This window comes from Rhincodon typus, chromosome 3, assembly GCF_021869965.1.
Source record: "Rhincodon typus isolate 14 chromosome 3, sRhiTyp1.1, whole genome shotgun sequence".
Lineage (NCBI taxonomy): Eukaryota > Metazoa > Chordata > Chondrichthyes > Orectolobiformes > Rhincodontidae > Rhincodon > Rhincodon typus.
Genome location: NC_063334.1, coordinates 66,946,159 through 67,017,298, shown reverse-complemented (window position 1 = coordinate 67,017,298; position 71,140 = coordinate 66,946,159). Strand labels below are relative to the sequence as shown.

The following is a 71,140-nucleotide window of genomic DNA, read 5'->3' as shown; positions in this document are numbered from 1 at the left end:
CCCATTTCTGAAGAAGGGTCTAGGCCCGAAACGTCAGCCTTCCTGCTCCTCTGATGCTGCTTGGCCTGCTGTGTTCATCCAGCTCTACACCTTGTTATCCATGCTACTTAATTTGTGTTAATTACCAATAACACAAGAAATGCAATGTAGTGATCAGCCTAGAGAATTATTCTTCAAAAAATGGTAAAAGAACAGGCAAATGCCTCAGACAAGACTTAAAACAGTGCAGAAGTTAACATTTATACTGGGACTCTTTAAGAAAAAAATAATCACTACAAGAATAGTAGATATGTGATTTGTGAACCTGTTCAGGCAGAGACTTGGTTCCAGCAGATTGAAGTTGCGCAGGGCAGAATTTTTAAACGTAGCAAAAGAAAGCCAACAAATGGATTGCTGAATCTCCACATAGACCAATCTTATGGTAGGAAGCCTACTATAAATCCCCGAGACATTGATAGCATTTGCAAAAGGTAGGGAACATCAGAGAGATGACTACCAAATTCCCTGACATGAATTGGAAAGCCACAGACCTTCTATCTGAATTTAGGCTGTTCAAATTAGGCATGAAACTATGCTTTTTAGATTTAGCAGTTTCAACTCCAGGTAAACAAGCAATGAAAATAAAGATAGCCATTGGAAATGAGGAATTGTTCAAAAACAACACTTCAGCTTTTCTGAAGAGATCCAGATAAACCCTGCTAAACTGTGGGAAATACTGGAATGCCAACTTAATGTAAAACTACAGAATTCACCATCTAGACCCAGTCATAGAGGCAGCACCCACAAGACTTAATTGATAAATTTTGTTAAGAGATGCCATTACAAAGGCAAGCACTGTGATTTTTCAGAGGCTGAGTTGTCTGAGCAGATAATGATGCTGGTTATAGCTTCAAAATCTGTCCTAATTTTTCAAAGAAACCGCTGGAAGGAAAAGAAAATTCACAATATTGACACACTTCTTAAAATGGCAGAAGATGTGAAACCATTGTAGTTGAACAACAATGTCTGCAGACATCAGGTGTACTTACCAGCAACATTCCCATTAGTTTTAATTTTGCCTGCACAGATTCCTGAGCGTCATGCATGCCAGTGACTAGTGAAACCAGAAGTCAATGCTGTGAACAGTATCAGCACTGCTGATCACAGGTGCTCATAGCAGCACAGCTTAGAAGGAACACAGGTTGCCTGTCATGGTGCAGTTGCCAGAAGGCAGAAATCAAGCAAGCTGTGTGGGTAGTGCAATCTGTCGCACTCAAAGCAGATCTGTCTTGCATTTCAGGAACTTTACAAGTGTCCAGTGCAAAAGGACACTGTGATTGCTTATGTAAGGAGTTTGGTTCCTAAGCTATGACCAGGGCCTACAATAAATTGCAGTCAAACACAAATCATGGACGGCGTGCTGGCAGCAACAGCAGGGGGCGTGCCAGAGCACACAGAAATGTAAACACATAATGATTAGCTGAAAGACTGGCCAGGGTGAAGATTCTGAGTGGACCAACCTTAAATCGCGAAAGGAACTGGCTTTCCACGTTGTGGTGATGACACATTGTGTGAATGAAGTTAAACAGAAGTATTGACATCATATGTCTGAAGAAAATTCACAAACACATGCTGGAGTCCAAGGTCAATGTGAGAGCTATCAGTCAGACTTCTGTTGGAGATATACCTGTCCTGTAGTAATTATGATAGAATCGACAACAGCAAAATTAACTGCTTTTAATGGGACATCTGTAGCTTGTGCTGTTATATTGACAATGAAATGCAGCTATGGCAGTTCTGCATGGAAACCTCAAGTATTCTGTATGTTGAGTATAAGTGGACCAGAAATAGCATATTAACTGGCGTTTATAGATTTTAACATTGTTGCCAATCATATTCACAGTCTCAGTATCAGCAATGTGTACAGTATAGTCTCTGCAGCAACTCATCAAGTCTCTTTCACATCACCTTCCAAAACCTTGACCTCTAGATTCTTGACATGCAAGAGGGTGATAGGTTATTGTGAGTAGCTAGCAATGTGGAGTAAACACATCAGTCATGAACTTGCTGAATAGGTTTGAGTGGCTCACTCTTGCTCCTAAGTTGTATGTTTGCATCAGATCACCAAGATAGCAATTGCAGCAGAAGAGGCTAAGAATACTTGCATTGAGTTAGTCCAGAACTTAACAACAATTGTACCCAGACAGATTCAACCCATAAGAAACTTCAAAGATGATGCTGTGTTGCATCTCAGAAAACATGCAATTCTGTCAGCTGACCATTCCAGAAAGTATAGTGCCCATCTACAGGGAAACAGACAAAAGAGCTGAAATATGTAGCATATGATGGTGCTATCCATTGGGTACATTGGCACACAGACTGGGCAGTTCAATTACGTGTGTCGTGAAGTAAGATGGCAAATTCAGCATTTGTCTGGATTCAAGGTGTCTAAATACTTTTCTAAAGAGATACACACACACAAAATCCTAATACTGGAGGATTTAAATTCCAAATTCACAGCAGATAAATTCTTCTCCAAGCTGGATGCGAAATGCAGAGATTGGTCAGTTCACTTGGCAAAGGAATGTCAAGAAACCACTACGCCACAACACCATTTGGAATATATCACTTTCAGAGACTCCATTTTTGTCTGGAAGAGAAATTGCAAGTGGTAGAGTCAGCAGAGGAGATATCCAAGTGGAGATCCTGGTCCTCAGGTCAAGACTTCAAAAGTTCAAAAGCATGTGTTTCAACTAGAAATCTAGGCAAAGAATGACAGTGCTAGGTTCAAACAACAAATGAACTGCTAACCTCCATACTAACTAATGGCCAATGTGATTGTTTTCCATTCATGCAATATGGATGTCATTGGATGGGCCAGCATTTATTGCCCATTCTGGTTGCCCTTAAAGTTAGTGATAAGTTGTTTTCTTGACTCTGTACAGCCCAGTTGATGTAGAAAAACCTCAGTGCTTTTAGGGAGACAGTTTACAGCAGTATACTGCTAGTCAAGCTTCAATAACTTGAACAGGAAAATAACTTTCATTGATTTAACATCATCACATGCTCAGTATGTCCCAATGTGTTTTATGCCCGATTATTTAGTTTTGAAATGTTATCACTATTATGCAAGTACTAACAAAAGAAACAAAAAAAAAAGCTGCCAGATGATTTTTCAAAAATTATTAGTGGCACTGCTTCAACAGCAAGGCCTGAATTAATTATTGCGCAGGATGTTAAATATTGCAACTTGATATATGTACATAATGTGGATAATTTCATTCAGCCATCATATGGCTTCTTACGTAGATTGCCCTTCAATTGTTTCTAGTCTATATCCAATAAGAGTTCTTTTCAGCACTGGGGACGGAAAAAAGATAAAATCTGACTACAGTTCAAGTTGATTATATGTCTTGCCTTAGGTTAATAAAGTACAAGCATTTATAAACTATATACTCATGCAGAAATCATATACCGTACAAAGTGAACTTTATTCATTATAATCATAAGATATTGTACAACTTCCTGTATTAAAAAGTAATACATTTCAATTAGGTAACCTGCTCCTATGATGCTGCTTGGCCTTCTGTGTTCATCCAGCCCTGCACCTTGTTGCCTCTTGAAGAAGTTAGGTGTGTGTGTCTCTGCTACAGACTGTCCTTTAGCATCACAAGGTCAATACTCTGCAAGCCCTCCACTCACATCATGGTGGAAAAAAATCATTACAGACAACTGGTGGTTCCAGATTTTGGACTTCTGGACTAGAGAGATTACAGAATGGTGCCACAACATTTTTATGTTCCCTTGGAAAAGTAATTGAGGCTTGTGTTTGACATTACATCTGAAAGACAATATCTCTGACATTGTGGCACTCGCTCAGTACTGCACTGGAATGTTGGCTGAATCTCTGAAGCAGAACTTACACCCCCTCACTTCTGCTCAGGCAAGATTTCTATCTATGAGCCAAGGCTGATGTTTTTTATCTATAAACTATTGTTCCAGGAGTATTATCATGCAGACATTTCACATTCTGCCTCGTGATTCTCAGAAAGGGATGGTCCTAGCAAATATAGTATGTAGAAACATCAGATTTAGGAGCAGATCATTCAGCCCTTCAAGCATGCTCACCATTCAGTAAGGTCATGGTTAATCTGTTTGTGGTCTCAACTCCATTTTCCTGTCTGTCCTGTCAATCTAGTTCAATGGTGAATAAACTTAATGACCCAGCCTCCACATATAGTTACTGAGATTCTTTCTTGCAACACTCTGTGATCAAAATGTACAATTTTCTAAGCTGGCCTATAAATTAAACCAGGTAGTCAAAAAGTGTTGCCACTAGAATTATTTGTTTCATAGTAATAATGTTGACACCAGTGTACTATTTTTTAAGGAAAAATTGCAACATTGTGTAATACTTTATTTCATTGCAAATTTCTGCCATCTCAAGTGAGGGCTTCAAGTATAGATGCTGTAACTTGGGGGTGTTATATAGTCCAAAACTACGCTCCCATGGAACAATACAACATTGAGTGTCTAAAATTTTATTTTTATGCTGATGTATGTTTTCATAAAGACAGTGGCATATCACAAAAAATTAACATATTCTTTTTACTAAAATCCTACTGACAAGACTGTGCTACAGCACTGCTTAAGGCATTGGGACTGCTAACAGGTTGCAGAAAGATCTCAAATGCACCATTACTATATATTCAGTCTTCTCTTGGAAACTGACCCATATTACAGACAATAACCTGCGCTAGCAAGGACTCTGTTTACGTGGTTTCTCCATTGTACAGAAGGTGGAAGGGGAAATGGTGGGCTGATTGTTATCAAGAGATCAGGGGGCTAAATATTTTGAGACCAATTATTTTGAAGGAGACGGTTAACTGTTTGCATTGGAGCAATTCATAACTTTCAATGGTTGTTCATTGACGTATTAATTTTTTTTTTTGTTTGTTTGGTTGAGCAGCCAAATTCCACAGTTACTGAGCGAGCAGTAGCACGAATTGCTTCACATCCACTCGTGAGCAGAAAAGTTGCAGCTATTAAAGGTAAGGTGCAGACTACCATGAAACAGAAAAGGAATTCGGTGTGTCTGATTTGCTTGTCTATGCTACAGCTGATTCATTCCTGTGATATTGTTATCTACGCTTAGAATCATAATAACTCAATTTTTTTATTTCAATGCTTATAATGTCTACACACAAAAATATTATTTGTTTCATCATTCTTGTTAATTTTTTATTGTCTTGGCCATTGAATTTTTATATTGTACATTCACAGCAACAATTATAAAGAGCAAGAAATTCCTGGTGTACCAGATAGGAGTTTCAGTGCCATGTAAGAGAAGGATGAAATGCAGTTTTATGTTTCTGATCTTAACCACATTATTCTGAAGAGATGGTGCACACTGCTGTCACAGTGCTTCAGTGGTGGAAGGAGTCAGTGTTGAAGGTGTTACATTGGGGTGCCAGTCGAGCAGGCTACTTTGTCCTGTTCATACCTTTTGAAAGTTGTTGGAGCTTTACTTATCTAAACAAGGAGAGAGTATTCCATCACACTCCTGATCTAACACTTGGTAGATGGTGGAAAGGATTTGAGGAGACAGGACGTGAGTTACTTGCCTCGGAGTTCCTCGTCTCTGACCTGCTTTTGCACCACAATGGTCCAGCCAAACAGACATTTCAGGTTCTTGTCAGGGATAATCCCCAGGATGTTGATAGTGGGGTTCCAGTGATGCGAATGTCATTGAATGGCAAGGGGATATGGCTAGATTCTATCTTGTTGGAAAGGGTCTGGCAGTTGTGTGAAGCAAATATTACTTGCCACTTAGCACCTTGAATGTTGTCCAGTTCTTGCTGCAAATGCACACCAACTTCTTCAGTATCTGAGGAATTACATACGGTGTTGAATGTTAAGTAATTTTCAATGAATGTCCCTAGTTTTGACCATATGATACAAGGAAAATCATTGATGGAGAAACTAAACATGGTTTGGCCGAGGACATGACCCTGAGGAACTCCTGCAGAGCCAGACTGAGATAACTGACCTCCAATCGCCATAGCTTTTTCCTTTCTGCTAAATGTGACTGTAAACAGGGGAGTTTCCCCCGATTCCTATTGACTCCAGTTTTGCTTGGACTCCTTGATACTCTCTTCAGTCCAATGCTGACTTGACATCAAGGGTAGTCTCCCTTCACTTCCTGTAGTTTATTTATTATGTATGTTTGAGCCAAGGCCATAATAAGATCAGGGGCTGAGTGAGCCTGATGGAACCCAAGCTGAGCATCAGCGAGCAGGTTATTCGTGGATAAGTGTTGCTTAATTACAATGGCACCATCCATCATTTTTTTGTTGATGACCAAGAGTAGAGTATTAGGATAGCAATGGTAAAACATACATGGGGAATTTTTCACTTTGCTGGGTAGATGCCAGTGTTGTAGCTGTACCAGAATAGCTTGATTAGGGGGCCAGCTCTTTCTGGAGCATTAGTCTTCAATACTTTTGCTGGAATGTTGTCAAGGGTCATAACGTTTGTGGTCTCCAGTCAAAGGAATTGCAGTACATCTAACAAACAGTACACACTGCTGCCAATGTGCATTAGTGGTGAGTGAAATGACTGTTGAAGTTCGTAGATGGAATGCCAATCAAGTAGGCTGCTTTGTCCTGGATGGGGTTGAGTTGGTTGGGGGTTGATGCAGATGCTGCCATCTAGGCAAGCGGAGAGTATTCCATCACACTCCTGACCCATCATGTAGATGGTGGGCAAGATTTGTAAAATCAGGAGGTGAGATACTTGCTACCTTACCTTATTAAAGCTGTCACAACTTAGTTGAGCTTGTCATGTAGCCAGAATGCCTGACACTCACTCACCATAATGTATCTTCTAAAGAGAGCTCGAGGCAGAGATGTGCTCCTATAGTGGTCAAATGAAACAGTACGAGTACATGCTGAGATTTTGGAGCTGGAATACCAACTTCAAGACCTGAGAGAAACTTCTTTACAACCAAGTAATGAACATTGCAGCCTCCTTCAAAAGCGGCCCTCCCAGAAAAAGGAATTACCTGCATTTGTAGTGCCTCATATCCCGAACACTTTATAGCCAACAACAAACTTTTCAAGTATAGTCAAAGTTCTAATGTGGGCAACACTGCAGCTCACCTGCACACAGCAAGCATTCGGAGCAGCAATGTAATACTGATCAGATAACCTGCTTTCTGTAATGTTGATGAACATTGGAGGTTTCACCCCTTCTCCTCTTCAAAATAGCATTATGGGATCTTTTACATTCAACTGAAAGAGCATATAGGGTCTTCATTTAACATTCATCTGAAAGATATGTATCCAGAAGATAGCATCACTAACAATTCAGCACTCCTTGGGTTATCAGCCTGTGTTTTTGCCTTCAAGTTAGGGAAATAGGATTGGAATCCACAACGTTCTGTCTCAAAGGCAAGATTGCTACTCACTAAGTCAAGTCCTCATCAGTGACAAGCAGTACCTCCTCTCAGAAGGTGGGAACATGTAGATGTGCCACCTTATCAAGCAGGAGAGCAACATTTGTCAATGTGTGCAGTCTTTTTTGGTATTGTGGCTGGTGTCGTTGAGCAATTGAGATGTGAGCAATTTAGCTAGCACAAAGCTAAGTATATGAATGTGAAGTGCAACCATAAATGTTCGGTAATTACCCTCATGAGAACTGGTAGGTGATATATATGATTATGGTGCATAGAGAAGTGTCAGAATTACTGATACAGTTGGGGAACACGATAGTTTCAGGATGTAGTCACCAGTTTGCATGAGGTCAATTTGGGGCACTACATCCAGGCACTCAGCACTTGACTTCTGATATTGATTGCCATGGCTATCCTGTTCGACAGGCCATTTAAATGGAGGGCAGCCTTACTTTTTGTGCACACAGTCTGTCATTTTGCTGTCCTGGCATTTATGGTCACGCCACTAATCATGTGTGGTCATCTCTAGAAGTCTTAGCAGTCACAGCTTGCTCAAGAAATAAAATGTTGAAATGTTCCTTCAATCATACTTTCAGAGCAAGTACATTTCACCCTGAACTCAACAAGAGTTTTCTTTTGAGAAAGACGAAGCTTCAACAGCGAAACCCTTTTTCATGGGCTCCTTTTTCTCTCACTAATTCTCGACACTAAAATCTTTTGCCTTGTAAGATCATGGTTTGCACCAAGTGCTCAACTCTGTTAAGCATTGCATGTTGTAGCTCTGGACCTCAGTGCTGGCAAGGTAGTCTGTGCTGTATTTGCTACAGAGGAAGACAGTGGGCTGAGAAGGTGCATGATTCACTTGCTTCTGTTTTCTCTCGGCCCTCACCTGAACAAGTTGAGACTTTTCATTCTGATCAAGTTTTCCAATGCCCTTTTAATCAGTCAGCCTGCAGAGGTCATGGCCAACAGCGACTGTCTCCCAATTGCCAATGTCAATGTCACCATCTTATCTCAATTGCAAGAGTCCCTCTAGCAGAAGTGAGGATTTTCAGTAGATTGGGACCCAGTGGCCAATTCACTATCCAAAACTTTCTTTGCGCTTACAGAGTCATCCATCCAGTGAATGTGGCCAAGTGCAGACATTGTTTGCTTAGCATTGAGTATATGCTAATGGAATTAAAACATCTTATGACATCTAGGTTGGTGACCCGGTCCTGCCAGGAGATGCCAAGGATATGTCTAAGACAGCAAAAGTGGAAACTGTCCATCCTTTTCTGCTGCCTAGCATATTTTGTGCAGGGGGTCACTGTAGAGGATATGCTGTGGACACAAACTTGGTAGTCTTGCAATTTGGTATTGTCAGTTCGCTGGGTTTTTTTTCACACATTCTCGTGCAGTTTGAACATAACAGAGGTAGTTTTTGTGATTTCGTGCATTGACTTCAACATTGTGATAGACTGCTGGTGATTGTGGAACCTATATATGTGAAGCAAGCAACAGCCATTGGTGTCACATTGCCAATGTTGATAGATGGCAGCGTGGCATGGGGAGGTAATGGCCTCATGATATTATTACTCAAATTATAGTCCAGAGACCCATGTAATGTTCTGGGCACCCAGATTCAAATCCCACATTGTGGTAGAGACTAAATTCAATAACAATCTGGAATTAAGAGTCTAATGACGACTGTGAAACCATTGTTAATTATTGGAAAATCCATCTGACTCAGTAATGCCATTCAGAAAATTTTTCGGGTCCTAAGGAAACTCCTATCATTACCTGATCTGGCCTAAATGTGACTCCAGACCCACAGCAATGCGGTTGACAGTTAACTACCCTCTGGGCAATTAGGGATGGGCAATAAATGTCGGCCTAGCCAGTAATGTTCACATCCTGTAAATGAATTCTTAAATCAAAGGGTGATCATTAGTTAATCATACTTAGATACATGTATGAAGATGAGCCAACCAGCACAAGGGGATGATAGTTTACATTGGAGATGTATATCTTTTTTAATCAAACTGGAGCTGGTGGGACTAGAATCCAGGCCTCCTGACCCAGAGATAGGGATGCTACCAATGTGCCACAAAAGCACCAATGTAAGCTGTATGGTAAACAATAAACAGTCTCTACCAAGCATTTGATCCTTGGTGTATTTGTCACTAATAGGCTTGGAGGTTTTTATTTATTTGTTCATGACATGAAGATGTAAAACAGCATTTATTGCTCATCCCTAATTGCCTGGGGACAGTTAAAAGTCAATATGTAGGTTAGACCACTTAAGGATGGTATATTTCCTTCACTAAAGGACAACAGTGAGCCAGATGTGTTTTTATGACAATCTAGTAGCACACTTTTTTTTTCTATTTCAGAATTTTATTTTACCATCTGCCTTGGTGGGATTTGAGCCTGTGTCCCCAGCCCATTAACCCATGGTTCTGGATTAGTAATCCAGTGACATCACCACTAACCACCACCACCTCAATAGGTATAACTTCAACCAGCAACGAGTTTTAATCCTGATTTTCATTGGCTTCAGTTTAGCTTGGACTCCCTGATACCACACTCTCAAATACTTCAATAAAACAAAGAATTACAAATGCTGGAAATCTGAAACAAAAACAGAAATTTCTGGTGAAATTCAGCAGTTCTGCAGCGTGGTCACTAGACACGAAAAGTTAACTCTGTTTGCTCTCCATGGATATTGCCAGATCTGCTGAGATTGATTGACCTTCTTCATTGATTTCAAAGGCACTTACCCTAACTTCCCCTCTCGTCCATGTTTGGACCAAGGCTGTAATGAGGTCAGGAACTGAATAGTTCTGGTGTAACCCAACTGAATGTCCATGAGCATATGATGTTTAATATGTACTACTTGATAGCTTGTATATTGATGAATTCTCAAAAGGTACATTAAGAAAGGTAAACTCTTGGGAATATCTTCAAAGTTTTGCAAATGAAGGTGTTCATCCTTCTCAATAAATAATCACATGAAAAAAATTATCTCTACTGTAAAATCATTCCAGGAAAGAACCTTTATTTTACCCGTTTTCATTTCAAATTAATGAATGCATGTATCATCATTTTAAACGTATGTAAGTCTGCTTTATTATCCAATACAGTGGTCAAATTAATAATGACAAAGGTCAGAACCAAGAATGACGCTACTTGTTCATCTAACTTTTAAGTGGCATATTCCAATGCACATAAACCAATGGATAACTTGTATAAAATAATATGATGTATAAAGCAATATTTTTTGCAATAATTTAAGGGCTGAATTTTTTTAAAAATGAATGTTATGAAATGCAAAATGTTTTAAGATGATAGTTTGAGACAATTCTATTTTAAATGCATTTCTCTTCTTCCTAACACCTAAATAGAAACTGCCATTTGGGAACAACATGTAGTGTTCAGTTTTAAAAAGGTAAAAGTTGCCATAGTCCCAGAGGACCAGGACTGCTCTCTCATTACAGAGTGATGGTTGGTGATGAGTTTAACTTGAGGGCCACCACAGCTCAGGCAAGAGGCATGGTTCATGGTACGGGTCATCCAGTACAGGAATTAAACTCCCACAGTTGATGTCACACTGATCTAGCCAACCCCTTATCCAACTGTAGACCACACGATCAAATATTCTTTTTAAGTGTACCTTCTTACTAATGGATTTCTGTCTATAACTAACACTTACAAAAATCAAAGTTGGAGATTAACAGTTCTGTTGTTAATTTTCTAGAGGAGGGAAATGTGATTATAAGATTAAACCTGGTTTTGTGAAGTAAATGTTTCAGCAAAGGTTTTCACTTGTTTTTTTCCCCAGCTGCCGTAACTTCATTCAAAGAAACAAGACAAAAAATGAAAAGACAGAAGTTGAGCAGTCTGCCTAATTTGCAAACAGAGCCTTTGAAACAGGCAAGTCCAGAAGAAGCTAAACTTGATGAAACGAATGAGATAAAAGAGGATAGTAATGCTGGTGAGAGAATCAAGAACGTAGTTTCCAAACCAGTGAGGGCAACTGTTAAAACAACAGACACTGAAGCTCTGCATAAAGACACAACCTCTGAAACTCAAGCTGCAGAAATAACATTGACTGATCAAGATATTGAAGACAGTAAGTTAACCCTATCAAAAACACAAGGCAAAATAAAAACCTCCATTAAGTCAGAGAATACAAAAGCTGTTGAAGTAGATGACAGTGATCTGGATGTACCCAGTGATGTGGATGCATCCAGTGAAGATGAGAAGTATTTTGACGACAGCACAGAGGAGAGGTTTTACAATCAGACATCTAGTGATGACAGTGGGGATGATGATTTCTTTATTGGAAAGATGAAAAGAATAAACAAAAAGAAGCAAGAACTTAATCCAACTTTGGAAGCCAATGCTGTGAAAGAAGATGAAGAAATCATGCCAAGTTTTGTGAAGAAAGGGATGATTGATCCCTTGGGTTGTGATGGAAAGCAGAACAACAGCCCAAAAACAACATTTGGTTCTTTGTTTTGTAATAACTTGTCTGATGCAAAGATTTCAAAACCGAAGAGGTAAGAACCAGTTTTAATTACAGTTTCAAATTTGTTTTTGAATTAAATTCTTATTTTTTAAAAAAGGCAAAATAAACTGTTTCAAACCTCTTTCTTTCCATATTTTTCAGCAACTTCCAAGGAAATGTCAAGAAAAAGCAAACAGGTCAGTATGGATACTTTTTTAAATTGGCTTTTCTGTGATGATTTTGACTTAATTGGTTATCTCCATGTCTGTTAATAGCATTAGACGCAAAATATATATTGATTTCAATTACAAATAACTGAGCATCCGCAACCATGTTTACAAAAGAATAAGCTAATTCAATTAGCCCAATGTTTCTGCCTCTTCTAACAGACAGATCAGATCATGTCAAGGACTGCTTTCCAATAAGTTCAATTTTCAGAACAGAGGTGATTAATCAAAGATTTCTAAAACGTGAAAACTGAAAACTTTCCATTCCCTTCAGGGTAAATGAGCAAAAGACTTAATGCTATCCACCAGCGATGACTGATGCCTGAGTAGTTTTGTTCCTTCAAAATATTCCGATGATCAGGGCAAGATGGTATGTAGGGCATATGAGACCAAACATTTCAATGTTAGCTATCACTAGAAAATCTAAAATTATGTTTTGTTTAAAAAAACATTTTTTTAGTGTCAATGTTAGTAATAGAAAAGTAAACATGTTTGCATTTTATTTATTAATTCTTTCAGGGCAAGTGCAGAATAAGGATTTTTTTCCACTTTGCTTCAAATATGTGTTTTCATGAGAAAGCCTTCCTATTGTACAAATGTACATTTTTTAAGTATCTCAATCTTTGTAGCCCTGCTGATCAATTATGGAATCATGATCATTAGGACCTAGGCTAAACTTTCCCAGCTCAATCCATGCAAAACCTTCAAAAGTTGTTTTGTTTGCCAGATCTAACTCAATCTGTTTGGTCTAGTTGCTAATCCAGAGTTTAAAAATAGGGCAAGTACAGCCAAGAAAGTCTTCAAGCATAACTTTTCACATTTAAGAATGTCCCATTCAAGTTGTTATCTCTGAAATATTCTCCATTTTTATTACTGCTGTCAAATTTAGGATTTCTTGCATTCTGAGTGCCATGAAATTATGTTATTTTTAATTTAAATGCTGTGTAGAGTATCATCTTTTCCTTAAAAATGAAATGGAATCTAATATATGTATTAGTATTAAAACATAAATGTTTATGCGTTTAAAGTATATAAACGTATGGGGCAGGGATGGCATGTTGACGCAGGATCTCTTTTGTGGTATACATTACGTTGTATCGTAAATGAGTTCTGGTTGCAAAGTTTCATACTTCTTGTGGCTTTTCACTTGCACAGATGTTACACAAAGGAAGTCCCAAAACAAAAGCTTGCCCTTTCGTGGGAGATCACGTGGGAGGTCTGATGTTGTCATTCCAAAGCCACAGCAACCACTCCATCCATCTTGGGAAGCAAGCAGAAGGCGGAAAGAACAGTCCCAGATCATTGCATTCCAGGGGAAAAAGATCAAATTTGATGATTAGTTTCTTTTGAAAAACATTGTATTGCATACTTTTGTATTCACAACAGTTCCACTTAATGACATTTTTCACAAAGATATGAAACATCTGTCCTGTGTTTTTATACCAAGAAGAATTGTACAGTTTGTTTTAATGCAGTTTATTTATCATAGTTTCCAGAACTTTTGAAGTGCACTTCCTGGAAGGCAACAATTTAAAATTCATTTTGAAAAATAGTGCAAAATTTGTTAAGTATTAAGTACATGATGTGGGAAATTCTGTGTATGTACAATTTTCAGGTGAGGATTTTTTTCCAGTATGGAAATATAGAAAATATTGAAGACTGCAGTAGAACTGCAGTATAACTAGTAATGATAATTCAGTAAACATTCTCATTAGATTTTGGTAATTTAATGTTATGGTGGTCACTGTATTGTCACAACTGTAGGAACAAAACCTCATCTTAATTACCTACTTCACCTTTTGCAGTTTGTTCCTACAACAGGAAGATCTTTTAATATTCAAAATTTAAAGGCACCTTTTTTAGTTAAGCTTTCAGTGATTAATGTCAGCAAGGGAACTCGACTATGCAAACTCAACCATGTTACATGGAGCTCTCTGAATAGATTCTGCCAATAAATGATCATTTTGTTATAAACATTTTACTGGATTGCTCAGCAAGATTAGTAGTTGATTATCAACCAAAAACAAAAGTCATGAATGCTGTCCTGAAAACTTTCTGTCGAGAATTACTCGTTTCCAAATGCTGATTAACCCTTATGCTGACAACAGTTCCAAAGAATTTTCGATTCCTTGTGTCTTGCGATGAACTAAAATGGGCAGAATAGTAATTTATAAATTCTTGCATAGTACCTATAATCTGGAAGTTAATTGCTGTTCACTGCATGACACCACAATAATGTAACTTAGAATACATATGCTTCCAAGATTCTGTTGTTAAATGTGCATTTCAACCATGGCCAGAGAATCTTGTGTTTTGGTTCACAATTCTGAGATGTTGCTGCCCTATAACATTTCTGATAACGTGGAATTCTGAATAAAAAATGCATCTCCTGCATGCAGTAGATTCTGTTACTTTCATTGGCATGGTTATAAAGCAGGATTCTCTTTGAGTGTTTTCACATAGGAAATGTATGGGGGTATCGCAAAGCGCAATGAACCAATTTCTGTTGCTTGTATCGCACACGGCACAGAAATGTCATGTAACACAGTCCAGTGTGAAACGTGTTGTTGAGTGGTGTTATGGCCCTGCAGGCTATGGTTAGCACCATTTAAAGTTAATCTGAACTGTTTAAAGGCAGACTGTGCTTTTTTTTGTACTGATTCACATTGGGTTAGCGTTCATCGACCATCCCTAGTTGTCCTTGAGAAGAGGGTGTTAAGCTGCCTTCTTTTGAAATATTACAGTCCATTTGGTGTACAACACTGTTAGGGAGGGTGGTACAGGATTTGGATCCAGCGACACTGAAGGAACAGTGATAAATTTCCAAGGCAGGGTGGTGAGTGGCTTGGAGGGGGGCTTGCAGTTGGTAGTGTTCCCACATATATGTTGCCCTTGTCTTTCTAGATTTTAGTGCCTGTGTGTTGGAAGCTGGTGTCTAAGGAGTGTTGCTGAGTAGCTCATTCCTCAAGTGATTGATGAAGATTGTCTGATAAAGAGTAAGTCATGATAAAAGAAGGGAGACAGTAAGCTCCAAGGTTCTCAAATACTGTACCTGGTGGCCTTGGTGCAAGAGGTGGAAGTGGAGATAAACCAAAAAACTGCTGATGCTGGAAATCTGAAATGAAAACAGAAATTGCTGGAGAATCTCAGCAGGTCTGGCAGCATTTATGGAGAGAAGGCAGAGTTAACGTTTTGAGGCCAGTGACCCTTCTTCAGAATGAAGGAGATGTTAGTTATCTACAGAAGGTCGGACAGAGGACATAGTAAGGCACAAGGACTAAATAGCCAGGTTGTCAAAGCCAGCAACCTCATCCTTATGACCTTAATGCAGTCCTACAGGATGCTCAGTAATCTCAGAAGTAGCCAACAAATGCAAACTTGTCCACAAGACACAAAGAGCTAGCATCCAAGTTCAGCAGGTAATAGAAAATGCAAATAGAATGATACAGTACAGAAGAGGGTCTTCATCCCAGTGAGTCTGCACTGACAGTAAACTGCTCCAAATCTGCATTTGTCTCACTTTCCAGCACTTGGCCCATTGTCTTGAATGTTGACATTTCAAGTGCTCAGCCAAGTACTTCTTAAAGATTGTGAGGTTCTCTGCCTCCAAGGCAGTGTATTCCAGATTCCCACCACTCTTGAGTGAAAAAGATTTTCCTTAAATCCCCTCTAAACCTTAAAATGATGTCCCCTTGTTAATGACCCTCCAACTGAATGAAACAGCTACTTCCTTTCCACCCTGTCCATGTCCCCTCGTAATTTTAGGCACCTCAGTGAGGTCCTGTCTCAGCCTTCTCTGCCCTAAAGAAATGATCCTGAGCCTATCCAGCTTCTCTTCGTAGTTAAACTGCTCCATCCCAGCAACATCCTGGTGAATCTCCTCCGCACCCCTTCCAAAGCAATTGTGTCCTTCCAAAAGTGCAGTGACTGGAACTGAACCAAAGATTTGTTCAGCTCCAACATAACTTCCTTCCTCTTATGATCTAGGCCACATCTGATAAAGGAAAGTATCCCGTATGATGTCTTAACCACCGTATTAGCCACTCCTCTTACCTTCAGGGATTTGTGCACAGGCATCCCAAGATCCCTCTGTGACTGTGAGCTTCCTATTGTTCTGCCATTCATTGACTACTCCCTTCTCTTGTTACTTCTTCCAAAGTACATCACCTCGCACTTATCGATGTTAAACTCCATCTGCCACTGACCTGCCCATCTGATCAATCTGTCTGTATCGTCCTGTAACCTAAGAACTTCTTCCTTACTCTCAATTACCCATCCAATCTTCATATCATCTACAAACTTACCATCACCCCTACATTTTCTTCTCTATCATTTAAATATATCACGAACAATAAGGGGGCCAGCACTGATCCCTGTGGTAAGCCACTGGACACTGGTCTCCAGTCACACAGCCTTCCACCACCACACTCTGTCTCCTACCACTGAGCCAGTTTTAGATCCAACTTGCCAAGTTACCCTGGATCCCATGTGCTTTTACCTTCTTTTTTAGTCCCCCATGTAGGACCTTATCAAAGGCTTTGCTGAAATCCGTATAAACTATATCAACTGCAATACACTCATCTACACATGTGGTCACCTCCTTAAAAAAACTTCAACCAAATTTGTTCAACATAATCTCCCTCCAACAAAGCCATGCTGCCAATCATTGATCAAACCTTACCTTTCCAAATGGAGATTAATTGTCTCCTTCAGAATTTTCTCCAACAGTTTCCCTACCACTGCCGTAAGACCCACTGGCCTATAATTCCCTGGTTTATCTTTACCATCCTTCTTGAAAAATGGAACCATGTTAGCCGTTCTCCAGTCCTCTTGCACCTCTCCTGTGGCCAGAGGGGAATTAAAAATCTGTGTCAGAGCCCCTGCAATTTCATCTATCCCATCTCCCACACCAACCTGGAATACGACTCATCCAGACATGGGAAATTGTCCACTTTTAAGACCACCAAAAGCTCCTCAGTCCCTATGTCAAACTGCTCAAGACCTTCACAGTCTCACTTCCCAAATTCTGTACCTACATCTTCATTTCCAAAGTGAAGACAGACATGCTGATTTAACACTCCACTACTAATGTCCACCAGCTCCACACATAGATTGTCTCCTTGATTCCGAATGGGTCCTGTTCTTTCCCTGGTTATCTTAGTCTGTAAGTGGATCAACTGGACAATCAGATGCTTTCTAATTTTACATGCCAGTGTTTTTTCATGCCCCCTCTTTGCTCTCCTGATTGCTTTAAGATCACCTCTGCACTTTGTATTCTCCACTAGGGCCTCCATTGACTTGTTCCCTTTGAACCTGCTGAAAGACTGTCTTTTCCTCCTTATCCAGTACTGAATATTATGAATAGACATCCAGGGTTTTCTGGACTTGTTGCTCCTACATTTCCCCCTAAAGGGAACATGTTGGGTCTGTACTCTCCATGTTTCCCTTTTGAACGCCCCCTACTGTTCTGTTGTAGATTTTCTCACAAGTAGTTATTCCCAGTCTAATTTGGCCAGATCTTATTTTAATAAAAACTGCCTTCCCCAAATCAAATTTTTTTTTTGCAGACTATCTTTTTCCTTTTCCATACCAAATTTCAATCATACTGCCTTGTAGTCACTATCACTAAAATGCTCCCACACTGCCACCTCAAACACCTGTCTGGCTTTGTTCCCCAGAATTAGGTCCAGCACTCTGTTGTCTCTTTTTGGACCTTTTACATGTTGATATAAAAGGCCTTTCTGAATACATTTCAAGAAATCTACTTTGTCTACATTCTTCAAGCTATGATTATTTCAATTAATGGGGAATTTGAAATCCCTAATATAATTACCCTATTATTATTTTAAACATCACAGTGATTTCTCTACATATCTGCTGCTGTCTTGCCCACTGACTGTTTGGGGGTCTATGCCACACTCCCAGGATGTGGCTTACCCCCTTTCTATCCCTAAGCACTACCCACAAAGCCTCATTTAAAGACCCCTTCCATGAATTTGACTTTCCTTACTGCAGTAACTGACTCCTTAAGTTATAACGTAACACCACCTCCTGCTTTACACCCTCCCCATTTTGCTTGAAGATCCTATACCCTGGAATGAAGTGTTGCCAGTCCCAACGCTCCTTCAACCACGATTCTACGATGGCAACAATATCTCAATTCCGTGTGTTAATCTGCACCCTTAACTCATCTGTCTTACTACAAAACTCCTAACGTTAGAGTCCATCCAGCTTTGCCTTATTCCCTTCTCACTCAACATGGCTGAACTACCTCTGCCTTGGTTCCTTTACTGAAGTATTCAACGTGCTCATTGTGCTTGTATTCTGTGTCCCCTCCTGCTGCCAAACTAGTTTATATTCCTCCCAACACTGGCAAACGTACCCACAAGGATGTCAGTCACCCTCTGGTTCAAGTGTGGACTGTCCCACTTGTACAGGTTCCACCTTCTCCAGAAATGGTCCTAGTGGCCAGGCATTTAAAACCTTCCCTCCTGTACCAACTCTTGAGCCACGCATTCATCTGTCCTGTTTTCCTATTTCTGTGCTCACTAGCACATGGCACCAGAAGTAATCTAAAGATTACAACTTTTGAGGTCCTGCTCTATAGTCTTCTGCCTAACTCCCTAAATTCTTGATGTAAAACATCATCCCTCATTCTACTTATATCGTTGGTACCAATGTGTACCACTCTGTCTTGTCACCGCCCCCCCCCCCGCCCCGCCCCGCCACCTTCACAATGCCCTGCAACTATTTAGCAAGATCCCTGACCCCAGCACTAGGGAGGCAACACACTATCCTGGAGTCACATATGCAACTGCAGAAATGCCTGCGAGCTAATGAATCCCCTATCATTATTCCTTCTTCCTCACCTGTACTGTCAAGCCAATTGTAGTGCCAGAAGATTGGCTCCGTCTGAACTCCCTTGAGGAACAAACACCCTCATAAGCTTCCAAAATAGAAAACCAATTTGTGAGCAGGATCCCAGGGGTCTCCTGCACGACCCTCCTGATTCTCTTTTGCCTGGTGATCACCCATTCCCTTCTTCCTTCCAGTCTCTTGAGTTGTGGAGTGAATGTTGGCCTTTACTTCAAAAGGAATGGAGTATAAAAATAGGGAGGTTTCACTAAAGTGATAAAAGACTATAGTCAGACAATAGTTGGAATAGTTTGAACAGTTTTGGGCCTCTTATCTGAGGAAGATTATTTTGGCATTGGAGGCAGTCCAAAGAAGATCCACTGAGCTGATTCAAGGTATGGAGGATTGCCTTATGAGGAGAGGTTGAGTAGATTGGGTCTGTCCTTGTTAGAATGTAAAAGAAGAAAGGTGACCTTATTGAAATATACAAGGTTCTTAGGAGGAGTTGACTGGGTAGATGTGGGAAGATTGTTTCTCCCTTGTGGGAGGGTCTAGGACCAGAGGGCATAATCTCAGAATAAGAGGTCACAAATTTAAGACAAAGAGGAATTTTTTCTCTCAAAGAGTAATGAATCTGTGGAATTCTTTACTGCAGAGGGCTGTTGCGGCTGGATCATTAAGTACATTCAAGGCTGAGATGGATTTTTAACCCTAACGGAAATTGAGGGTTATGTGGAAAAGGCAGGAAATGAAGTTAAAGATTATCAGCCATGATCTCATTAAACGGCTGAGCAGGCAGTGGTCTGAATGGCCTACTTCTGCTCCTACTTTTTTATAATTTGAAATGCCATATCTCAGTATTGAAAGGACTAGCTTCAGAAGCTTGCCAATGCAGCACACTCTTTCACCTATCCCAATCCCTATCAGTTATTTTATAAACTAGCATTCATAGCTTTAGCTCACTGTCATACACTTAACACTGCTGAATGCCTCACACCCACATCTCTCAGCTTGTAGAATATGTCAGCTATTAAACGGTGGTAGCCGTATCACTTAAGTGCATTGTATCATTCTTACTGATACACTTCCATCTCTCTTGCAGAGCAAGGTGTAGTCTAACCAGAGACAACAGCAGCGTGGCAGGAGAGAGGTAGATATGAAATGGTGCTGTGAATTGGAAATTGTGTTTGATGAACTTGTTGGAATTTTTGGAAGCTGTTACTAACAAAATTGATAAAGGAGAGTTGATCGACATACTTTTGCTAAAGTCTGTCACAGGAGGCTAATTAGAAAGATTAAAGCACTGAGGATAGGAGGTAGTATACTGGCATAGATTAATGATTGGATAACAGACAGAAAACAGAGAGTAGGAATAAATGGACAACTCTCATGTTGGCAGGCTGTGATTAGTGGTACCACAAGGATAAGTACTAGGGCCCCAGCTGTTCACCAAATGTATCAGTGATTTGAAGGTGGGGACCAAATGTAACATTGCCAAATCTGCAAATGATATAAAGCTAAGTGGGAATGTGTGTTGTGAGGAAATTGTAAAGCAGTTTCAGGAGAAATAGGTAAGAATTTAGCAGATGGAATACAATGTAGAAAAATGTGAGGTTATCTACTTTGGTAGGAGAATCAGATATGCAGATTATTTCTTAAATGGTAAAGAGGTTAGAAATTGTAGATGTCCAGAAGAATCTAGGTGTCTTTGTTGATAAGTCACTTGCTGGTGCAGCAAGCTATTAGGAAGATGTATGTTAGCCTTTGTTGCAAGAGGATTTGAGTGCAGCAATAGTAAAATCTTGTTTCACTTGGAAAGGAGCTTGGTAAGACTACACCTGGAGTGCTACAGTTTTGGTCTCTTTATCTTAGGAAAGGTATTATCGCCATAGAACAAGTGCAACAAAAATGAATGAAATCTCTTCAACTCTTTTTTACCTTTTGGGATTTCTTATCTGCTCATGCAGAAAATTTGACAGATGTGGCAAATTTCACCTGCTGCAGCCTGGAAGGAGATACTGCATAAGAATTCTTTGGTTGTGGTCTCCTTCACCATGGTGGTCACTATGGCAATGCTGTCTTTAGGCTGCTTTGAGGTTGAAGTCATGGCTACAGCAGGGGCCAGCTTAGTGAGCACCTTCCACCTAAACAGAAACATCTCACAGCCATTCTGCCTCTCCTTCTTCCAACAGCATATCTTGTTCTTCGTTGCCTCTGAGTATTATCCCTGTCATGTTGCATTCTCCTTGGCCTGCAAATACATTGAATGGAGAAGTGTTTTGTGCAGAATTCTTGAAGTCTGGACTAAGTCCTTCATCACTGACTACACCACACCCTGAAGATGTGACCAATTTAAGTATGGCCCTTCGAATACTTCGAAAGAGCCAAAATAAATCAGTGAGCACTTCACCTGAAAATGTTCACAGACCCCCTTAAACAGTATTGGTGGGCAGGGTGTCCTACCAGCTTGTGAACTCAATATCAATCATGAGGGTTTAGGACAGAGCATTGAATGCAGCTTAAAAGTAAAGTAACAGCACTGATGACAAATCAGTTTTGCACACTGATTAACATTGTGATCTGCCTACCCTGCATACTTCTGGTACATTGTCCTTGCATGTGAGCTAACACACACCACCCAATATGGTATATGGCCCAGCTCACATAGATATTTGCGGGTGTGCTGTGGGTAGTACTTTGGAATCAAAGAAGCAGCGATAACTCTAAACAGATAAATTGTGCGGCAATGGCGTTCTGAAAACCTTAATTGTAACTGTTTCTTCAACTGCTGAATGTTTGCCCCTAAATTCAGATGTCTGCAATTTATAACATAAATGATATATTTACAGAGTCTCTGGTGTAGGGGATATCTCATCAAGAAGTGAGTTTTCTTTTTCTCCCATCACCCTAAATGTCACATTGGTATTGATGGAAATAAATAAAGGAAATAGACAGTAAAATGAAATGTATCTGAGTTTTGAATTTGAATTTGATTTATTGTTGTCTCGTGTAGCGAGATACAGTGAAAAGTATTGCTTTGCATGCTTTAGGGGCAGATCATACCATACAAAATGCATCAGGATAGCAGAACAGAGTGCAGAATACTTTGTTGCAGACACAGAGAAGGTACAGAGAGAGACATCAGAATTAACATTTGAGAGATTCATTCAAAAGTCTGATAACAGCAGGGAAGATGATGTTCTTGAATCTGTTTGTATGTGTATTCAAACTTTTATTTCTTCAAGCTGCAAATAGACTGGTCCCATAACCTACCCACACGGATCAGCGTTGCAATGTTTATGTTCTGGCCTACACTGACATTTCCCCAACTTGCAGAAGGCTCATGGCCAGAAACATAAGCCACAGATTTTTTACAGCTGTGTTTGTTTCTCTGTTGCTACCCTTAAGTTTAAGAAGGCAGGTTCAGGACTTGTATTTTGCAAAACCACATAATTTAGAAACATCTCCCCAAACTAAACGCTTTTCTGCACTAAAATAAATAATGCCAAAATACCATGAAGAACAGGAAGGCACCATGCAGCCTTTCGAACCTCCTGTTCTATTGAACACCATCATGGTTTACTACCTCTGCTCCACTTGCCTACAAATTCCCCATACAGCTAAGTCCCAGAGAAATCAAAATTCTATCCATCCCATCCTTGAATATCCTCAAGGATATATCCACAACTCACTGGGATGAAGAATCCTAAATTTACAGCCCTCAGTCCTAAATCATCAGCCTCCTTATTCTGAGACTGCTCCCCACATGTTTTAGATTTCCCCAGCAAGTAAAATGCTTTCTGTTTATCTACCAGTACTCAAAATACACAGGGAAGACAGGAAAATTCACCCCCAAAATTCAGTCATGGGAACAACTAATCAAAGAAGACGGTCTCATAGATAGAATAGACAGTATCAGTGAGGAAATGCTCTTCCACTTACAGCTGGTTCCCTCTTCCATCATCTGCCGTTATGATAGTCGTAAATATTGACTATCAAATTTTATCGTCCAACTTCTGGCTATTTACCTGAGCCCTTTTATGGACTAAAATGGTCTTTACAAAGGAAGAAACAGACACATAAAATGGCTGCAGTCATTACCTGACCACTGAATGAGGCAAGTTTCAAGGGATTCATAGAATAAACAAAGCCATGCATTGACATAAAGATTTTTATCTGAAGACGTCAAAATCAAGTAACTGAGTCAGTGTTAAACAATGTGTGTCTCCTCTGTAATGACCATGTCTTTATTTTTCATTATATTGGATTGCAAATCAAAATGGGGAAAGGGAGTGCTTCAAATCAAGGACTATGGAAGGAGTTGCTGCACTTTGGCAAACAAGTTACTGGAATTCATTGTGAGTTGTGTTTACACTGCTACTTTGTTCAAGCAGTGGGGGAAGATATTTGAAACCCAAAGGCACCGTGGGTGCATTCAGAAGCTTCATCCAGAGACAAACTCTTGATTGGATTTTCAGTTAGGACTACTTGTATAGACCAGGGGTTGTCAGCATGATAACAGCTTTGATTGGCTCCCGGCAGTTGAAAGTTTCAATGAGAACAATACAGAGGCAAAGGCCTGCAAACTGTTTAAGATACAGCAGCTCTCTACTCTCTCAGAAACTGAACAGGGATTGTGTCAATCTCCTGCTGTCTTCAGCAAAGAATCATAGAATTACGGAATCCCTAGATTCTAGAAGAGAGGGGGACAGACAACTATATGCCAGTTAGTTTGACGTCAGTTTTGGAAAGATATTAGATTCGATCATTTAGGAGGTTATAACTGGACATTTGGGAAAACTCAAGGTAATTAGGAAAATCAATAAGTTTTATTAGAAATCTTTGAAGGAGTAAAATGCATTGTGAATAAAGTAAGCCACTTGATATACTTTCCAGAAGACATTTGACAAGGTACCACATAAAAGATTATTATGCTAAGTTGGAATATGGGATAGCGATGACATATTAGTATGGATTCCGGGGGGAGAAAAACAGAGTATGCACAATTGGGTCTTTTTTTCAGATTGTTAGGATGTGATGATTAGAGTCCTGAAGGGTATGTGCTAGGTCCTCAACTTTATATATCTATGACTTAAAAAAAAGGGAAGGAAGACATGCTGAATAAATTAGCAGATGATGTATCAATAGGTATGCAAGTATGTTATGAAAGCAACGTGACAATGATGCAGTCTGGTAAATGATAGATTATATAAATGGGCAACAATCTGGCAGATGGAGTATAATGTGGGAAAAAGTGATGTTTACTTTAGCAGGAAGAATACAAAAGCAGAGTATTACTGAACTGGAGAATGAATGTAGAGTTGCAAGGTGCAGAAAGATTGAGGTGTTCAGTTGCATGAGTTACAAAATGTTAGAATGCAAATGCAATAAGTGATTAAGAGGCTAATTGAATGCGGTCTTTGATTGCAAGAAAAATTGAACGTAGAAGTTGCTAGGCTTCTGTTATGTAGGGTACTGGTGAGACCACATCTTGAATACTATGTGAATTCTTTTAGTCTCATTATTTAAGAAATAACATAAATGCGGCTTGTGGGCCTTCAGAGGAGATTTCTAGATTGATACTGAGAATGAATGAGTTTTTTTTCTAATGAGGAAAGATTGGACAGGCTGGGTTTGTTTTCACTGGAATTTATAGAATGCTTTGATTAGGTTTGATTAGGTGGTTCGATTGAAGTTTATGAGATCCTGAAATGGTCCCAACTCCATTTTCATTTAGCCCCACCCTCTCTCCCTACCTACCTTTCTGTTATCTCCCCTGGTCTGCAATACCCTTGCTAAATATTACCTTTGCTGGGCTTTTGGAAAAACTCAAGATAATTAGAAAAATTAGAATGCATTGTGAATAAAAGGGAGCCTGTTGTGTATTTTCCAGAAGGTATTTGACAAAGTTTAATTTAATTGAAAATATGGGTCATTTTAGAGGTGATGGATAATAGATGAAAAATACCATGGGTGATTTGCTGATGGAAAAAAAACATCAGTTGTACTTCTGTTTATAAAAATCAAGATCCTGAATGACCTGGACAAGGTAGATGTAGAAATGATGTTTCCTCTTGTGGTTGAGTTCTGAACAAGAGGGCACAATTTTAAAATTAAAGCAGAAATAGATTCTTTTGAGGCAAGGGTGTCAAAGGTCAGGAATGTAAAATTCAGAGCACAGATCACCATTTACTTATTCAATGACAGAGCTGGTTTAAAGGGCAGAATGACCTACACCTACTCCTAAAGTGAATGACAGTATATTTCCCCAGACAATATTTCACCTTGCCCACTCACTTAACTTGTTCATACTTTGCAGCCTCTTTGTTTCTGCCTCCTAGACCATAAGAGATAGGAGCAGAAATAGGCCATTCGGGCCATCGAGTCTGGTCCGCCATTCAATGAGATCATGGATGATCTGATAATCCTCAGTTTCACTTTCCGGCCTTATCCACATAATCCTTCAGTCCTTTACTGATTAAATATCTATCTCAACCTTAAATATACTTAATGACCCAGTATCTACAGTCCTCTGTGGTAAAGAGTTCCACAGATCCAGTACCCTCTGAGAGAAAAATTCCTTTCCATTTCTGTTTTAAATGGGTGGCCTCTTACTCTTAGATTAGGCCCTCTCATCCAAGACTCTCCCACAGGGAAAACAACCTCTGCACATTGCCCTGACAAGGAAGGAGGGAATGGTCCAAGAGAAATACGGCAGGTACTGCAGGGTCCTGCTCACAAGTTGGTCTTCTGTTTTAAAAACTGAAGAGGGCATTGGTTCCTCAAGTGAGTTCCGTTCAGAGCCACATTGTGGCACTGCGAGTGGCTAGGCCGTACAGGAGGGGAGTAATAAGAATGGAGGAGTGATAGTGATAGGGGATTCGTTAGCTATGGGAAAAAAAACAGGCATTTCTGTCACCGTCACAGGATAGGTATGTTGGCGCCTGGGACAAGGACAACTGCTGCAGGACACTTTTCCGGGAAAGGGTAAACAGCCAGAGGTTGTGGTCCACGTTGGTACCAATGACTTGGATAGGAAGGGGAATGTGATCCTGCAAGCAGAGTTGAGGGAGCTGGATAGAAATTTAGCAACAGAACCTCAAATGTATTAATTGCCGGATTACTCCCAGTGCCATGTGCAAGCGAGCACAGAAGTAGGAGAATAAGGCAAATGAATGTGTTGCTGGAGCGAGAATGGCGGGGTTTAGATTCCCAGGACACTGGAACTAGATCTGGGTAAGATTGCACCTTTACAAACCAGATGGGTTGTACTTGAACATAGCTGGGACTGAGTCTGTAGTGGGTCGTTGTGCTCATGCTATTGGGAGGACTTTATACTAACTTGGCAAAGGTGTGGGAATGAAATAAGAATGGTACAGGAAAATGCCAGGATCCACAAAATACTCGAAGACACAACTGGCACCAGCATAGACAATAGTAAGTTAACAGAATCATACAGTGTGGAAGCAGGCCATTCCATTCATCAAGTCTACACTGCCCCTCTGAAGAGCATCCCATCCAGACCCACCCCCCTACCCAACTCCTGTAACTCTGCATTTCCCTTGGCCAATCCACCAAATCTACATATTCCCGGGACACAATAGGCCAATCCACATAACCTGCACATCTTTGGACTGTGGGAGGACGGCAGGATATTGATAACGTAAAGGGCAGCGAGGGATGAGTATTCCTGGAGTGCAAATGGTTTTCCTACAGCAGTATGTGTCCAAGCTGATAAGAAAGGATGCACTGTTGGACCTGGTTCTTGGAAATGAGATGAATGAAGCAGCTCAAGTGCCAGTGGGGAAACATTTTGGAGACATTGATCAGTATATCATAAGTTTTAGAATGGTGATGGAGAATGGCAAGCATCAATCCACCGAAAAATCAATTGGTGGAAAGTTGACATCAATGAAGCAAGAATGGAGCTGGGGAAGATTAACTGGAATGAGAGATTGGTGGGAAAAACTGTAACTGAACAGTGGGCAACATTCAAAGAGGATATAGCTTACATACAGTCAGGTGGGAAAGATAGAACAAACAAATCCAGAGATCCCTGGATGACAAAAAAGGTAGAAATTAAGTTACAAACGAAAAGGTGTGTTTATGAGAGGTGTCAGGTCAAAAATAAAATTGATAACCAAAAGAAGTACAGAAGATTCAGAGTGGAGGTGGAAAAGCAAATAAGAGAAGCACAGAGGAGTTATGTGAAAAGGCTGGCAGCCAACATAAATGTGTCCTATATTCTTTTACAAGCATATAAATAATGAGTGGTAAAAGGGGGAGTAAGGCTGATTAGAGACCTGAAAAGGGATTTACACATTGGAGAAGTGGGCATGGCTGAGGTTTTAAATGAATATTTTTTATTTGTTTTTACCAAAGAGAGAAATGCTAACCCGGCACAGTGATACAACAGGAAACTCTGCCACTAACAGGTTCAAAACTGATAAGGAAGAAGTGTTGGAAAAACCGTTGGTCCTTAAAGTTGAAAAGGGACCAGGACTGGATGAAATGTATCCAAGGATTTTGAATGAAGTGAGAGTGGAGGTTGTGGGGGCACTGGCCATAATCTTTCCATCTTCTGTAGACTTAGGGGGAGGTGCCAGTAGTCAAAGAAACTGAAAATGGTACAGCCTTATTCAAGAAAGCTTGTAATAATAAATCCAGCAATTACAGACCCATCTTTTTCCCTCTCTCTTAAACCCTGCCTGCCTCTAATTAGTGTAAAATATTCTCTACAGCCCTGGTTGTTTGATTCACCGGGACACTTATCCCAAAACATGTCAAATGAAATCTATCCCACCTGAACAGCTCTCTTCTATCCCAATATTGGTGCCAGTGTCCTATGAGCTGAAACCCATTTCATGCATTTGTCTTCTTGATGTAATTTACCCTATGCAGTTTACCCATGGCTAAAGCAGTAACTCTGAGAACCTTGGGGGTTCTGTTTTCTTTTCAGATTAGCTCCTAACTAGTCAAAATCTTTTGTTGGAAGCTCCTTTGCTATTAATATGGTTAGTTCCAATTTGGACAGTGACAAATGGATCCCTTCCCTTCCTTTTAAAGTTTATCACCAGCCCTGAGGAGATGCTCATAATCTTGGAATTGGTGATACAGTCAGTTCACTCATCCTCCCTGCAGTCCCCACTCTCATCCAATTTGCAAGATCTTGTAACTGTTGGGCAATTGCAGAGACTGAGGGTCCTCAAGATCAATCCCTTGGATCCCCATACTGGCATCAATATCAGTTACATGCACCTGTTCCTGGTCACAGACCCAAATTTGAATTAACTAGTCTGAGGCATGGGACCACGCTCTGAGGCAAAGTTTCAATGATGTAGCATGACATCACTGGCTCAGGCTCCAGCTCCTCAAATCTGAGTTAAAGTTCCTCAGGCTGTAGTGCATTCCCACCTAACTTCAGAAAGCTTAGATGCGTTATCTTGATTTCCTTGTTAATGGATCACAAATAGCCAAGACCTCAGCACTGATCATTACAGCACTCCATAACTTCAGTCTTGTACATGAAAATGCCCAGTTTATCCCTACTTTCTACTACCTGCCTACTAACCAATCCTCTATCCATGCTAATATCTAGCCCTCAACTCTATGAAACCTTTTCTTGCCTGCTATGTGGCATTTTATTGAATACCATTGGACTCAAAGTATGGTATATATACTGGTTCCCCTTTGACTTTCTTACTGGTTACATCTTCAAATATCTAATCATTTTATCAAAACTAATTTTCCTTTTATAAAAAACATTACAAGTATTTTGCCAAGGGGTTGGAGGGTTTGAGCTATAGAGAGAGGCTGAATCAGCTGGTTCTATATTCCCTGGAGTGTCGGAGGCTGAGGGATGACTTTATAGAGGTTTATAAAATCATGAGGGGCATAGAAAGGGTGATAATCAAGGTCTTTTCCCCAGGGTGGGGGAGACCAAAACTAGAGGGCATAGGTTCAAGGTGAGAGGGGTAAGATTTAAAATGGACCTATGGGCCAACCTTTTCATGCAGAAGGTGGTGTGTGTATGGAGTGAGCTGCCAGAGGAAGTGGTGGAGGCTGATACAATTACAACATTTAAAAGGCATCTGAATGTGTATATGAATAGGAAGGGTTCGGAGCAACATGGACCAAATGCTGGCAATTGGGGCTAGATTAATTTAGGAAATCTGGTCAGCATGGACAAGTTGGACTGGAGGGTCTGTTTCCATGCTATACGTCTCTATGACTCTATGTTGGCTCCTTGTGACCAAACTATGATTTTGACGTGTATTATTAATGTTTTCTTGCTAATAGATTCCAGCATTTATTGCCCATCCTTGGTTACCTTTGAGAAGCTGGTGGTGAGCTGCGTTCTTGAACCACCACAGTGCATTTGGTGTGGGGAGATCCACAATGCTGTTAGGAAGGGAGTTTCAAGACATTTACTCAGTGACATTAAAGAAACAATGATATATTTCCAAGTCAGGATGTCGCGTGGCTTGGAGAAGAAGTTGAAAGTGGTTCCCCTCCTAGCCACTAATTAGCCATCTTCAAATAAGACTTTTGTTATTGACTCAAGCATGTCATTCTAAAACTTAAGATGGGAATTCAATTGCATTATGATCACTTCATCATTCTAAGCTGCATTTGACAATTTGATTTGTATATTTGAAAATTACAGATATAGGATGACTCTGATGCATTTGTTTTATTCATGTTTGGCTGTCCTCTTAATATATGTGAAATTAACAGCTTTGGCATTCCTCCTGCAAACCAGTTTGTCACTAATCAGATGCCAGTGTTCAGACTAAGAGTATATTGCATCTGGTTTTGCTTCCACTTGGAAGTGTGAAGACTGTGTGGTGGTGGTCAGATGATAATCTGCACACATCCTAAAGAGCAATATCCCACACCCTCATATCATTTCTGTCAATGATTCCCTTTCAGGAATGGAATAGAATGCATGTATTGTAGTCACTTGCACCTATTCTAGAAAGTCAAAGACGACGTGGTACATTTCATGATAAAACAATTTTTTGGATTCATCAGTATTTTCCATGATGAGTGCAAAATTTTAATAATGTTGACATATCTCTCACAAGGTAACAAAAGTCCATCATCAGGCGCCCAACAACTGTATTTAGAAAGTTTTCAAGATAGCATGTCAAATTTCACAAAATGCTGACCCCCACTTTCTCCACAATCCTAGTACAAAACGTACATGCTGGCACCATCTTCTTTCAACTGCAATTATTCAGCTCAACAGGTCTCAATGAGGGCAGCAATGTTGATATTATATGGTCTCAGTTCCCTTTTGATCAGCACACTTCTCCTTTCAGGCCTAAATATTGACTCAACTCATATTCCAATTAATATATTTGTATTTGGTTCTCTTTTTCTTTTGACAACAGGTATGGAATTTCCATTAACTATGATCAAGTTGCTACCCGTTTTGAAGCAAGCATTGTTTAGGGCATCATTTCTTGCCCCTTCCTCATACTACAAAGATACATTGTGCAATCCCAAATAAATCTGTTCAGACACTTGAGGCTGCTATGTCCACTGCTGCTTGGGTCTGGTGGAGGGTGACTCTATGTCAGGTCCACAACCACAATTCCTATGCATGTACAGTCACAGTCTCATCACTAGCCCATCATCACGGAACTTTGGAAATGATATGAGTTGAAAATGGCACTGGCACATTATAATGACAATTGCAAAATGTATCGCACACTTCTGACCTCTTTTATCTGGTCTCAAAAACTAAAACGTCAAAATGGCTGCAGATAAAATTAATTGCATTGGCTGCCCTACAATGCTTGATAAGTACACACAGACACGCATATATAATGATCTTAACAAATAAAATAACTTCAGTGCTTTTCAGTTAGTAAAAAAAAACACATTTATTGATAGATGTGGTCCACAAACTTTGGCAGGGCAGGATTTCAGAATGAACAAATATAAGGATATTAATAATCAATGATGAATTCCTGGTACTTGCTCTAGGTATTCCATGGTGAGTGAAACTTAAAGTTCTCTTGGAAGACTGTTCAAAAGATGCACTGCCAGTCTTTTGTAAATAAAAATAAGCAGCACATGGTACTATAATGTTTACCCATTAGGGAAACACCCCGAGGATAAGCCTCTCCCCTCCCAACAACTGGAGTCTAGATCTCTCAGTCCTTCTCATGGGCCCACATGCAGTCTCAATAGTGCCCATCACCAAGTTCTGGCAATGTTGGGACTGTTGGAACAGTCGAGAGCTGGAGAGAATAGCTCTTCCTCCTTTCTAATGGGTGAAAGTCCCTTCTGCTCTAAATATAAACCATTTCCAGCATGTCATAGCTGCAGGGCAAGTTTGTTGTTGAGTCTGTCAGCTCACTGTTGACTTTTGTTCACTGGGTTTCGATGGTGATGTGTGAGCTATCTGTCTCAAAAACAGAAAATTGTGGCCATAGGCTATTATATTTGGCAGTGATGAACAAATCATCATTACTAAGTGCCTGCTGTTGCCATCACTGCTGAACCTGGGATGAATGTAAACCCTAATTTACAAAGATCTCTATTTCAATCACTTCTCCAATTTTATATGAATTTATGTGTACATATGAGGGTGAATTAGATGTCTCTAAGTAAAGCTAAGAAGCAGTATCACGAGTTGAAAACATTTTTATTCAAGTTAAGGTCTCACAATCTGATATAGGTAAATAACTCTGGATTATAAATCTGCAATAACCATTACATATCTACCATCTACAAATTATTACAGTAACTATAAGCTTCAAGTACAGATACAATGATTTCTAGAAATAAAAATTACCTGCAGCTAAAAATTATGAAATTCATCATAAAGCAGATATATATGGTGATAAGCACCAAAACAGGCTTGTAAACTTAGTGGCATTTCATTTTTTTAACTTATCACTGAGCATATTTCCAGCAATAGCATTTTCTTTGCATTTTATATGAACCAAGTTTTTCTTTGTAACTAAGTTCCAAATTGAAATAGCATCTTTTGTATTAAGATGTTTATTATAGAAAATCTTTGAGAATAAAACCCATTACAATGGAAGTTGTTCTTTTATTCAATTATAGCCCACAGCCTTTACCATTAATCTTGACTGTTATAAAATTGTGCATTCATGCTAGGGCTTCTTATGATGAAACGTTTCCCCAAAAGGGTCAATAAATATAGCTATTTTGTTTTTTATATATACTTGGTTAGCCCCGCAGAAGCAACTTTATCTTCCAAAATGATGTTGCACTGTAATTATTAACAAGGATCACCAGAATAAGTAACTATGGTATCTTTATCCACTAACAGCACACCAATGTAGGGGAATTATATTTTTCCATATTGTGATGTTTTTTTCAAAACACTGGCTTTCTGTCCAAAATCTTTGACACCATTGTATCTGGAACAATTCATCTTGACTATATCATTAAAGAAGTGTGAAATGGATAACTTAATTATTTTTCAAAATAAATTTCAACATTAAGCAGCTAATTGTGATACTACTGCTTGCAAACTGTGCATCATTGATACTGATGAAATGGTAATGTTGATTGACTGGAACAGACTATTTAAGTTGTGCAAAGGAAATGATGCTTAGAGTACTGTAAATATTAATATTGCCGTTACAACTAACAATATTAAACTGTCAGGAATTAAATTCTTTACTGGCTGTGCTGAAATTTCTATAGCCAATTGAAAGATTTCTGCATGATTTAAACGTCTTTGAAAATACAGACCTTCATGAAACAGACATAGAAAGGAAGTTAAAATTCACTTTATTATCTGTGAGATGCTGTGGGAGGCCTCAGATGATTTTTACAGCTGGGTCTTACTTATGTCCTTCCTGTCATCTGCCCACTGATGTGCAGCTAACAAACGTAAGGTGGATCAAGCTAATGTAGCTTGGTAATACCTTGGTGCCACGAGGTAAATCTCAGGAAGGGGAGCTGAGACAACTCTTGCATCAGATTTAAGCCTCCTAGAAAAATGAGGGAATGGAATATATGTCTTTGCACAGCCATTTTAAAGGCAGAATGGGGTAGAGGTGGAGAGCAATCAGTTATAATTTCCCCTAATATTTTCCAGAGTGAGAGATTTTTGCTTTTATAAATAGAGGTTTCATGTAGAAAAGCAAGGCAATTATGCTGAACCTTTATAAATTACTAGTTAGGCCCTATGGCTGGAGTATAATGAACATTACATCTTGGGAATGATGCCAAACCCATGGAGAGGGTGCAGTGAAGATTTACTAGAATAATACAAAGAATGAAAGACAAGCAACCATGATTATTCTCCTTGGAGAATGGCTAATAAAGGTATTGGAAATTATGAGAAGTTTTGATCGAGGAAATAAAGAAAAAAAAACTCATCTCACTGACAGGAGAGTTGATAATCAAAGGACAAAATTTAAAATAATTAGTGAAAGAAATCAGAGGAGAGGAAAAATGTTTTTTTTAAATAGCAGCTTGTTATGAACTGGAATATATTGCCTGAAACAATAGTGGAGGCAGGTTCAAAAGCAGTTAAGGAAATTCGATATATACTTGGAAAGGAAAACGTGCAGGACTGTGGGGCAAGAGCAGGGAAGTGGGACTAATTTAATACCATTTGCAAAGAGCTGATATACCATGAAAGACCAAACTGTCTCTTGTGTTATGTGATCCATAACAGTAATTAAACTTTAATTGACTTTTTTGCTTCTCATTTTGAACTCTGGTATTGGTAGTTCTATTCACTGTATAGCTTTAGGCCTTACCCTGCAGATTGTTTCAGTTCATCATGTGCAATAAATACAGGTAATAAAACAAACATCACGAACCAATAATGCAAACGCATTCAATCACCAATGTCAATGTTTCAGGCAAATCAGTTTCAGCTCAGCAACTGTGTACCATTTACACATTACTTAAAAGGGTTGGGTCACTTAGGAGTTTAGGTGTCACATCCAAATGAAAGTTTTTAAAATTAGAAAATGGATCATTTTTATGGATCACTTTTATCAGTGCTCATTAAACGTATACAGTTTCTGGGTACTCCTGCTAGGCCAAAATTAGTGTGTACAGAAAGTCTTCACGCTATACATAAACCAGACAATTTATGCAACCTATTTTTGCAGAACTTGCATTCAGTCAACGGGGTGATAGTTACTCAGACTCATAAATATACACCATTCTTTTGGTGAAAACATCTGGAGATGACAGCGATTTTGGTTGTCAGAAGGCACACCAGAGAGATTCCTATTTGCCTGTTTCTGGGGTCGCGTGCCACCTTGTTCTGTTCAGGCAGTTGACTGGACAGCAGTGGGTCTTCGTGCTATCAAGAATCACGGGGCTTGCCAAAATCTGCCAGCCAATCAGAGGCTGGCAACTCTATTGAGATAGCAGGACCATAATGAAGGTGGTAACTGCTCATGCTGGTATGACACCCACCCAGCAAAGTGCTGAGCCCTTAATCTGAACTGAATGACAGTGGGAGGAGACTGCAGGAAAGAATATTATACAGGGGCCCCCATAGCCTACAAGCAACCCTTCACAGTTTTGTTTTTGTTGCTCCCCAATTAAGAGGCTCAGTTGGCAGCATGGTGGAAAGGCTGTCCATGGTGGGCCTTGTTGCCAAAACTTTAAGCTTGGTAAGATCAAAAAGGGGTCAGGGACCACATCTGCTACCCTTCCACCTCATTAAGTGGGCCACAACCATATACACCCCCCTCCCAAATGTGCCTTGTGTCTTTCCTTATTTGTGTTTAAATCATCAATTTGTGTAAGTAGCCAATGTACATGTTCTTTTAACTATCTCTGCACTTGGTAGATATGAATGAAAGATGGCCTTCAGTCTGCATCTGCCCTGTTTTCTGAGTTGCTGGTGTTTTATATAATTGTGACATCAAACCCTCAGGCTTTATATTATTTTGTTGATGGTGCATTTCTTCACATTTATTTGTATAGTTGCCACTATTCATGAAGCTGATCAGGAATCCCAAAAGGGCTTTTACAAGTTAATTCCAGAGACCTGAAGCCATTTTTGTTTTAATTTGTTCCAAATATAAGTTCTTGTCTTTAGTGGTTGAATTGATTTTTTAATCCAGTTTTATTTTTCTCCAAATATAATTTAATTATATGTAAGTCTTCATCTTTTATATTTGCTAGCAATCTTAATTTTCAGAAGTTATCCATAAGGATAAATATGTTGAATTTATTTCTGGAGCAGTCAAACTTTTGCATGAGCAAAGATTGCACTAAATGTAAACATGAAAATTTACATTAACTTAAACTCAAAAGCTACACTTCATTGTCATTACTAATTTTTAAAAGCTGTACTTTAAATAATTGTTATGATTTGGAACCATTTTCATCCACAGTAAAAAAAATCTGAGATACTGTAGTGATAGAAACAAACCATCCGTTGAGCATTATGTTTAGAAACGGAAGTGTGAATTCATAAGCTCCTTCATTCTTAAGTTCTTTTGTTCATATTTACATAGTTTTATACAAAGACAGTTAGATTTTAGTTACTGTATTTGTAATTCTGCTCAGCTTTTATTGTAGAACAAAAAAAGATGAAATGCCTTTAACATTTATTCCACAGGAATAAATTTTAACCACTCATTGAGGAACTTCTGATGAAGAGGTCAGGCTCAAATTTACAAAAAGGCATACAAGCCCTTAACCAATTGAAGTGACCCCAATGATGATTTGGGGTCAAATAGTACATAAAACATATATTAACGGGTCTCTGAAGATCTCAAATGCATTGCAGTAGCACTTAATTTTCTACATCTTTTTGGCGCATCAATGCACAACAACAGACAGAAACAGTTCTCATGTTTTCACTGTAATTATAACGTGCTTAGTTATATGTGCATGTTAACAAGGCAATCATCCTGCAACAAACCAAGGATTCGTTGTTTGGAATGAAACAGTGGAATGTAATTGGATCACTGTTAAATGTAAACACAGTATTGTGCATAATCACATGTCTTTTTCTAGCTCATCCACTTTTTTATGATATATGCCCTGTCTTACGATATTCTGTCATGGTGGTAACCTGGTTGCCATGACATAAAACAATTTTGGAATGGATGATTTAGAATAGTCATGCGCTTATTTATTCTCAAGTGTCTATCACAACAGGTTACATACAGTCTAATCATACCAAACGTTCATTCTTTCATTCAGTAATAAGATACCATCTGGCATTATTCCCATTGCAATCCTTGGTCCTGGGAGAATGCATCTAAGCAAAATGGATGTTAACTGTAACAAGTGACATCACAATGGCAATGTGTAGTGAATGAGTAAAAATGTCAAAATTTATAATAGTAAAGATTGTTTCCAGAGATCCCAGTCACAGTGTTACGGGTTTTAAAACATTTGTTCTCATAGATTTCAGCATCTCCTGCAAATAATACCTGTTTGGGGCTGTTGAAATTGAAATGGTGCCAAGTAGACTCAAGCTTGACTTGACTTATTTGTGACTTGTCAATTTTACTGATTCAATCCATTCTTAAACACACTTTGTTCTTTATGAAGTTAGTATCTGAAAAGAAAAGTTCAGGTCAATTTTGTTCTTATCCAAACACATTATTTACAGTGATAGTAGGAACTGCAGATGCTGGAGAATCTGAGATAACAAGGTGTAGAGCTGGATGAACACAGCAGGCCAAGCAGCATCATAGGAGCAGGAAGGCTGACGTTTCGGGCCTAGACCCTTCTTCAGAAATGGGGGAGGGGAAGGGGGTTCTGAAATAAATCGGGAGAGAGGGGGAGACGGATAGAAGATGGATAGAGGAGAAGATAGGTGAAGAGGAAACAGACAGATCAAAGAGGCGGGGATGGAGCCAGTAAAGGTGAGTGTAGATGAGGAGGTAGGGAGGAGATAGGTCAGTCCAGGGAGGATGGACAGGTCAAGGGGGCAGGATGAGATTAGTAGGTAGGAAATGGGGGTGTGGCTTGAGGTGGGAGGAGGGGATAGGTGGGAGGAAGAACAGGTTAGGGAGGCGGGGACGAGCTGGGCTGGTTTGGGGATGCGGTAGGGGGAGGGGAGATTTTGAAGCTTGTGAAATCCACATTGATACCATTGGGCTGCAGGTATCCCAAACGGAATAGGAGTCGCTGTTCCTGCAACCTTCGGCTGGCATCGTTGTGGCACTGCAGGAGGCCCAGGATGGACATGTTGGCTGAGGAATGGGAGGGGCAGTTGAAATGGTTCGCGACTGGGAGGTGCAGTTGTTTATTGCGAACCGAGCGTAGGTGTTCTGCAAAGCGGTCCCCGAGCCTCCGCTTGGTTTCCCCGATGCAGAGGAGGCCTCAACGGGTACAGCGGATGCAGTATACCACATTAGCAGATGTGCAGGTGAACATCTGCTTGATGTGGAAAGTCTTCTTGGGGCCTGGGATGGGGGTGAGGGAGGAGGTGTGGGGGCAGGTGTAGCACTTCCTGCGGTTGCAGGGAAAAGTGCTGGGTGTGGTGGGGCTGGAGGGGAGTGTGGAGCGGACAAGGGAGTCACGGAGAGAGTGGTCCCTCCGGAAAGCAGATAAGGGTGGGGAGGGAAAGATGTCTTTGGTGGTGGGGTCGGATTGCAGATGGCGAAAGTGTCGGAGGATGATGCGTTGGATCCGGAGGTTGGTGGGGTGGTACGTGAGGACGAGGGGGATTCTTTTTTGGTTGTTATTGCGGGGACGGGGTGTGAGGGATGAGTTGCGGGAAATGCGGGAGACACAGTGGAGGGCGTTCTCGACCACTGGGGGAAGTTGCGGCCCTTGAAAAACGAGGACATCTGAGATGTACGGGAGTGAAATGCCTCATCCTGGGAGCAGATGTGGCGGAGGCGAATTGGGAATAGGGGATGGCAGTTTTGCAGGAAGGTGGGTGGGAGGAGGTGTATTCTAGGTAGCTGTGGGAGTCGGTAGGCTTGAAATGGATATCGGTTTCTAGGCCAGAAGAAAGTATGAAGCTGTCAATGTGAAAATATATTGATTTAAAGAGTCATAATTTCTTGGGATAATTTGAAAAGCACAGAAGTACAGAAGAATTTTTTTTTACATTTGATGCATTAAAATGGACTATTTTAAATATTAAAGGGATTAGCTTCAACGGTTTGAATACTCTTTCATCAATCTCAATCTATTTTATGCTCTTGCATCTGACGATTTCAAAGAATCAGTGCCACTTACAGGCCCATAACTAGCTTATTGCATAGCAGTTACGGTTAAAAAGAAAACAAACTTGCTCAGACTATCCCATCATTATAACTAGTTAAGAGGTACAGCAGCCAAGAGCTCCAACAAGGTATAAAAATGGAAGGAAATGAAGATGCTTTCTGCAACTCACAGAGCATTTCTAAGTGAAGGGTAGTGCTATATTTCATAAAATAGTCTCTTTCAAAATAAGATATCTTACTCTAAACTTTTATCTAATATTTAGAATGCAATACTGCGAATCACTTCTACGTGGTTTATTATTTATAATCACTATTTTATAAAAGAAATTAAATTCCTAAGGTACCAATTGAATTATTTTCAAACTTTGAAACGTGGGCCGCGGTGGCATGGTGGCACAGTGGTTAGCACAGTGCTAGGGACGTGGTTTCGATTCCAGCTCGGTTAACTGGCTGTGTGGAGTCTGCACATTCTCCTTCTGCCTGCATGGGTTTCTGTCAAGTGCTCCCATTTCCTCCCACAGTCCAAAGATGTGCAGGTTAGGTGGATTAGCCATGCCAAATGCAAGGTTGTGCGGGTATAGTGGGATGCTCTTTGGAGGGTCATTGGGCCAAATGGCATCTATCTGCACTGTAGCGATTCTAAGAAACTATGAAGTTTTCAGATGACACTGCTTCCAAGCCTGGTACTCAAAGATTTAGTGGAGAATACATCAACAGCAATAACAGCTGCCCCATAGCTGTTAAATGCTCAAGGAGATTCTGGAGGAAATCCCACCCCAGAAAACTGCTGGCCAATCTGACTAGCTGACAGTTCAAAAGACCCAACTATTGGAAGGTGCAGTGGACAGGATTGAGACTATAAGCAGTTCCCAGAGTCTAAATCCCAGATCTTGGTAAGTGCAGGTCTCTTGGACAGGAGGGCGGGCGTTTGATAGAAAAAAGTGGGGATGTTCATGGAGAGACCAAATTGGAAGGGAGCATCTATAAGGATCAGACCATGTAGGGGATGGGGGGCCTGATGATGATAGGCTGTAAGTGGAGTCCCCCTCACAATTCCTATTTAAGGCTTGAGGAGGGTCACTTTCAGAGCACACACCCCTCCATTGCTGAACTTCTCCCAGCTTGAACATATGAGATCTTGGCAGGAAACAGCCCTTACATGGTCATGGATTGACCATGTAATAGATTGGCCAGTTAACAGCATAATTAGCATGCATGCAGATATACCAAGTGACCTAGTGCTATCGACACATGACAGAGAGATCAGGATGGGCGGGAGACTGGTGCGACGGACAAGCAAGAGTTTTACAGAGCCCCACCTCCATCTGAAAACCCCCCAACAGGGAAATGTAAAATTCGACCTGTAGAAAAATTTGACTAAAAGATCCAATTGATTAAGTTAAGAAACTGGCCAGAGTTATACCAGTTGTCATTTGTAAACCTGGGAAAGATAATGTTTTGTTCAGCAAACTTATTAAGGGATATGGGCCAAAGGCTGGCATATGGAGTCAGGTCACAGATCAGTCATAATCTGATTGAATAACAGAACAGATTGAATGGCCTACTCCTGTTCCTAAGAGAAATGCATGTTTTAATTATTTACAATGAAAGTAATTGATGATCATTACAAAGATCTGGGCACTGCATCAGAAACAAAATTAACAGAATAACATAGCAGACAAATAGTATTCTTTTTCTGCAAAAGTAGATGATTGTATAAGAAATTCTTTAGAACTAACAGTGACAACAGGGATTAGGCCAAAACTTTCAAAGTGATGGATAATTTGAGAGTTGAAAACTGCCTCCATAACTTTGGAGAACGTACTCATGCAAAAGCAAAAAGCATCCTTTTATTTAGAGATGTGATAAACTTGGAAAAAGTTCAAAAAGGAGGTCATGTCAGCTGGAAGCAAGATAGATATTGGTATGTAATACAGATAAATTGAGGGATGCAAATCTTGAAGGTAATTTTGAAAATATTAGGACCAGAGAGTGGAGATATTCATCAGCTATTTCCAAAAATCCTTTGTACTTTGTTTTAGCTTGCAACAATGAACTGGCCCAAATGAGCTTTTGTGATACATATTACTAGTACTAAAGATTACAGTGGAGGTAATGATTATATCGGATCAATGGGGACAGAGAAACAGGACAGCTGAGTGTATAAAGTTTACTTTTCTAACAGTGGATATATCTGGGTGGAGCAGAAGTAACACTGCCTGCAACATTTGTTTGAAATATTTCACAATCATGGTCCTTACCATATTAGAGCTCCAATCCAAAACTGGAGTTGTGATGGAATAAAAGTCAAAAGGAGAACTCAGTGATGAGGAAAGCTAGCACCAGAAGAAGGAAAGGTCAGAGAGGAGGAATTGCATGCAATTATAGAGACTTTTCAAAAAGGGGCTTAAACAATGACTGCTGGATGGGAATGGAAGCAACAATAATAGTTCACAACAGTAATCCAGAAAGTTCCTAACAGTAATGAATTTGACTCAGTATGCTTCATGTGATCAAGACATCAATTGTGATGAGTAAAGTTTATAAAAGTCAGTAGAGCTATGGACATAACTCAATAAAAATTCAGTAGTGGGGCCGATTGAAATGGACGATTGAGGTATACTGTTGATTCTTGTAAAAACCCACATGGGTTCACTAATGTCCTGCCATCCTTATCTATGATTCCAGATCCCCAGCAATGTGGTTTACTCTTAACTGCCCTCTGGGAAATTAAGGATTGGCAATAATTGCTGATCTGGCCAGTAATGCACATGTCCCATTAACAAATTTGAAAAGAAAATGTTGTTTTGCCAGACATGAGCCAACATAACAGTTGGACCAGGGAAAACCAGCAAAGAATTCTCACAAGACTGTCCTAGTTGCCTAATTTGCAGTGGCAAATAAGATGCATTCTGGGGAGTGATTTTTTTTTAGAACAGTTCATTTATGGAATGAGAGCATTGTTGGATAGGCCAGCATTTATTGCTCAACTTTAAGGGCTGAGGGCCTGTTGGGAGTATTCAGTGTTAAGAGTAGGATATTCTACAAAATGTATACATTAAATAGTAAGTAAACCCAGAATTAGGAAAACAATGGTGCAAGATATCTGTACAAATAAATAAAATAATTTGATATTGTAAATTGTCATTTCCTGGCGTTCTCATACAGTAAGGACCATGATTTTATAACAATTGTGAAATAGTTCTAATGTTGTAGTGCCACTTCTGTTTTTCTCCAACAATATATATCTACAGTTAAAAAAAAACAAACTTTATACACTTGGCTGTCTTGTTCCCCTATCCGAAGTGATCCTATACAATAATTACCTTCAATATAATCTTTGGTATTGATAAAATACATACTTCTGTCTCTAAAGTCCATCTTAGGCCAGTTTAGTATTGCATTTTTTAAGAGAGGGAATTCATTATTAACTTCATAAGTATCTTACACATTTTTAAAAAAATCAAATTATTTTATTTGAATTACATCAACACATACGTAGAAGAGGAACCGCATATCATTTAAACTTAAGAGAGAGAGAGAGATATTTTAACATGTGGAGGCGAAGGGTTGGCAGGAAAAAGGGACAGAGTGAGGGGAGCAGTGCAACAATGGTATTTAGGATTAGACATGTACAGTGTAGTCCTGACAGAAGAATAATAAATACAATATGCCTGCCTATGCACGTGGAATAGGCTGCAGATAAATGAATAAAATACAATAGCATGATAGAAATATTTGTTACAACAATTGGTCTGGGTAGAAGTAGCAACGATTCATGATTCCATTCCAATTTCTCTGCTAATTGAGCAAGATTCAAAAATGTTAGACTTATGTTACCTTTGGGAACAGAATACCAGTGTTTTAATTGTTCACAATCCTAGGATTTCAATGGTGTTCTTTCCCACTCATTATATATAGTACTAACACATTTGTCTGTTCACATTAATTTAATGCCAGACAATGAAGTGACACAATAATGATCAGTTAGCCAAATCAATGACATACACTGTGTGTGTGTTTTAGGATGTTGTAAGGGAAAGCAATGACATGTTTCCAGTAAAATACATATTGTAATGTCATTCTACACAAAGAAATATATGTGATCTGATCTAATGCTAAATGCATATTCGTCTAATTATATGTTCTCATGTGAATTCTTGACTGATTAATTATATTGAAGCGTACAATGACAACTTCAGAATTTTTTTGAAGTACTGCAATCTACTTTACTAGTTTCTCATATTTTACTTGCTTCTCACAAGGAAATTGATTAAAACTATTTTGCTTTCATATATGCATAAAGAATACTAATTACTGATGTAAATGCAATGGATCAAGGATTAGTGTTTTTTAATGTCATACCTTTCTTCTAAAATTGCAATATGTAACAGCATATTTTACACCAATTTGGATGTTTTTTGTATACAAATTACCTAATGTTAATATGCAGCTGGTTGGGGTTAATTGACTGGGTGGATATAAAAGAGACATATCAGGGCTGTCATGTGGTGCACTGGTAGTGTGCCTATCCCTGGACCATGAGGACTGGGTTCAAGTCCCACTTGATCTAGAGTCATATAATAACATCTCTGAGCCAATTGATTATAAAAATAGGTTCAATTTTAAAAAAGGGGGAAATGTTGGAAAACAATTTACTGGTGGTGGTTAATAGATTTTTTAAAAATCTTAGGTGATTTGGTGATGGGGCAAAAAAATTCAGAAGTTTGTAATAACACTTCTACATATAGAAAGAAAGCATTAACAAAAAGCGGAAACATGTAGAACTGGTCTGCGGATGGAGCTGTAAGACTGAAAAGTTGATCAACTCTATCTATAAAGAAATATGTCTTAGTTTCACTTTCACCAAATTGGTTTGGATCAGAAGTGACACCTAGGATTTACGTAATGTCTCAAGCACTTACTGTGAGATTCTACAGCCCGAGGTATAAGCATGATGGCCTGTATAACGAAGGTCACAACGAACAACATTATTGGCGTAGTCTGATTCTGGCACTAAATAGCTTGGATTTACTGCAACCTGTTGAATGAGGAAAAAACACATCAGTGACAATTCCAATAATGTTATTCCCCTTCAGTGATGACTGTGTAGTATCACTTACTTTTAGTATATAGTTTCCTGCCTTAACATCTGTAATATCGATCCATTGGCAGTCAATATCAGCATTGTAGGTATCGTAACACCCTGGACTCAATCCCTGCAAACACAAAGTCAATTTTAGAAAAGTATACAATTTATATAAATATATTAAGAAATATGCTTCAAATTTGGTTGACTAAACTTTCCTTTTGTAAATTAATGGCATTTTTATGAAAAGGCTGTGAACGTATTTTTTCTTAACCATAAAACTTTGTATGTCTCATGACAAATTACTCCCATTTTTAATCAAGCCATTTAGAGAAGCCTTGCATTCAGTCAGTTGTCCTTCAGGGATGTTCTGGAACAGCAGAATTTTTCTACACACTTGAGTTGTTACATTGCCCAGCTCTAATTGAAGGCATTAAAAACAATATGTGCTACAGGCAAAATTCACTTGAGTCAAGCTAAATAGAGTGGCTGATGCCTGAAAGGCATTATTGAACCAGTTGGCTTATTTAAAGACAATCAGGAAGCTTTTCATGGCCATCATATGTAGCTGTTAATACAATTTTGGCAGAATTTGTATTTATGACCTGTGCGGCTAGTCCAGCAAGATAATCACTAAAAGTTCAGGCATTCGGCTTTCTAATTGGCTGATTAATTTGAATGGCAGTAACTGACAGAAGTGCAAGCATGGTAGGGTGGGTCACTTTCTATTAAAGCTCTTTTGTACCTGACAGTAAAAGTTAAATAATTTGAATTAACTAATAAATTTTATCTCCATATTTCTATAAAATGTGATTTCCAGTGTTCTTCTTTTAAAATTTCTTGACAAGACACCTAAAGACTACAATAGAGAATTGAGTACTATTTTACAATTCACTTTTGTTCATAGGAAATTCATGTAAGTACTTTTCTATTTTTATACTATCTTATGTATGTAACATTAACTTAAGCCGAATGAATACTATGCTCTATTATATTTTTGTTTTGATGGTGACAACATGTAGCATTCATAGGCGTACTCTCAAATGTGCTACAATGATCCTGTACAAGTAATGGATTCAGAAAAATTTATATCAAAACCAACACCTGAGTTAGCAGCAAAATAACAAACAAATGTGGTTCCCTGCTTCTACCAATAGTGTTAGTTTTAGTCAATGATAGGAGTAAGTAGAGTTGCTGATGTTCAATGTCCATCAGGCCAAGCTCCTTACAGCCATACTGAAGTTGAAGAAATTCTGTAAGTCCTCTACAAATAATTGAAGCAATTTTGCTCTCACTGACTTGCATGGGTCTTCCCCACCCACTGCTGATTAGCTGCAAAAGTAAATCTTAGAATAATATTCATGTACATTCTTTATCCAGATAAAAATAGTTCAGGAGGAAAGATTCTGGCTAAGAATTCGTTAATTTGTTTTTTGAAAATGTAAAACCTAAGCAATCGTTCAGTTGTTTTTTGAAAATGTAAAACCCCACATGAATTATGGGAAGCCTTACTATATTACAAAATTAAGCAAATCACTGGTATAAAAGCCTACATTGTAAAAATGGTATTTTTTAACTGCATGACAGCAATGCAAGTCGACATCTCAGAACTGTTGTAGACCTTTTCTATTTATCCAAAGAACATGATACTTTTCTTCTGTCAAGCTAATTCTAGGAATTCCAAACATATTGCTAAATTAAATTCCATTAACCATTTTGACCTGATTCTCTTGTTCAATGTTTAAAGTATATGCAAAGAAAACACATAAAGAATAATTGTTTAAATTGCAAGCTGCAATATCATTTATTAAAATAAAATCGGCTTTGAGAAAAGCTAAGCTCTGAGTAATGTACAGAAATACACATATAATATACTAGATAGTGGAGCAGTGGTACTGTCAATAGAGCAGGAATCCCAAGGCCCATGCTAATTAATGAATTGGAAATTGAAAGCTAGTCTTAGTAATGGTGCCATGAGACTAGCATAGGTTATTGTAAAAGACCATCTGGTTCACTAATGTATTCTAGGAAAGGAAATGTACTGTCCTTTAATAAAATTAAAATCTTTTTGCAGATGCTAGACATTGGAAATATAAACAAAGTACTGGAAGAATTCAGCAAGTCTGGCAGCATCTGGTGGAAGACAAATAGAGTTAACGTTTCAAGTCCATGAGGAGTGAGGTCCACATCCAACAGAAAAATGATGGAAGAGAAAAAAAATAAAAAGAAAAGCAGAAAATCAGCAATTGTACAATGTGCACTTTCTGGAATCCTTGCAAATCCTTTTCTTGCTCTACCTAATGCGATTTTATATACATTAGTAGGATATTGAATATTGTCGTAAATTGAAAAAGGTAGCGGTCTCAAGATCAATTTTCTGGGGATCCAACTTGACGTTTCCACATCAACTTGGTGGTATTTTCTCTACTTAACACATAAAGAATTACTTTAATTCCTTTGGAGTCTTTCATCACCACAGGATATCCCAAAGGGCTTTAAGCCAAATTAAGTACATTGACGTGTGTTCATTGTTTTAATGTAGGAAACCCAACAGCTAATTTGTGCACAGCATGCTACTGCAAACAGCAATGTGACAATGACCAAACAATTTTTGTGTCATTGGTTCATTGGCTAGGACACAGGGGATAATTCTCCCACTCATTTTCAAAACATTCACCTCAGAAGAGAGACAGACCCTTGATTTAATCTGTATCTGAAATACAATATCTCTGACAGTACAATACTTTCCAATCTGTCCCGCTGGACTGTCAGTCTTGAATTTTGTGCTCAAATATAGAGTGGGACTTCATCCCACAGCTTTCTAACTCAGGTCAGTATGCTAGCAACTGAGCCACAACTAACACAGATTAAAGCTATTTCTAAGAATCATTGATTTGTTTCATAACTGTATAATATTAAAGGTTTTTCGTGTACCTGTGAATGTGCTGTGCAAGCATATCTTCTATAATACCCATAATCACAAGAGGAGTCCTCCAGACAAAAACTGGCTTTATGTCCTTCAGCAACTTTTCTATGCGTGGTGGCATCCAGAAGATCATAATGGCTGAATTCATCCATGCTGTGGTAGTGCCTGTGATTTAAAAAAAATAACAAATAATGTTATTGGAATCTCACCAGTACTCTGTGGCTGTGGATGTTAACTGGTTAAACTCCAACTATACTTAGGCATACATTTGGAGATATCTAAATTTCTGCTCTGTGAACTTGTACCAAAACTTCCTTGGTTTCGGTAAGTGGTTTGTATGTTCCATTACGGAGGGACCGTTTCATGTAGACTATCTAATATATGTAAGACTCTACCAGGCCATATTTTTCAGTGGGCTAATTTGGAGACTCTTAAAATCGGTAGCTGGTTTCTGTGTATGTCAGCCAACAAGCCAAAAGCAAAGCTGTAGTCACAGTCTTGCCTTTGTAATTACTGTACATTGAATTCCAAGGCTATATAAAGAAATAGATAAAAAGTGGATTAAAGTAAAGCAGAACAGGAATAACGAATCATATAGCAGATCTGAAATGGTGATCTGGCAAGTAGGGCTGCAGGGGCAGGTCAAATTAAGTTGTAAAAGAAAATGTCATTATTTGCTTTGGCTAAATAGTTTGCCAACTGAACAATTTGGTAATGGGTTATGAATGTTTTTAACTAAAGTTATGCAGCAATTTAGTTATAATATTGAATAGATGCAGTTTCATAGGAACAGTATTTTTTTCATGAAGGAAAGACTTGCATTTATATTGAGCTTTTCAGGATGTTCCAAATTGGTTTACAGTCTATGAATTATTTTTAGAAGGTAGATTCTGTCATAAAATAGGAAATGCAGCAGCTAATTGGGCACAGCAAGCTCCCAAAATATGATAATAATATGAAATGGGTGTCACTTTATTTTTGAGCAATGTTATCAAAATCAAAGTGCTGTTTGTACCAAATCTCCAAGCATCCTTGGAACCTCTGTGTCCACCACTGATCAATCAGAAATCTGCACACTTACCTGTTATGTAGCAGCCAGTAAAGATTGTTTAGTATAGAAAGTCACACAGAGACCTATGAAGAAAATCAGTGTGGAAAATGCCCTCCCTTTTTACAATACTCGCTGCAGTTTGGTTAGTTTAAACGTCCAGTGTAAACATTGGTATAATGTCAGTGAGAGAATAAATGGGTAGTGGGTGAGTTAAGTGGATAGGCTGGGCAAGGTTGCAGGTGGGTATGCTAACAGATGCATAAGTTGGCAGGTGGATAGGAGGACAAGTTTATGAAGTGGGTCAGGGAGAATCATATTTGGAGAAGTAGTCAGGTTGAGGAGTCAGACCAGGTTGATCAGGTCGGATCAGGGTGGCTAGTCATGTAAGGAAGGGTAGTCACTTTACTGGCTGGTCAGGTCAGATTAAGAAGGTTCATTGGGTGGTGAGAATAGTCAGCTCAGATCGAGGGGTTAGTCCAATGATAATGCGGTATCCAAGTTGGTAGTTGGTGGTCGGGAGATGGTATTCAGATCAAATCAGGAGGTGGTTGGGGTTTAGCACAGTCAAAAGCGATGGTTGCGGGGTGGGGGAGCGGAGAAATTCAATGGAAGTAATGATGAGGGCGGAGGTATGGGCAGTCAATGGTGTAGTTACCCAGGAGTTAGACCAAGACTATTGTGTCCAACGTTTCTGGTTTGCTGTCCAGTTAAGTACATCACAACTACTGATATCTCTAATTCTAATTTAATGTCAGATACTTCTGTGGGGGCTCCAGAGAGCAGCGTATTTGCCCATCAGAAATTCAAACTCCCGTGAAAGTCAGCATGTTGGGACTTCAGATCCCTGATACACTTTGTAGGTCTTATGCCTGGTTTCCAATGTTCCAGAAACGCAAAGATCTGGGCATTACTTGTCATAATGGCAAGATTCTCCAAAATCTACTAGTATCTTAAGAATCCATTTCGAAAATGTGCACTTAAATGTGTGCAGCAAACTCTTTCTCCCAACTTTCTGGCCTTTGTTTTTCTGTCTGCCATAATGTCATGCTAACTGGTGACTTGTTTGTCAGTCATTCCCTGTTACCTTTGATGCTCTCGTTCAGACCCCCATTTGAGTCAGTAAGTTTGACTTCAAGTCCAACCATGGAACTAGGCAGAAAACTGAAGCTTGATAATACTTCATTGTAGTTCCGAAGAAATTTCAGGGATAACATGCTTTGGTTGAGATGAATAAGTGACCTCATCTGCCTCTCAACTTAAGAGATCCCACACCAGTATTTCAAAGAAAAGCCAAGGAGGTAACCATGATAAATCAGAAAATATTTATCCCCTAATCGATACAACGAAAGCAGACAAATTTTCTCTTATCATTTATCTGTTTGTGGGAACTTGCAATGAACAATCTGGCTGTGTGGTTTCAGCATTACATCAGATTTAGCCAAACATCACCAGGTCTGATTTAGTTTTGCCAAGTTCGCTTGAGTGTCATTGTTCTCTGTTAAATAGCATCCATTGCATAGGGTCATCTAAACTTTTTACCAGCCGCCTTCCTACCTAAGTCCTGAATTTCCTGTTCTAACTCAAGTTTTCTCCAGTTTTATCTCCTCTGCAACATTCTGTCCTCTTGACCCTATTCCCACTAAACTGTTATAGGACATTCAGGAAACCCATTCTTCTGTGTTTCTTAACCACTCAACACCCTATTTTTAAGAAAAGCTAAATTATATTAAAATGAAGTGCCCACTGATCTGTCATAGAAAGCACCTGAAACTCTGGAATAGAGGTGTACTTCTGTCATCTCCTGTAAAGGCAAGAATCAGTGGAAACAAAAAGCGCTGCATCTGAACATTGTATTAAGTACAACCACAGTGCTAATCCCACATCACCAATACAAGTGCCAAAAGATCTGCAGTTGTAAACCTAGCTGCCAGTGTTGGTACTTCCGGTCTGGAGGCACCAAAATGATCTGATCATTGTTAGGAGATTGAAAGGTCAAAACAGGATTATTTGTGTTAGATATTTTTAATCACCCTATTCAGAAATGTTCTCATCATTCTGGAGAAAATGGGATTTGAACTCAGGCCTTCTTGTACAGAAGTAGAGATACCACAACAGTGCTACAAGAGTCTTCACTTAAATGTCATGCTGCCCTCCCAACACCAGTTTCTTTGTACATTCTTTAACTGAAGCAACTGATTTGCTGTTAAAGATGAAAAGTATGGCGAGAATCTTGGAGTACCCCTCTGGTTTTATTTGTATGCTTGTATCTGGGAAGTGGAACGTTTTCAGGGACACAGGTCAGTCAAATCAGTCCCAGCCTATTTAATTCAGCTATAAATGTTCCAGAATTAAAATCTTCTGTCCATGTATTACTGCAAATAATTACAATTAAAGTTTCAAGTTTAATTCTTTATAATAGATTAGTTTAGATGATAGTGTGGAAATTGTAACACCAACACCACCATGAAACCTTGAAGTGATTTCTTGACCCCAAGTTATTTTTTGTGAGCAAAGCAGGGTGGATACTTGATAATTGCTGAAAGAAATAATTTTAAACTTGGTTGGAGAAACAACTTACTTAAGAGCACCAAAGGGCTTGAAATAAGCATCTAGCCTACTCATAACTACATAAAGCTAGGAAGACAGAATAGGAACAAAAATTGAAGAAGTTTACCCAGATTATTTTCTAAACAGATTGGCTTCAACTTTTGCCAGAACAAACTGCTGACATATTAAAACCTCTAGTATGTTAATACCCTCTTTGTCACCATTGCCAAATCAACTGATTCATCTTTGTGCACAGTTGATTTTTTTTTCCATTATGGGTGCCAACACTACTCAATCCAAAAAGCCATGATTTTAATCATTGAAGTTGTATTACAGAACAATTAGTCTCCCAGTATTCCCACACATGGAATATTTTATTCTGATTATATGTTTAGGAAATATATAGAAAAACAACACTTTTCTCCTGATTTTGTCAATCAGCATATTGGAATAGCTAAGCCATGAATGCAAATCACAACCAAAGCTAATGTGAGACTACACATTAATTAATCATTTATTGTCTAATTTTCCATCGTTTTACATAGAAACACAGAAATAGGGAGGAGACGAGCAGGCCGATGATCAAAATTTCTGAATTTTTACCCTATTAAGTGCCTTAAGCAATTTATCTTTTTACTGATATTCATTTAGCCAATAAAATCCAGGTAACCAATGTTTTGATCAATGTCTGTGTTGCTTCTTGTAAAATATGAGCTAATTGCCTATTTCTTTAAAGAAAAAATATCAATCTCTTAATCTCAAGACAGCATGTTTTTGAAATGCACATCACTGTCGAATACAATTTTATATCAAGAACAACTAAAGCCAATTAATAGCATTGACCCATTAACACTTTGAAGCAGCAAATGCTCCAGTGTCAAAATGCAGTACTTCAAGGTGCCATGCAGAATACTTTTGTAAAATGGCTGAGGAACTAGGTACAAAGATACGTTGCCCTCAAGACTTTCACAGTCCTTCAACAGTGACAGCAGAAACAAGTCGTCACCCATTGTATATGTAGGGCAACAAAGAGATTAGATATAGAGAGATAGGCATCCACATTTAAAAACATGGAAGAAAGGCTAAGTGAAAATGACAGAAGAGCAAGAATCTATTATGCAAATTAAATCGAGGAATACAGCTTATGATAGTTTGAGGGTCTAGAAATGCCGATGTAAGAAAAATAAGAGTTGTCGATACAGCATACATTTTATACGTGAAATCATATTCTAAAAGTTCTTTAAAATATGCATAACTAAATAAACAATTTTTGAAATGTTTCAATTCACAGTGTTGCTTTGCAATGCTCAGCACCATCTATTATACAGTGAAAATATTCTGAACTCTACTTCAAAAAGCAGATGAGATGCAGATGAGAAAAAACAAACTCTTCTGATCTAATGCCACCTGTGACCCCAATGGAACCCAAGAAGAAATTACTCTCTTACTGTTAAACATTATTAAATATGCTCATATTAATAGGAGGTGTAGTACCCCTCTTCCCTTCCTCAGTGGTTGTATCACAGCTCTGGGCACTTTAGTTCAGTCCCACATTGCACTGCAATTTCATTTTAGGACAACAAACAAAATGAAAGATAATTTGTGTATCTTGGACCTATTAGCAATTATAATGGAAAATAAAGAAATGCCAAATATTACTGTCAAGTATTAGAAAGATACTTTGTGTATATCTTCACAGTAGAAAGCACAATAAGTATTTTGGAAATAATGGGGAACCAAAGGTCCAAGAAGAATGAGGAAAGTAAAGCCAAAATCAGCGTAATTTAAGACCTATTACAGGACAAAACAGTGGGAACGAATAGGAACAAATCCTTTGAACCTGACAACCTGTAACCTAGATTTTTTTAAAAAGGATAGCTGCAGAGACAGCAGATGCATTGATTTTGATCCACCAGATTCCTTAGATTCTATGTAATTCCTAAGGATTTGAAGCAAATATAACCCTGTCATTAAGGAATAAGAACAGAGATGGTATTATAGGCCAATTGACCTAACATTAGCAGCAGACAAAATGCTGGAATTTGTTATTAGGGATGTAATAACAGGTCACTTAGAAACTCACAATATGATTAAGTAGCATGGATTTGTGAAAGGGAAATAGCGTTTGAAAAGTCTTTTGGTGTTTGAGAATGTAACCAGTCAGATGGGTAAGGAGAAAACCGTAAATATGGTGTACTAAGATTTTCAAAATGCACCAAGTAAATGTTTAACACAAAATTAAGATCTATGGAATTGGAGGTAACATATAGGATGGATAGAGCTCATGCTAATTGACAAAAAGCACAGTGTGGGAATAAATGAGATAATTTTGGTCTGGCAGGTTCTGAATTGTAGTGTATTGAAAGGATCAGCCCTCGCATATCCAATATTTGCAAAGCATGTAAATTACTTGAGGGAACTGGGTGTAGTTGTCCATGTTTTCTAATGATACCAAGTTAGATGGGAGAGTAAATAATGAAGTGGATGCAATGAAGTTGCTTAGGGATCCAGACAGGTTGAGTGAGTAGCCAAGAATTTTGCAGATACAGAGTAGCAAAACATAAAGTTATCACTTTGGTAGGATAAATGAACAAGAAGAATATTTTTGGATGTGAAAGGCTAGGAAATATTTGCATTCAAAAGGGCCTGAGTGCTGTATACGTGAATCACAAAGTTAATATGCAGGTACAGCAGGCAATTAGGAAGGCAAATGATAGGTTAGCTTTCATTACAAAGGGATTTGAGCATAAGAGTAAAAAAGTCTTAATACAATTACACAGAGTATTGGTGAGGCCACACATGGAATACTTGAGCAGTTTTGGTCACCTTATCTAAGAAACAATCTTTATATGTCCTTGAGGGAATGCAACAAATGTTCACTAGGGTGATTCCTGGAATGACGGGATTATCCTGTGAGAAGAAATTGAGTAGACTAAGCTCATATTTCTCAAAATATGGAATAATAAGAGGCGATTTAATGGACTCAAAACATTTTCAGGGACTGGACAGGGTACATGAGGAGAAAATGTTTCCATTGATGAAGTGATCTCGAAGACAGTGTCAAAACCTTAGAATTGGGAAATGGCCATCAAGATGAGAAGAATTTATTTTCACTCAGTGTTGTGAATCTTTGAATTCTTTACCCCAGAGAGCTGTGGATACTCAGTAATTAAGCTTTTTTCAAGCAAGAGGCAAGTCAATTTTTAAGCCCTGGGAGAATTAACTGTGTTAGGGATAGTGCAGGAAGGTCGAATTAAGGTAAAAAGGCAGCCATGAGTTTTTTCGATAGTGACACAAGCTCAAAGGGTAAAACAGCTCACACCCATACATTTTTTGTTGATTTTATGTTCTTAAAAAAGATGAACATTTGTCACTATTTCAGTAATTGCTTTTTTGAAGTAATGTTCCTTTGGAATACATTTCTGATCATAAGATCTTTGGCTTTAAATTAAATTTAGGAATGGAGTCTGGGATCACCTATGAATCTATTAACTGAAGCCTTCCTTACCCCTTTAATACAGGTCTGACTCCTATGAAATTAGCTCAAGACATATCATACACAATAAAATTTTGTACCACTCAAAGGCAGTAACAAGAACTGAATTCGATGAACCTTCCTTTTATTGACTCCTTATGTGCCATAAAGGCTTCTTTCTTTAAAAAAAAGTCTATACTACCAAGCTCTGTAGATTTTGTATGTTATATATCTGTGCCCTGACAATTATATTATTAGCTTTGTAAGCATGTTGAGCACCATAAAAGCTTTTCACTCTTGCACTCTAGAACAGATATTGGCATTTGCATTTATACTGCACCTTTCCTTGTCACAACATCCCAAAGCATTTTCAACCAATGAATGAATTAATTGAAGTGTAGTCATGGTTATTATATAGCAAACCTGATTGCCAAACTGCCCACAGCAAGCTTCCACACGCAACAGTGCAATATTGACCAGATCATCTATTTTAGTGATGTTGATTCAGGGACAACTATTTGTTAGAGTTCAGGGGTAATTGCCACTGGTTCAAAATAATTATTTGAGATGTTTTATCTTTGCCTGAGAGGGTGGACCACTTCAATGCAAACTCTCATCCGAAGACCACACCTACAAAGATGTGGCACCCCTCAGTACCACACTAGAATCTAAGGTTGGAATATTGACTCAACTCTTGGAGTGAGATTCCAGTTATAGCACGCCATTCCAGCAAGGACCCTATCATGCTTCTTAAACTTGTATCAAGCTGGATCAGAAAAGTAGAGAACAGCATACTTGCATTACAGCAAATGAAGGAAGACGTAAAAATGAGAGATGGGAAAATTGCCTGAAAGTATGAGGATGGTTTTTTTTTTAGTTAATCTAATGTAATTAGAAGGCATTGCTACAAAATCTACATCATGTTCAGAAATACAAATTGATTTGTATACACATTGATTTACAAATTGCTAAATGTTGGTACACAGGTACAGCAAGTAATCATGAAAGCAAATAGGGTGTTAGAATTTATTGCAAAGACAATTGAATACAGAAGTAGGAAGGTTATGCTTTATACAGGGCACTGGTGAGACTGCATTTGAAATACTGTACATAGTATTAGTCACCTTATTTAAGTAATGTTATAAATGCATTGGAGATAGTTTAGAGAAGGCTTATTGATTCAGAGTCATACAACATGGAAACAGACCCTTTGGTCCAACCAGTCCATGCCGACCATGTTCCCAAACTAAACTTGGCCGATATCCCTCCAAAGGTTTCCTATTCATGAACCTATCCACTAAAACCTGGAATGGGCAATTTGTTTTATGAAGAAGGGTTGGACGAGTGAGTCTTGTATCCACTGGAGTTTAGAAGAGTAATGGAGCAACTTGATTGAAGCATATATAATCCTGAAGGGTCCTGATGGGTAGACATGGAGAAGATGTTTCCTATTGTGGGGGAATCTAGAACAAGAGTGGCTGTTTAAAAATTTCCCTCAAAGAGTTGATGGCCTTTGAAATTCCTCCGAAGAGGTACTGAAACAGAGTCCTTCAATATTTTTAAGGCAGAGGGTCTGTAAATTATTGTTAAGCAAGGGGGTGAAAGGTTATCAGGGTAGGGAGGAATGTGGATTTGAGGTTACAAATGTGATCACTCATCATCTTATCGAATGGCAGAGTAAGGGACTCGAGGGGCTGAATGGCCTACTTCTGCTCCTGAATTGTATGTAAGCATGTACATTCATAACTGTTGAAGTCCGATAATGGTAGGGAGCGCACATTATACTGCAGTCCCCACTTACCGGTGACAACTGTGCCATTCCCATGAGTAACGAGGTCGGCTTGGTAAAAAGTCTGCTGTGCCCTGGTTCTTCACTCTCTGTGGGAATCTTAGCAGCACTCTCATATCATAGTCTCTGACGTCCGCACTGTACGCTGAACTACAAGGAAATGTGAAACGAGAGAGTCACCGTCACGCAGTGAAACATAAACTGCTTGCTTACCAAAAATCTCCGACTATAGTTCAACAGATGGACAGAGTGACATTTTCGGGCCATCATTACATGAGTAGCCCTTCCTCACCTGGAAAACCGCTTTAAACAGGTTACAGCTACCGCTCTGAATTTATAGTTATGAGCTATATTTTCACATTAACTGGATTTTGGAAATCCAAGTGAATTTCCATTGAACAAATCAGAAGTTACCCAAATGAAATCCGTTGTTAGGCGTTCTGTTAAAGTCATCTGATAGAAACGTAACTTAAAAAAAACATTAGAAGTGTAGTGCCCTAGGACACGGAACACATCCCAAAATGAGAACTGCTATTATTCAGAAACTAATTTAATCCAGGAGCTATTGCAGCTGTACCTCGCCGTGACTTCTCTCATCCTGCAGTTTTCCTTAAACTCTCTCAATCCTCGCTTCTTAATTCTGGATTCATGCCGAATCCTGTCTCCAAATTTGCGCCGAACAGTCTTAAAAGTCAAACCACAGCACACCCAGCTTATCGTTGTACAGCTCCACCTGCTAAATTCCTATTGTATCGGACCGTTGCATATAGATCGTTCCATTATAATTTTATGGCTGCAAGTTTACGATGTTTTTCTAAAAAAAATTATGAACTCTGGATGAGGTCGGACGGGGAAATTAAAAACATAAAACTTTGCGGGCTGTGAGAAGCTACACATAGTAATGACGCGAAGGCAGAAGAGGAGTTCAAAATGCAACTGCGATGTAAGAAGACGGGAGCACATGTTTTTGATTATGTACACTGTACCTTGCCAAGCAATTTTCCTCTGCGGCGCATCTAAGGTTGTACATGTGCATCTTCTGAACGTATGTTGAGACTTGAATATAGTACGGATCTGGGACTAAATCTGGTAAACCTAAAATAAAATGCACGGATTTAATTCAATTCCGCGTTAAAACAAACACGATGCAGATTACAAGAGTATATTTGCAATCAATTAATTCAGTAACAAAATCTACTTTCTAAGAAAAGCAGTTGAGCAACAGCTTACCATGCTGGAAATATCTGGTACCGTACCCAGGTCTGCGGGGGCGAACTCTGGGTCTCTCGTACGTGTCGTAGTAATTGTAGTAGGGGTTGTCATCTGTTTGCTTGTAGGGGTTGTAAGGGTCATCCCCAACCATGACATCCGAATTGGCAGTCCCTTGAAGGCTCTGGCTCGTACTGTTCTGGCCAGTTGCAGGTGCCTCACGGATATCCTGGTTGGTGGAGCCTGGGGTTACCCCAGCCCCTTGCCTGAGCCCGCTGCTGGATCGAGCCCCATCCTGATTGCGGGGCCCGGAAGGTCTAGCATTGCCACGATTTGAGCTTCGCGACAAGTGCCTGGCACCGGACGAGCGCTGCTGGGATCGGGATGAGGTCGAGTCCCCGTGTTGTCGGACTGCGCGGGCACCAGAGCTGTTTTGGGAAGACTGAGCTGTTGAAGATGAGGGTCTCCTCCTGGCGTTGCTGTCTCTGCCGCTGCCCACCGTGCTGTTGGTGTCACTGTCACTCAGTAGGAAGAGGCGGTTGCTCCCGCTTGAGCCCTGGGGCGGCTGATACTCGGAGCCCAGGCTCAACAAACTATAAACTCGTCCGTTGTTTCTCCACTGAATTCGCTGGCGCCAAACGGCACTGCTGTCCTCTTCTTGCCGCTGTCCATCGATCTCTCGAACCAGGCAAGTCAAGTAAAGGCCAATAAGTTTCAGTAAATACATTAATGTTTGATAATTCATCTTTTAAATCAAGCGAGAAAAAATTGTAACTTCCCAGAAGATTTTTTTTGTCAAAAAAGTCTATATTTCCATCAAATATATTTTAAATGTAAAAGTTCGTGTGATTCCTTAAAATATTATATATATATATGTACACACAAAAAAAATACTAGAGAGTATTCAAAAGCTGGTTTGCCAAAAGCTGCAGCTGTATAGAGTGCCTCACATTTTCTTGGTACTGTCTGCAGTGGAGAAGGAGGAAGGGATTTTAAAGTTACTGGCACATTAGCAAAGTTACACAACCTGCTCCCAGGCTACTCGCTATTTGTTCACGTAATGCCTAGGAACGTGCAGTTTGACAGTTCCTCTCGTTCCCTTCCTCCACTCCAGCCGACACGAAGGAATTTCACGGCCCCAGACAACCATCCGTTTTGCGGCTCGCCAACTAACCGGTGGGTTGTGCCAAAGTATGCACAAGAAAAAAAAAATTAGATCATCAGGGTGAACAGCATGCCGATCCAGGCAAAACTTAATAACACGTGGCGCGGAGGTTTGAGGGAGTTTAAAGGGGTGCCCGAGGGCGGCTGTGACTGAGGTTTGATCACTGCATGTGCCATGTTCTGTTACTTTGCCATCAGAAAGCAGAACCCCAGCCAGAGAAAATTAGAGACGGAAAACAGTATGTGGTCGTCTTCTGGTTTACGTACCTTAATTTTAAAGCAAACCCCGTTTTACTCAATTTTGCGGGGTGGGGTTCTGTTCTGTTCGAAGTTTAGTCTCTCTAAAGTAAGTTTGCACCACTGCCCTTAGGCTTGAATTTATTTTATTAATTTTACTCTAATCGTGGATTCCACATACACAGTTCTATGCAGCTTTTAAAATTCCATGTATATTAAAGATTGTTGATACCTATAAATACATCTCCGAACAGATTTTCAAATTGATTGGATCTGTGTTAGTTTTGATTTGGAGAATTCGTAACGGATCTGATCGAAACAAATTTTGGCACATCTCAGTTTGAAGTAATATCTGATTCACTTCAATTCCTCAAATTCCACAGAGCTACGAATAACTGCAAGTAGACGGTTAAGGAAGAAAATCAATCAGATCCATAAATTGTGACCATAAATTCTTACGTTTGGAAAAAAAATTGTTGCCTTTCGGTGGTATTTGCCTTTTTCAGACGTGGGCGCCTATGACGAAATTATCCAAATGTTCCCCATTTTTAGAATTTACATGTTTTTGAAGGGAGTGCCCGCTCTCTGCAGAAACAGCAAATGATCAGTTACAAAATGTGGAATATAATTGGTTACTGTTTATGTCTGAAACGACACTGCAAATAGCACAGGACAAATCGGGAAAATGCCACACGGGTCAATATTTGTGTCTTCACTTTTGATTTGAACACTGTAATTCAGTTTAAAGAAGCGCCAAAATAATCTTTATGAAAGTCATGAAGCGAAGTTTAGGAAACCAGTGCGGTCTCCTGTGGAAATTCACGGCAAAGATGTGTTTGATTACAGATGACTCAAATAGTTTCTAGTGGTACCCGGTATTTTCAGAATAATATCTAATTTTCAAGTAAGAATGAGGCTTACAGACAATACATTCGATATTCCATATTCCTTTAACCTTTCAATCCAAGGTGTCATTTGGTTTTATCATTTTTCAGGATAAATCTTAACATAAAATAGATTTACATTCTTTTAAACTGTTGTCGAACGGCACTTTCAAAGTTAAAGTCTCATATATCCCGCTGTAAAAAAAATTAGATGGACAAAAGTTGAAGGAAATTCGAGATCTGTTGTTAAAATCTGTTATGTGCTTACCGTGATTCCCTCAAACTTTGTGTAAAATGAACTCTGTTCAAGCATAATCACGAACATCTCTAAAGTTGTGTCCAACCCCTAACTTTGAACCACTATTCATCCAAAACCACCCAATAATCACTATGATACAGTATGTCTCGTTCGTTTTAAAGCAGACTGAAATTAAGTAAAACTTTTTTTTTATTATTTTCAACGATTTGAAGTAGAAACGTGAACCAGTTCCATCCACTACCTTTTCTCAGGTTATTCTCTCTGACATATTCTCTCTGTTAGCCTTGTTTGCGCCCCACAGTGTCTAATTCCTGTACTTTGCTGCTTGCATTTCACAGCCGCCGCATCTGTTGAAACGGCTGCAAAAATTCTACTTTCTTTCGAACACTTCGTCTATAATTGTGAAATCTAACGCAACATATGTTATCACAGCACAAACAACTGCCATTGTTCATTAAATATCCATTTTCAAGAGAAAACAAAACATTTATAACGCTTTAGTAAACGCAAAAGATAAACGTGAGAGCCAATATGCAGCGAGATTATTCTTTTCGGATTTTCTTCTGGCGATAGTGCATACAAAGGAATTCTGGTATTTTGGCAGATAAACGATCCGCAGCAGTCATTAGGATTTGTACAGTCCGGAAACATTTGGAAGTCCGTAGTGTTGAGTGATTTGCAAATTTATTTGAGATGTATAGTTCTTTTTGAGAGGTCGGGTCGTTGCGTTTTTTTTTAAACAGTTCTCGTAATATTTAATGACTTTGCTGTTGGTTAAGACCGGCTTGCAACAACTGGTAATTTTAACGCTTTAAAAATTGTTTCTTTAAGATATTTGATTTCATTGCTGTTTGGTGTGTGCCATCTAGTGTCGGCTGAGAGGCACACCGCTCTTTCCAAGTTATAGGTGGAAATAAATCTCACAGGACTGATGCATTAATGTTTCGACTTTATGAGAGAATGTGTGTTATTGATTCCTCCTGTCAGAGGCTTCTCCTAACAAACTTGGAGCAATGTGTTTAATGCATTCTTAGCTAAAAGCAGTCGATGGAAGTTATTACTTTGACTACACTACACTAACCTCAGGAAAGGGGAATGGTAGGCCATTCAGTCCTTCCATCCCACTTCCATGAGATAGTAACCGATCTTCTACTTCAACACAATTATCTCTCACTATTCCCAAAATACCTTGATGTCTTAAATGTATAGAAAATCAAGGGGAGGCATTGGCTTAATAGTATTATATAGCTGGACTGTCAATCTAGAGAACCAGGTAATATTCTGAGGGAAACTGAAAGAAGTGCAGGAACAGAAACAGAAACTGCTGCAAAAGCTCAGCAGGTCTGGCAGCATCTGTGGAGAGAAACCAGAGTTAACATTTTGAGCAAGAGTTGTGAGGGAGGGTCACTTGACCCGAAATATTAACCCTGACTTGTCTCCACAGAAGCTGCCAGATCTGCTGAGCTTTTCCAGCAGTTTCTGTTTCTGTTTCTAATGTTCTTGGAACCTGACTTCCAATCCCGCCATGACAGACAGTAGAATTTGAATTCAATGAAAAGCTGGAATTAAGAGGCTAATGATCCATTGTTGATTGTCAAAAAAGACTCATCTGGTTCACTACTGCGCTATAGGGAGGGAAACTGCCATTCTAGTCTGGTCTACATGTAACCCCAGACCCACAGCAATGTGGTTGATTCTTAACTATCTCCAATTGGCAAGAGGGATGGGCAAAAATTGCTAGCCTAGCCAGGGATGCCCGCATCCCATGAATGAATAAAACAAATATCAATTTCACTTTTTGAAAATACAGCCGTCTGAAGTAGAGATTTCCAAAGATTTGACTGTGAATAAAGAAATTCTTCCTCATCTCAGTTTTGAATGGTCTATAATTCTGAGACCATGTCCCCAATTCTAGATGTCTAGCCAGAGAACCATCATTTGTGCATCCACTCTGTTGATCTCTCTAAGAATTTATGTTTGAATTAGATCACCTCTTGTTCGTATAAACATCAGCAAATACGGAGCCAGTCTAATTGTTATTTCCTCACACGACAATCCTTCCATCCTAGGAATTAGTTTAGTGAACAGTCTATTATGCTCCCTCTTTGGCAATATATCTTTGTTTAGGTAAGGAGGTCAGAGCCTCAAGTGGATGATCGATCTCGGTCTTCTCCACTGCTCCACAGCATTACAGACACCAGTCCTCAGCCAATTCAATTCACTCCACGTGATACCAAGAAATGGTTGGAGGCACTGGATACTGCAAAGGCTATGGACCCTGATAACATTCCAGCAATAGTACTGAAGACTTGTGCTCCAGAACTTGCCACACCCTTAGCCAAGCTGTTCCAGTACAGTTACAGCACTGGTATCTACCCAATAATGTGGAAAATTGCCCAGGTATGTCCTGTACATAAAAAGCAAGACAAATCCAACCCAGCTGATTACCGCCCCATCAGTCTACTCTCGATCATCAATAAAGTGATGGAAGGTGTCATCAACAGCGCTATCAAGCAGCACCTGCTCAGCAATAACCTGCTCAGTGACGCCCAGTTTGGGTTCCGCCAGGGCCACTCAGCTCCTGACCTCATTACAGCTTTGGTTCAAACCTGGACAAAAGATCTGCATTCCAGAGGTGAGGTGAGAGTGACAGTACTTGACATTAAGGCTGCATTCAATTGAGTGTGGCATCAAGGAGCTCTAGCAAAACTGAAATCAATGAGTATCGGGGCTAAGTCTCTGCTGGATGGAGTCATACCTGCACATTAGAGGATGACTCTGGATGTTGGATCTCAGTCATCTCAGTTTCAGGGCGTTTCTGCAGAAGCTCCTCCAGGTTGTGTCCTAGGCTGCTACCTTCAACTGCTCCGTCAATGACCTTCCCTCCATCATAAGGTCAGAAGTGGGGATATTCGCCAATGATTGCACAATATCCAGCACCACTCATGACACCTCAGATACTGAAGCAGTCCATGTATAAATGTAACAAGATCTGGAAAATATCCAAAGTTGGGCTGACAAGTAGCAAGTAACATTCATATCACATAAATGCCAGGCAGGGACCATTTCCAATAAGAAACAATCTAATCACTCCTTGAGATTTAATGCTCTTACCATCACTGAAGGGGCGGCACGGTGGCTCAGTGGTTATCACTGCTGCCTCACAGCGACAGGGACCTGGGTTCAATTCCAGCTTCGGGTGACTGGCTGTGTGGAGTTTGCACATTCTCCCTGTGTCTGTGTGGGTTTCTTCTTCCGGTTTCCTCCCATAGTCCAAAGATGTACAGGTTAGGTGGATTAGCCATGCTAAATTGCCCATAGTGTTCAGGGATGTGTAGGTTAGGTGGATTAGCTATGGGAAATGCAGGGTTACAGGGATAGTTTAGGGGGATAAGTCTGGGTGGGATGTTCTTTAAAGAGTCAATGTGGACTTGTTGGGCCAAATTGCCTGTTCCCACACTGTAGGGGTTATATGAATTGGCCACTGTTAACATCCTTGGGGTTACCATTGACCATGTACCCAACTGGACTCACCATAAAAACACATAGCTACAAGAGCAGGTCAGAGACTAGAAATACTGCAACGTGTAACTCACCTCCGGACTCCCCAAAGCCTGTCCACCATCTACAAGGCACAGTCAGGCATGAGATGGAATACTCCCCACTTGCCTGAGTGAGTACAGCTCCAACAACACTCAAAATGCTTTATACCATTCAGGACAAAGCAGCCCCCTTAATTGGCATCACATCCACAAGCATCCTCCACCAACACTCAGGAGCAGCAGTGTGTACTATCTACAAGATTCACTGCAGAAGTTCACCAGAAATCCTTAGACGGCACCTTCCAAACCCGCAACCTCTTCTATCTAGAAGGACAAGGTCAGAAAATACACAGGAACACCATCACTTGCAAGTTCCCCTCCAAGCCTCTCACCATCCTGACTTGGAAATATATCACCGTTTCTTCACTGTTGCTGTCCTAGAATTCCCTCCCTAAAGGAATTGTGAGTCAACCCACAGCAGGTGGACTGCAGTGTTTCAAGAAAGGAGCTCACCACAACCTTTCCAAGGGTGACTAGGGACAGGTAATAAATGCTGGCCAGCCAGCAATGCTGCCGTCCCATGAAGGAATAAAAAAAGAGCTGCACACAGTGTTCCCAAGTGTGTTCTCACCAAGGCTCTGCCTAACTACTGTAAGATATCTTTGGTGCTGTAAACCTCTCTTAGTAAAGGCCAACATACATCTTGCCTTCTTACTTGTTTGCTGTTTACTGTAACTGCACATTAACTTTCAGTGGATCGTGAAGAAAGGACACCCTCAAGTTCAACACTCACCATTTAATAAATGCTCTTTGGGCTGCATCGTACCAGAAATCAGCAAAGTATTAATTTTGGCAAGTTTCATGAAGGGTTTCTTCCTATTAGGCTGGAGAGTTTTCACATGCTGCCTCTTCAATCTCTCCTCTTACACAACTATACACCACACCCCTCTGGTATCCTGCTCACTGTATTCTCTCATTTGCCGGAGATGGAAGTACTCGCCACTTCCAGGATAACCTGGGATTTTAAAATATTTTTCTTTATTCGTTCACGAGATGAGGGCATCGCTGGCTAGGCAGCATTTATTGCCATCCCTAATTGCCCGGAGGGCAGTTAAGAGTCAACCACATTGCTGTGGGTCTGGAGTCACATGTAGGCCAGACAAAGTAAGGATGTCAGTTTCCTTCCCTAAAGGACATTAGTGAACCAGATGGGGTTTTCCCAACAATCAGCAATGGATTCACGGTCATCGTTAGACTCTTAATTCCAGATATTTATTGAATTCAAATTCCATCAGCTGCCACAGCGGGATTCAAACCCGGGTCCCCAGGATGTTTTCAGGGTCTCTGGATTAACAGTCCAGCGATAACACCACTAGGCCATTGCTTCCTGGCACAGCACCATATTTAGAAGCTGTTGTGCACCAAGCCAAGAGTTGGAAGTCCAAAACTGCTCTGCACGGTTCATATTATATGCACTGGACAGGACAGATTGTGAAAAATTGGCACCCTGCTTTGTGGACAGGGACGTGAAGGTAATGGAAGATAGGATGGTGCAGAGGAGGGCTGTCTGTTTCCCATGGGACTGGCAGAGGAGGCTAATACACCAGACCCTGCCAGCCTGGTTCGAGGTTGCCACCAGTCAGTGCGGTGTCCACATTCTGGAGAAATGTCCAGCGATGCAGGAAAGAAGTCAATTACCTTCTCTGCTCTGCCAGGGTAAGTGCAACCATCATTTCTCTGCTACCACTCTCATTGCAAGCAACATTTTTCTTCCCCCACATGCGTGCACGTGCGCGTGCGCGCACACACACACACACACACACACACACACACACAGTCTCTGTCTCTGTCTCTCTCTCTCCCTACTGGAATACTTCACCAATTTTCCCTATTCTCCCTGCACCAGTACTGACAGCTGTATCATCCACATTCATCTCACTCAATCCCTCCATTTGTTTCTCATTCCAAGCCAAAACAGCCCACAATAGGACAAAAAAATGCCAAAATGGTTGGTGGTACAGCTGAGGTTCGGCTCCTCACCTAATATGAGGAGAAGATTCTAGTCCTGGCTGGGGAGGACTGACAAATATCCAAGTCCCAGCAAGCGACAAAGAAGTATTGTCCACTGGTATGATATTCTCCCACTGCAAGCATGGTGAATGTACTCTTAACTAACTCAAACGTCTGGCCCTTGCTTGTGACACATCCTCTCCTCTGTCTTCTGCAGGTAAAAATGGCATCTGCAGAGTCTCAACAACCAAGAGACACCCCCTCCTCCAGCTCTGAAGAATAAGCCACAGACCCCTCAGATGAAGCACTGGCAAAGCTGCCTCCTGCACTCTCCAACAGTTCAGATATTGACACCAAGTGAAGGTAATGGAGGGTAGGATGGTGCAGAGGAGGGCTGTCTGTTTCCCATGGGACTGGCAGAGGAGGCTACGACACCAGACCCTGCCAGCCTGGTTCGAGGTTCCATTGCCGATTCAGCTCTGAAAAATAAGCCACAGACCCCTCAGATGAAGCACCAGCAAAGCTGCCTCCTGCACTCTCCAACAGTTCAGATATTGACACCTTGGTAGTTATTTTAGCTGGAGTACCTACTGGTGAGGAGATCGCCTTCCCATCTCTGTAACTGAACAAGGAAAAAATGGTGCAGATCACTGACACTCAGAGGACTGGCGGAGACCAGGCACTTGCTAAGTCCCAGGCAGATGAGGATCCTATGGTGTTGGTGATTAAAAACTTCATAGAAATGCACAGGAGAAACAAGAGCAACTGGCAGGTTTGTGGCAGGCATTGGGCAAACTGACAATGTTTGCAATATTGGCGCAATGGTGTTGGCGCCATGCTGCCTCAGGCATGTGAGCGTCTGACAGGTTAGCTGCTGCCATGGACAATGAGGTCCAGAAGTCTCAGAGTCTGCTGGATCAACACATGGACCTGCCTTCTATCACTCCAGCCATTGGTGCTCAGCATTATTGAAAATGCAACTTACTCGCGGTGCCCCTTCTGCAGAAGGAGACAGACAGTGCTAATAGGCACTCAACAGATGAGGAACCACATATAGGCACCCCAGAAGTCTCCTCCCATGACTCTCCAAAGATGGCCGGGTCTTCACTTCCAGCCTGCCTGTCACCCTCAGCCTTGTGGGAGCTAATGCCCTGCAGGAGGAGGATGCACTTGCCTTTGGGCAGGACATACTTGGAATATCTGGGTCTTCTTGCCAAAAATGGTCTTGGATGACTTGGCCAAAACTTCAAAGCTCACAAGCTCCGCCATAAAACAAACTTCCTATACCCCAGCTGCAGGCCCTGACACTGCACCAAGAGTAGTGAGAGGGAAAGAAAAAGAGACCTGAGGGCACAGAATTGGCACGTGTGACACTTCATTGTAAATATATTCTCACATTTGTAAATATATGTTCGCTTTTGTTTCACTCAGCAAATGTCTGGGTGTCTAGCTGCAATACAACACTAAAGGTACACAGGCATGCTATTCTTAACACTACCTTAGGTTTTATGGTCTAAAGTGTGAAATAAGCAGTGGAAACTTTGCTACTTTGGCACTTAACATTAATCTTTTATTGATTGTTCATCACAACCATTAGTGAGATTGATTTCTGATGCTAAATTATGTGGTCAAAAGTGCTTTAGGTCAGGATTTGTAGTCCGCACAGCAGTTAATGCCTAAGGTTCACTCACACATAGTGCTTTCAGTCGTCTTACGCTTATTCCGTGTATGTGAATGTCTGTAATTCTGTCACCCTTTGAAGGGCCTGACATTGCTCAAAAGTCATAGAATCCCTACAGTGTGGAAACAGGCCCTTTGGCCCAACAAGTCCACACCGAACCTCAGAGCATCCCACGCAGTCCTGTCCCCTTGTAACCCACCTAATCCACACATCCCTAAACACTACAGGCAATTTAGCATGGCCAATGCACCTAAACCTGCACATCTTTGGACTGTGGGAGGAAACTGGAGCACCCAGAGGAAACCCACGCAGACACGGGGAGAATGTGCAAACTCCACACAGACAGTCGCTCAAGGCTGGAATCAAACCTGGGTCCCTGGTTCTGTGAGGCAGCAGTGCTGATCACTGACCCACCGTGAAGCCCTCTCCCTTATAGAATGAAACACTTATGTCACCTACTCCAAATGCCGTTTGCTCATTTTAAGCCCTAATCCTAGAGTCCTCAACTACTTAGAGTTGCTTCCAATCTGCACCCTCTGCTTCATCATTATATCCTCAATAGTTTCATCAAGTCACCTCTGAACCTTCTAAATTCCTGAGAATGAATTTCTGATTTGTTCAATCTGTTCTCATTGATTAGTCCTTGAAGTTCTATGAAGACTCTTGAAGTATCTATGCTGCATTCCCAACAAGACAAAGTTATTATTCCTAAAGTTTGGTGCCCAAAACTGCTCACAGTACTCTGGGTGTGATCTAATCAGGCTCCTGATTTGCTGAAGCATGACTTCTCTTTGTTTTATATTCCTCTTGTTCGTGAATACGGTACAATATGGGAAAAGATTAATAGTTACAACAGTGCTTCCCAAACTTCCTCTGTGACCCCATTTAAAGTTTTGAAAATTGTCGAGGTCCTATGTGAATGATTGTGAGGGGAGCAGTGGATGCTGGGAGGAGAAGGCTTGAGAGCTGTTGAAAGGGAGCCACCATTGCTGCCTTAGAGCTTGTAACCCTACTTGGGATCTCAACTTCGACTTTAGGAAGACCAGAGTTAAACATTCCAAGCTAACAATTAAGGTAATTGTTCATGATTCTCTGTGGACAGATGCTCTAAATAAGTATAAACATCAAATAATTATAACTGTTTAGAAATTTAATGCTGAACCTCAGATAATTCCAACTTTATTTTCTTTTAATATTGTCTTACATCGGTCACTGAACCTCAAATAGCTACATGTCAAGGCATGTTTAAAGCTGGTTGAAAGTTTATTGTTTCATATTAGGGTTTGTGACAGCACCTTATGAAGTTCTATGTTATAAGTTGCTCCTGAAAATAGCCCAAACATCATATTCTTATGAGCTCACTCACTATTTACCAAATAGTGTTGTCTGGGGTGTAAACAATGACATCCTTTATGAAGTAAATCAGTTATTCCTGCCTTTCTGTGTGAGAGGTCCATTTTTTACTTATATTTATTTTGCAGAAACATTAACTTACAAGCATAATTGCCTGCTGTCTATTTCTTACTTAGGCCTTATCACTCCATGAAGCTAAGAGAAGAAGACTTGTCTGGTTAAAGATTTTACTGGCCCACACTGCTTTTTCTCCTGCTTTATGTTTTCATTCGTTGGTATTATGGGTACCATATACAGCCCAGTTCACCAAACCCTCCTACTTTCTGAAGGCTTTTACCAAATATTATAGAGGAGGCATAATTGATGGAAATTTTAGGATTTCACAGGAATCTAGAGTCATGGTTCAACCCTACGACCCTGACCCCCATCCCCAACCAATGCCCCTCTACTCCCAAGCCTGATAACCAGAGTGGAGTGAAGATAGATGCAAAATGGGAATATTAGATCTAGCTCAGAAAGGAGCAGAACTGTCTGTGTGGAGTTTGTATATTCTCCCTGTGTCTGCATGGATTTCCACTGGGTGCTCCAGTTTCATCCCACAGTGAATTTGCAGGTTAGATGGATTGGCCATGCTAAATTACCCATAGTGTCCAGGGATGTGTAGGTGGTTTAGCCAGGGGCAATGTAGGGGGTGAGTCAGTGTGGACCTGTTGGGTGGAATGTTTCCATACTATATGAATTCTATGATTCTGTTCTATGATTCTAAATTCTATTACTTAATGAAAAGTGAATATAAGAACCACAGAGAAAAGAAAATAAGAATAATAAGGAGCCATGTGGAATATGTTATGGATAAGTTCCAAGCATTATAAGAACAGGGGGGTGAACCATTTTGCTCCATGAGCCTGTTTCACCATTTAGTAAGATCGTGCCTGTTTGGTATCTGAATGTGATTCTCCAATCATGGTAATGTATCCTTTTAACCTTTTAACCAAAAATGTCAAATAACTGATTGTGCTTACATGATAGTTTTTTTTCTCTCTGTAAGCAGGTGCTTCCTGGATGGTACCAGTCCTGAAATTCAATATCAGAGTTTCAAGTCTGCTTTCTGCTGCCAACTGCCCTTATTCATCTTCAGTCCTGCTTTGTTTCCCTCAATTTCCCAATCTTTAACAAAAGATCTGAATCATCAGAGTGGATAATCCTGATGTACTTGTAGCTGCTCCATGTAGCGAGGTGGAAGTCCTACATTATCTCATGCTGCATGCAGGAAACACAATGGGAAGTCATGTTTAATAAAAACCGAATGAACTGCAGATGCTGTAAATGAGAAATAAAAACGGAAATTGCTGCAAGAGCTCAGCAGGTCTGACAGCATCTATGGAGAGAAATCAGAGTCAATGTTTCGGGTCCGATGACCCCTCCTTAGAACAGGAAAGTCATGTTTATTGTCATTGTCAAAGCACTCTTTAAACACATGTCACTGAGTAAACTATGCATGCTATGCTGGTCAGGGTTTACTGCTAACAGGTTTTCTATGTGGTACATTGATAATAATTAGGGTATTTGACTGGAGGTGCAGGTTGACCATCTGCATGAATCTTTCCTACTTGATATATTCAAGGTTAATACCTTGCCTGACAAATCTGTTTGAATTGTTTGAGGAGGTAATGAACAACTTAAACAAAGGAGAGCCAGTGAACACGATCTATTTAGATTTCCAGAAACAGCATTCCAGCTGTAGTGCTGAAGACCACTGTTCCAGGACCAACTGCACTTCTAGCAGGGATGTTTCAATACAGCTACTACGTTGACAGCTTCCTGGCAAAATGGAAAGTTGACAGGTATGTCCTGTTCACAAAAAGAAGACACATCCAATCTGGCTAAATTACTGCCCATTAGTCTTTGAGCAATCATTAACAAAATGATGGAAGGAGTCATTGATAGCACTATTAAACAGCATTTGCCAATAGCCTGATCACGACTATTTAGTTTGGATTTCATCAAGACCTGTCAGCTCCTAACCTCATTATAGCCTTGTTCCAACATGGACAAAGAAATGAACTTAAGAGGTTAGGCGAGAGTAACTATACTTGACTGATTATGCAATCAAGGAGGATCAGTAAAATTAAAGTCGATGGGAATTGGAGTAAAATTCTCCACCTGTTGGAGTCCACCTAGCAGAAAGGGAAATTGTTGTGATTGTTGGAGGTAGTTATGAATGTGCATATGCATATGAGTATTAAAATAGGACAAGACCAACATGCATGTGAGAACGCCATTTCCTCCAAATTCCCCTCCAAGTCACATAACTTGCTGACTTGGAAAAATATTGATTTTTTTTTAAGAGAAATATTAAAAGAATGTTTATTCTTTAAAAATCTGTACTTTGGAAATTAAGTTTTAAAAAAGTCTCTTCAAGGTGAAGACCACAGTATGCCAGGTCCTTTACAATGGAATATCTCAGAGCCTTTTGACCTATGTATCAATCTCAAATTGCGAAGGGGAGAGTTTTAGAATGCACCTGATCCTGGGCAACACAATGCCTCCTTCTAAGGTGTGAAACCATTTTCGTTGCCTCAATAGACATCAAAATGGGATTGATTCAGATTGGTCCATTGAAGCATTTGGAAAGCTGATTGCCTCAGTTAAAAGACCATGAATGGTCTAGCCCCAAGCAATGGATTAGTCAATCTTCACAGACCGAAAGTCTATTCACCAGTCCAGAACCGGGGCTTTTACAAGTTGAAATAAACTATACAGGTACCTTAGGGAGCAGAATTTAAGGACCAGGCTCCAAAGAAGACATGCTTACCAAATGCTGTTCTATTCTAGGAAAGTCACTAGCTGACTAGGAAAAATATTGATGTTGTTTCATGATCATAAATTTATATTTCTAGACCTTCCTGTCTAACACTGTCAGAACACCTTCACTAGACAAACTGCAGTGGTTCAAGAAGGTAGCTCATCAACTCGGAACAGCAATTAGGAATTGGCAATAAATTATGCCAACATCCCAGGAATGAAATTATTCCATGATAAATTTATTTTTAAAAATTGCAAGGAGGCCTTACTAGTCTTTTATGGATCTATCAGCCTAAAAATTTTATGAAGATGCAGTAAATGCATCATTCATGAGGATTGACTGCCTTATGATGCTTTAACATGCGCCAGACAGATCCCCATTGATGAGCTAGTGACACATATGAGGTTGCCAGAGGCTAAAATGGAAGTGTAAATTGTTTTCCTGCAAAAACAGAACATGGAACAAGTTCAACAGCCATAAATACTGTCATGTTTCTTTGAAAAGTTAAACTTCTGCTTTGGCATAAAGGACTTCCGAAGCACAGAAGCTGCATTTAACTCGAGACAACAAGGTGCAGGGCTGGATGAACACAGCAGGCCAAGCAGCATCATAGGAGCAGAGAGGCTGACGTTTCGGGCCTAGACCCTTCATCAGAAAAGGGGGCGGGGAAGGGGGTTTTGAAATAAATAGGGAGAGAGTGGGAGGCGGATAGAAGAGGGATAGAGGAGAGGATAGGTGGAGAGGAAACAAACAGGTCGAAGAGGCGGGGATGGAGCCAGTAAAGGTGAGTGTAGGTAGGGAGTTAGGAAGGGGATAGGTCAGTCCAGGGAGGACGGACAGGTCAAGGGGGCGGGATGAGGTTGGTCGGTAGGAGATGGAGGTGCGGCTTGAGGTGGGAGGAGGGGATAGGTGGGAGGAAGAACAGGTTAGGGAGGCAGGGACGAGCTGG

General features: G+C 39.9%; 2 protein-coding genes across 3 annotated transcripts; one reads left to right on the top strand and one right to left on the bottom strand.

Annotated features, from left to right (window-relative positions):
* Window positions 1-4,952: 4,952 nt before the first annotated feature.
* On the top strand, window positions 4,953-14,549 carry srfbp1 (serum response factor binding protein 1). The gene is made up of 4 exons (XM_048619042.1): window positions 4,953-5,030; window positions 11,256-11,976; window positions 12,087-12,121; window positions 13,307-14,549. The coding sequence occupies exons 2-4, from the start codon at window positions 11,291-11,293 to the stop codon at window positions 13,489-13,491; spliced, it is 906 nt and encodes a 301-aa protein (XP_048474999.1). The 5' UTR covers window positions 4,953-5,030; window positions 11,256-11,290; the 3' UTR covers window positions 13,492-14,549.
* Window positions 14,550-19,737: 5,188 nt separating this feature from the next.
* On the bottom strand, window positions 19,738-57,342 carry LOC109932236 (protein-lysine 6-oxidase-like). Of its 2 annotated transcripts, none has more exons than XM_048619028.1 (7): window positions 56,277-57,342; window positions 56,033-56,141; window positions 55,059-55,196; window positions 46,193-46,349; window positions 43,293-43,388; window positions 43,095-43,210; window positions 19,738-21,257 (listed from the first exon to the last, which is right to left on the bottom strand). In XM_048619028.1, the coding sequence occupies exons 1-7, from the start codon at window positions 56,998-57,000 to the stop codon at window positions 21,116-21,118; spliced, it is 1,482 nt and encodes a 493-aa protein (XP_048474985.1). In that variant the 5' UTR covers window positions 57,001-57,342; the 3' UTR covers window positions 19,738-21,115. The 2 variants fall into 2 exon arrangements, with proteins under 2 accessions (XP_048474985.1, XP_020387045.1); XM_020531456.2 differs by lacking the exon at window positions 19,738-21,257 and adding an exon at window positions 31,646-36,545 and having other exon boundaries at window positions 56,277-57,325.
* Between the last annotated feature and the right edge of the window lie 13,798 nt (window positions 57,343-71,140).

Coding starts and splice junctions, on each gene's coding strand:
- srfbp1 (XM_048619042.1), top strand. CDS start 11,291: ATGAAAAGACAGAAGTTGAGCAGTCTGCCTAATTTGCAAACAGAGCCT. Junction 11,977..12,086: donor AAGATTTCAAAACCGAAGAG/GTAAGAACCAGT, acceptor CATATTTTTCAG/CAACTTCCAAGGAAATGTCA. Junction 12,122..13,306: donor TGTCAAGAAAAAGCAAACAG/GTCAGTATGGAT, acceptor TCACTTGCACAG/ATGTTACACAAAGGAAGTCC.
- LOC109932236 (XM_048619028.1), bottom strand. CDS start 57,000: ATGAATTATCAAACATTAATGTATTTACTGAAACTTATTGGCCTTTAC. Junction 55,197..56,032: donor GAGGAAAATTGCTTGGCAAG/GTACAGTGTACA, acceptor ATTTCCTTGTAG/TTCAGCGTACAGTGCGGACG. Junction 46,350..55,058: donor GAATGGCACAGTTGTCACCG/GTAAGTGGGGAC, acceptor TTTAAATCACAG/GCACTACCACAGCATGGATG.